The sequence below is a fragment of the Catharus ustulatus genome, chromosome 17 (genome assembly GCF_009819885.2).
Source record: "Catharus ustulatus isolate bCatUst1 chromosome 17, bCatUst1.pri.v2, whole genome shotgun sequence".
NCBI lineage: Eukaryota > Metazoa > Chordata > Aves > Passeriformes > Turdidae > Catharus > Catharus ustulatus.
In genome coordinates this window covers 6418650-6476321 of record NC_046237.1, presented here as the reverse complement: position 1 = coordinate 6476321, position 57672 = coordinate 6418650, and the positions used below count along the sequence as shown (strand labels likewise).

At 47.9% G+C, this 57672-nt stretch overlaps 2 protein-coding genes across 2 annotated transcripts; both read left to right on the top strand.

Annotated features, from left to right (window-relative positions):
- Positions 1–455: 455 nt before the first annotated feature.
- LOC117004133 (peroxidasin homolog) lies at positions 456–46527 on the top strand. The gene is made up of 23 exons (XM_033074634.1): positions 456–713; positions 10674–10745; positions 17900–17971; positions 18206–18277; positions 20689–20760; positions 22254–22325; positions 24519–24688; positions 26685–26802; positions 28305–28474; positions 28937–29209; positions 29363–29479; positions 31592–31750; positions 33866–33978; positions 35198–35354; positions 37161–37269; positions 38003–38160; positions 39430–40933; positions 41395–41529; positions 42057–42265; positions 43111–43225; positions 43562–43655; positions 43812–43929; positions 45222–46527. The coding sequence occupies exons 1-22, from the start codon at positions 550–552 to the stop codon at positions 43905–43907; spliced, it is 4221 nt and encodes a 1406-aa protein (XP_032930525.1). The 5' UTR covers positions 456–549; the 3' UTR covers positions 43908–43929; positions 45222–46527.
- Positions 46528–48539: 2012 nt separating this feature from the next.
- On the top strand, positions 48540–57346 carry SRMS (src-related kinase lacking C-terminal regulatory tyrosine and N-terminal myristylation sites). The gene is made up of 8 exons (XM_033074730.1): positions 48540–49172; positions 52170–52291; positions 53145–53311; positions 54210–54348; positions 54830–54988; positions 55913–56094; positions 56242–56398; positions 56757–57346. Exons 1-8 carry the CDS (start codon positions 48817–48819, stop codon positions 56948–56950), a joined length of 1476 nt encoding a protein of 491 aa, XP_032930621.1. The 5' UTR covers positions 48540–48816; the 3' UTR covers positions 56951–57346.
- Positions 57347–57672: the final 326 nt, after the last annotated feature.

The following is a 57672-nucleotide window of genomic DNA, read 5'->3' as shown; positions in this document are numbered from 1 at the left end:
TTACATCCCGTGCCCACTCAATGGTTGGAGGCATATTTTTGCTTGATGTTGTAGCTACAAACAATAAGAAAGAGTTTTATCCTGAAAGTCTTACAGCACAATACATTTTTGACAGGCTGTTAGATAAGACTCTCTCTTTAGTTTGCAGAGTGTGCTAGGAAAAAAAAGAAAGAAAGACATAATAATTTGGCCCTGGATCTTTTGCATCCCAGCTCTGCCCTGGAAGCACGGGGTCATTTTTGGGTTGCACTGTGCTCTCGGATTCTGAGGAGAAGGTGAGGAATTGCTGTTTAAAAGAAGCAACAAGGCGAAAATAGCTCAAAATGAAGAGTTTGTATTTCAGCGCCACAATCAGGGAGGGGTGGGGACAGCGTGATCTCCAGTGATGTGCAGAGTGGCAGAGGGTGGGCGGTTGGACTGTCAAACTGCCTTAATTTAATTGCAAACACATGCTGATGAGTCCCCTCCTCCTGGACCTCAGGGCTGGGAAACTTTTTTTGTCAGCTCCCTGCAGCTCAGAATTGAGGCAAATACGCTGCAGCAAACACCATGCTGATCAAACCTTCAGCTCTTGGAGGCTTTTTGTATTTTCTCCTCCTGCCTGGTTTCTCCTGCTCCTGCCCCAGCCGCTGCCTGTGCTTCAGGACTACAGTGAGATGCATGCATCTGATGTTGGAAACCATCCCTGAGATCCCGCCCCAGACAAACATTCTGTGAGTAACCACTGCGTTTTCCTGCCTTTCTTACCTGCATGGTCTTTAGAAAGAAGAAAAAAAAAAAAAAAGAAAAGTCAAGACCAAAGGCATACTTTTATCCTCTTTTTTTCCCTGCAGAATTATCTGCTTCAAGAACTGTTTTGTGCTTTTAAAACACAAAACAGAAACTGCTCCTTTTGGCATCAGTTAATTGCTAATGGGACAGTGAAGGGAATTGAAAAATTTAATGAGGGTTATTCCAGGGCAAGCACTGGAAGACAGTTTTGGGCAATCAAAGGTCAAAAACGTTAAAATGAGCTGATGGAAAGGAACACAGTTTGCATTTTAGAATAGGCTTTGTATATGGGTGTAGAGGAGAGAGGAAATAGAGCAGCTCAGGCTTTTGTCTCCAGTGACACAACACTTCCCTTATATATACAACACCATTTCAGGACTGAATTTTTAAGTGCTGATTTTCCACTTTCTACTCGAACTGTTCAAACCAAAGTTAAGGCTTGTTTGGAAGCAACAACTGTGGTAACTCACAGGTTCCTTGAGAAATAAGAAGGTGAGGGAGCTGGTGGCTGAGTCCATTCAAACAGGAAAGGTGGAGGACAAGGACATTGAATGCTTGGAGACTCCTAAAGAGCAGAACAGCACTTCCCTGTGATTCTAAGCAAATCCTGAATTTAAAAGTGGCTTTAAGATGCAGTGACATGTGACAAAATCCTTTCCTTCATGCTGCTCTTATCTGATCCCTTGTCTTGGATGACCCTTTTTTGGTAAGGTGTTGGGAAGACTTGTCAAAAATGAATCTTCATAATCATCCTCCTGAAACTGCTGCCAGTTGCAAAACTTCTCCAACATGAGTTTGAGCAGCTTTTCCCTGTACTTATAACAAACTCGATTTTATCTCAGCTGGCACATCCCTATCAGCATTTCCCCCATGAGCATCTCACAATGTTGCTGCTGCACTTTCCGTGCTGGCAGCCAGAGGAGCAGCTGTGTGCAGGGTGCTGGCATTGCACTGCTGCCACCCAGGTCTGCTTTGCTGGGTGGAGACCACTGAGGTTCTTGCATTGATGCCTCACAGGATGAGATCTACACTTGCTACAGCTGCCAAAGCTTTCTCACTGCCTGGGCTGCTGCTGCAATGATTATTTTCAGTGTGACCTGCTCAGTACCTGCTCACTGGGCAGTGCTTGTGTGCTCTTACAGTAACGTGCAGCATCTGACTCTTGCCAGCCTTTCTCTCCCCCTTATTTCCCTGCATCTTGAAATATTCATGTATTTAAAATACCCTGATTCCAATTTTACAAGTAACTTGTTCCTCCTTGTTTAAACCTAGATTTTATCGAGGGAAAGGTTTGTTCTGTTGGCTGAACTGAGGTATTTCTGAGATCATTGAAGCTCAATTCTTGTTCTCTGAAATGAGGCAACGTTTGCTGTCACAGTGGAGCCTGAGTGTGGTTTTGCTAGAGATCCTTCGAGTACAGAGGGAGGGAAGTTTACTGTGTCACCAGCTCTTTCCCAGTTCTGGAATGGTGTGGTTCCAAGCTCCCTCTGGCAGCAGCACACTTCATTTTCTGCACCACCTTGAATGGGAAACCGGCTTTTAAAATGTTAAATAATATAGGTGTGAGATATAAAAATTGCAATATTGCAAAGGAAGATGACTCTTCATGAAACGATTTTTTAAGGTGATTTATCCATTTTATTCTCTTTTACTATTGTCTGAATAATTATAAGCAAACCACATATTGGTGGTCAGAGATCCTCATAGGGATAAAGAGGGATGAGCCTCATAAAGAGGATGAGGGTGAGGGCTCTGTGTTGGCAGATCTTGGGCCTTTGTGTGGCAAGGAAAAATCCTGACTGTCTGGCTATCTTGAAGATCTAATGTACGCAAATGCATTTCCCAGCCAGCATCCCATTGCATCTGTTATAAATAGCATTTGAATAATTAAACTTTTTTTGAATTGTGGAAGATCAAGGAATGCTTCCTAACCAAGCCCTGACTCCTCCAGCTTTTTGGGATGTTCATGTTTCTCCTGGGAGAACCCTTGTGTTCAGACTGAATGTTTGGAATTACAGCAAGAGTAGTCTTGATCACAGAGTTATTCTGAGCAGAAAATGTGGGATTGGGATATTTTCCACAGTTAATCTTTGGTGTGAACAGGACTGAGTCTGTGACTGCAGCTCCAAACACTGATCCCAGGCTCCAGCTCGGTTCCCTCGAAGAACAGCTGCAGTTTCCAGATGGAGTTTGCTTTGAAGTTGGGAGTTTGGGACTTTCTGACCTCCGTGCCACCCTCTCTAAGAATGCAGGAAGAGTGGGGAAGTCTCCTAGCTGGCACAGGCTGTGCTTCTCCCTGGCAGCTGGCCCCTGGGGCTGCAGCCAGCTGGCGGCACTGGGGCCGCCCATCGCCTTCCCAGCCATGCTGGGGTTGGCATGGAACCAGCTCCACGATTGATGAGCTGTTACTGGCTCCTCTTGGGTCACCATTTCCCTCCTCCCTTCCCAATCCCAGCTGGGTACAGCTGAAGATCTGGCCCAAAGTCTGGTTTTAGCAGTAGACTATTTATCTTTGGTAATGGAGTCTGCTCGCTTTATCCCGAGCAGAGAATGGGGTGGCAGGAACGACTACACGTGTACGATAAAGCCATAAAAATTCATGGTGTAGAACTGCAAACGTATTTTGGCTGGTGTCTGTTCAGTTGGAACACGATTATCCAGATGTGATCTGCTGGTTACTGCTGGGATTCAGGCAGTTCTTCCAGCCAGCAGTCCAAGGAAGGGAACAGCTGTGGAACATACACTTCGAAAATTTCAATAGGTCTTTAACCTTCGCAGCCATTTGTTCTGCAGCGTGACATTTGAAACAATAAACTTCAAAACGTGTGGGCATGAGTAGAAGAAATCCATAGAAAGAAGTTCCCCTCTGGCTGGCAGCTAATGGATTGCAATCCAATTATCCATGGGTTATTCTTCTTTCTGCATTATGCAGGGCACATAGTGAATGAGTTCTGCTGGAGAAACATAGCTGAGGGCACAGGGCAGGATCCAGGGGCTGAGCACATCGCTGGCAGGAACTGAAGGTGACCCAGTTGTTCACAGACCTGGTTGCTAATTGGGCAGTGTAAGCATGGCCAGCTTGACAAGTTTTCCCTTCCTCCTTGTGCTCCTGCTCGGTTCCTCTCTTCCTTTCACAGGAGGAAGGCTGGAGTAGGGCAGGGTGTAGCTCTCTTGGTCTATTAATGAGCACACTTTGAGAAGGAATTTTGTACATTTGTTGGGGAAAGGTTTACTGAGCAAATGAGTTCTTGGAAAAGCTGCTCCGTTTGTGGTCTCTGTCGTGTGTTTTGGGCTGAAGAAGGGGTTACAGTAATTTCACCATTATAAGCCGCACTGAGTATAAGCCGCACTTCCGGGTGCAGCAACTTTTCATTCTTTGTCCATACATCAGTCACACCTGATTATAAACCACACATTACAATACAGATTGTGATCAAAGGTTTCTGTTCTATCACCATCTGTTGAGGGTGGGGGCAGTGATCCTGATCTCTGTGGGAGATATTCTGCTGATGGGCCATCCATTGAAACCAGGCAGGGCATTGTTCTTTATCTTTTCACAACCCATCCTTCCTCCAGCGAGTCATTGTCTGCTAATGGCCATTGAGTCCCACTGTGGCACTGATAAAATTACTGCATCCCATTGGGAGTTGCTCCAGCCAGGGGGAAGAGCCCAACATTTCTTACCAAGATAAAAACAGAGGTTTGGGACACTAAGGGAGCCCCTTTCTCCACTGGACTCCAGAGGAAAACCGGATTTCTCCACATCACCACTGGAGCTCCGGAGGGAAACTGCACCTTGTACAGGAGCACTGCTCCAACTGAGCCACATCTGTCACTGCAGGAGGATGCAGCCACCATGGAATGGGACTGCTACCAACACCCTGCCTGACGGGGTGTCAGGCTGTACTCTGACTGTGTCAGGGTTTGGGGTTTGTTTCTTTGTAGTGCTGTATTTCTATTTTAATTTCCCTAGAAAATAACTGTTGTTCCTAATTCCCATATTTTTGCCTGAAAGCCCCTTGATTTCAAAATTATAATAATTTGGAAGAAGGGGGTTTACATTCTCCATTTCAAAGAGAAGCTCCTGCCTTTCTCAGCTGACACCTGTCCTCCAAACTAAAACAGCAACTTTTCATTCTTTGTTCATATATAAGCCACACCTGATTATAAGCCGCATTTTGGGTTTGGACCAAAATTTTGGTCAAAATGGTGCGGCTTATAATTGTGAAATTACTGTACTCATTTCCTCTGTGTGTGATAATCCTATATGCAGCCATTAAATGCACACCCACACATTCTGCATGTGCCAGGTGGAATCTCTTTTGACTTCTTTCGTTCTAGTATTTAATCCTTTTTGAACCTTCTAGAGGTGACCGAGGACTTTATGTTCTATTTTTGGAAGTCTCTTCATTAGCAGGAAAATGGGGAGGGAAGGTATTTCAAATACATTTCCCTTCTGGAATCATTCCAGCATCTTTTGATGGAAACATGTAAGTCTTGTGATCATAGCTACCTTAGGCATTTAAAATCTTGGTTTCACTGAACTTCCCAGTGCTTCAGCATCTGGTTCCCACTTGAGTATTTGTATTTTTGTTGCCCTCACCACATCCCTCTCCCCATAGGGATACCAGGACTCTTTCCTGTGCTCTTTAAGGAGAAGTCAGTATATTTTGGTGAAAGAATATGTTTGTATTCTGGGTAAAAACTTTGATGATCATGCCCTTAAAAAAAAAGGAAGCCTGATACTTAAGCTACACAAGAACCAATATTCAAGTATTTATTTTACTTCCTCTGAATCAGGGTCAGCATACACTTCAGGAGGAGGGAAAGTTTCCTTCCTTTGATGTAGGCAGTATCTTGGATAGATGGTGCAAAGGAATTAAGCATTAGGTTAAGAGAGTCATGCTGCCATGAAGGCCCAAGCGTGGACTCAGCTGGTTGGGGTAGGTTCAGACATTAATCTTCATCCCACTACTAATAACTAATAGCTCAAATTATCTAACACTGATTAATTCAGCATCCTTTTATGTAATCTTTCTGCTTGAATATGTGTTCAGGACCAAAACTATGTTTTGGAGCTATTCCTTGTTCCTACCCTTCCTGGGAAAAGGATGCCAGGTGGCATTTGAAATGATTCCACCAGGAATGGGGCACCAGCAGATCCCTCCTGCCCTGGCACTGCCTTTCAGGCACAGCATTCCCACCAGCTTACACGGACAGAAGAAGTGAGATCAAACCAGCTGGGTACACTGGCTGCAGGATTATGGTCAAGTTCGTGCCCCAGCTGACACAGAGGGAGCTCTTTTGAAAATCTAACTCCTGTTTGTGACAACTGAAATCTAAACAAGCTGGGTTCAAGAATGCCTGTGGTAATTTCTTAACTAAAATCTAGTGTTCCTGAATCTTCAAAATAAGTGGTGTGCCAGTGCAGCAGGGAAGCACAGCCTGTTCTGCTGAGTGAGGCTCCCTGCAGCTGCTCACTCTCCACTGTTTCAAACCATGATCCCATCATTTCATTTCCTTGTACCTCCATGCTCATATTTTCCTTCCTCTTGACTCTCTGAACAGTCAAATCTTGGTGTCTTGAGCTGGTAAGGCCCAAAATAGCCAGGACTTGGAAAATGCCCAGCCCTGGGCCTCCCCATGGTCTCCTCATCTGCCTGGCAGGGCTGGCAGTGCTCAGCTGTCCATGTAAGGGGCTCTGGGATGAAGGCTGTCATTTATTAAAGCCATCTGGGGACTCGTGTGGGACAGGGACATTCCTGAGTTGGGGAGCTGATGACAGTGAGTCTGGAAGACTTCATTTCCATCTCAGCAAGGCAGTTTTCCCTTCCTGCCAGGACTGGAGTGGTTTGGCAGGGCTGGGGAACCTGCAGAGCTGACTCTGATGTTGTGCAGATAAATGTGAGGAACGAGCATCTTTCTGAGAAATGTCTTGGCTCTTCCTGTATATTGGAAACTTGACTTATAGGATATTTTTAGGATGTGTTTAGAATGTCTTTCATGCCCTCCCTTCCTCAGGAAGCACTGGGAGGAACTTCAACATCTTATCTCTGTAAAAGCACCTTGAGTCTCAGTGTCAGTGTTGGTAAGGATTGTGTGGCTGCCACTTTCCAACCAGTCCTGGGCAGAACCCTCAGCATCACTGCTGTGCTCAGCATTGGGAACACAAAGGATTCTTCAATGAAACAAACCCAGTGATTTCCATGGAACTGCAGTAAAACGCCTCTTGTAGCTAATTATCTGCTTAGTTAACACAGTAATACATGAGTCTGTGAAAGCCTAAATAGATTAAACAGAAGTGGAAGTTTCTTGTAAAAGCCACTGATTGCTTTATATGCTAATCACTGATAATTATTTAACACAAGGCTTGCAGGGATGATTGTTCTGATAGCAGCTGAGAGGCTCAAGACAGATTGGAGTGCCATTCTGTAAAAACCCATTTCCCCATCCATTTGCAAATCCTGGCATTCTCTGTAGCCTCTGTTAATAATTCCCAAATTCAGAAAGTGACTGATTTCCACAGCAGATCCTGGATTATCCACATATTCCAGGTCACTTTCCTGTCAGAGTTTGGGCACGAGGGTTTGGTGAGATTTTCTGCTGAGCCAGCAAAGCTGGTGCTGTCCAGAGGGATCTGTGTTGGGTGATGCTGCTGTCACAGGGGGCCAGTCTGTCTGAAGGCAGAAGAGGATCCAGAATCCTTTAGAGCAGCTGTTCCTTGTGGGAAGGTCATGTGTAATCCCAGACTGCCATCCTTGAAATCATGGGGCAGAATTAAATCACAAGGGGTTATTTCCACCTCCCATTTTCCAAATTCCCAGGTGGAAAGAAGCAGGCAGGAGGGAGAGAGCCCAGCTGCTGGGGCATGGGGCAGCTGGGACAGGCTCTGTGGTGGGTCCTGTAAAAAGCTCATTTGTTCCTGAAAAGAAGTGTCCTGGGAATAGAGAGGAACAAGAGTTTCTGTGTGAGAGGAGACAAACTCTGTGGGGAATGTTCTCAATCAAACACAAGCCAGAGAATTCCCAGTGCAGCCCTTCACTGCTGGAGATGCTTTAGGCTAAGGCAAGGTCTGGAGTAAAAACACTAAGGGTGAGCCAAATACTGGGGTTTTTACACAGTAAAGAGGGATATGTAGGTTCCTCTGCATGCCCAGGGACTTTCTTTGCTGTGCAGGATCATCAACACTGGTGCCTTTTAATGGGTACAGGGAGCAGAATAGCCTGGTCCATCCTCCAGGGCAGGATCCACCTACCTAAACCATCTGTAGCTGAAGCCTGTCCCCCCTGAAGTCCACTGGGTTTCTTATGAGCCTTGCTAATTGAGATATTTTTTAAAATCCCTGAATCTGCAGTTTCATTCAGTGACTATTTGTCCTTTCTATTTGTAGTAATTTCCTGCCATAATTATTATATCTATGGTTAAAAAGGCAATTTCAGTTCTTTTCATTGTCATGTTTTCTAGACTTCCTATCATTCTCATTGCTTTCTTTTGGATTCTCTCCAGTTGTTTCACATCATTTCTTGAAATGAAGTGCTCAGAGAAGAGATGCAGTGTTTCTTTTCCATTTGGGGAAAGCTGTTGCATTGTGATGGATAGAAAACCAAAAAGAATTTTCTAAAGGACTGAAAGATAGCTGGGGTCCAGAAAATCATCTAAAGGCCTTACCTGGAACAGAAAACAGAAGAAAAATTAAGATATTTCATTAAAATAATGAGCTAAGCTTTATTACATACTCCTTGGGATGGTGTAGTTTAAAAAGAATTGTAGTTCTGTGTAGTTTAAAGGACTGTAGTTGTCTTCATTCATTAAAAAGCTCAGAGGCTTTTTGTCCCCTCCTGCAGCCTGTGACCTGAAGCTGGGTTTTACACTTCACTGCCTGCTGCCTTCCCTGAGCATCCCCAGCTGCAGCCCTGACCCCTGTGTGTTCCTCCCATGCATTTTTTTATTACCTGCAGCCAGCTGCCTGGACTAATTACAACCCTTTACAACCCTTAAAGGGCCTTTTACAGCCCCCCAGGGCAGTGGGGTTGGTGTTTGTGCATTGCAGGGTATAAATCAGGTTTGCATTCCTTCACCTTTTTTCCTGGTCTAGTCTTTCCTCATTTCCTTCTAACGAGGCCGTGGAGAAGAGGCAGCGCTGTGCTGTCCCTGCTGCCAGTGGGTAATTGTGTTTGGCTTTATGGTGGCTGCCATTGCCTTGGAAAAGTCATAAAGATTCCCTCAAATTCACATTGTCAGGGAAGAAGGATATGGAACTCCCTCTGAGAAGAAGGGCAAGAAATGCACATTTGAAGTAGTGCAGGTTAGGCCAAACACACCTGAAAATGTCAGAGGTGGTTCTTTGGGGCTGCAGCTTGCAGTGGATAAACAGAGAGGGTGAATTACAATTAGAAATATTGGGGTTTTTTAAATAGCATGAAGCTGTGTTTCTTTCTGCCCTCTAATTCTTCTCTATGCAATATTTGCCACTAAGAGAAGTGAGATTTCTTTCTGTATTAGACTTTTGAATCCATTGGTCGAAGTGGAAAAGTTTAAGGGAAAAAAACACAACAGAAGAAGCAACTTTCACTGGCCCTTGTGGTGCAGCATCCAATGATAACAAAGGGGTCACAAGGCAGAGATTTGATATTTGGGTGTAATTTAACTTAAACTGCCATGCAATTTCTGCCTAAAAGGTAAGAAAAACTTATTGTGAAAATTTCAGCATAGGATGATTACATTTTGCAAACTGTTAAGCTAAGGAAATGTTACATCTTGGGGCAATGATTTTAAACTGAAATAAGTCAGGTTTACATTAGATACTAGGCAGAAATCTTTTACTCAGAGGGTGCTGAGCCCCTGGCACAGGGTGCCCAGGGAAGCTGTGGCTGCCCCTGGATCCCTGGAAGTGTTCAAGGCCAGGTTGGACCGGGCTTGGAGCAGCCTGGGATGGTGAAAGGTGTCCCTGCCTGTGCAGAAGGGTGGAATGAGATGAACTTTAAAGTTGATGCCCATCTCAAAATAATTGGTGAATTTGAAATTGTTGATTTGAAGAATCCTTGTTTTAAACTCTGCCTCCAAGTGTGACTTTACCACCAGAATGGGCAACCTGTGCTTTTTCCTTTTATGAAAATGCCCTTAAAAGGCTGTCTTAAACTGAAAAAATAGCTGTGTATTCCCTAAATGTGATAGATCAAGTGGTGCAGGAGAAAAAAATCCACTTCATTGTGTGCTTTGGACAGAAACTTGCAGCAATCCCTGTTTGTCAGCCTTTTGTGATTTGCTGTAATACACTGGGCCATGCAAGGTGCCAAGTCAATGCACGTTCCCTATAGAAATGTTTCTCCTTGCTTAAGCAGGTTAAACCACTTAGCTCTTATTTCATTATCCCATTAGCAATCCAAACCCCGTGTTTTTGGGTTCCAAGCTGATGTAGTTCTGTGGGCAGCCCTAGAAGTTTGCCAGAATCCCCTGGACTCCAGTAACTCTAATTGAAGTTGGCACAGATTGGAAATGCAGGCAGCGATAAGCTGTTGTAAGTCTTGGAGCATTGCAGAGCAAAATGGGAAATTCTTATTAAATGAGGTTGTTTGAGCAGATTTAACCATTTTAGGGCACAGATAGTTTTAGGAGGGAGCTCAATTATGGGTCCACATGATGATGTGAGTTCCTCTACAAATCAGAGTGATTGCATGGAAACTTGGGGTTGTTTTGCTGCAGATTTTCTCTGGTGCTCATGGGAATGATCCCTTGAGACCTTTTAGTGTCTGGTTTGAAATTAGAATAAAGAATTTTCTGACTGTAGGCTTGTCCCAGATACTGGCTGACTTTGCAGACAAGAGCAGACCCCAACCATTGTCCCCACTCCTTCTCCACTCCCTTCCCTGGTTTAATGACTTGTTTATCTCCTCTGCTTTTAGAGATTTACGCTTCAACCACATCAAGGAGATACAGCCTGGAGCCTTCAGAAGACTGAAGAACCTCAACACACTGTAAGTTGTACTCTGAGGGTATCCAGTTATTACTTGTGTAAGGATTGTCCCCTAAAATGGCTTAAAGGTGGCCTTGGGCTTGTATTTATTTCAGTCAAGTTGTGGATATCCAGCCAAAGCTTTAAAATTCCCTGTGTCCTGTTTCTTACCTTTTTGTGCTTAATAACTTCCATTTTTCACTTTAACCTCTCTGTTTAAAAATAAAATATGATGAGCTCAAGCACTGACAGCAGATGTTTGAGCAGAAATGGCCTTAGAGCCAGTAATAGAAGTTCTCACCTGGGATCAAGACAGTGGAGGGATGGATTTAAATCTTCTTCCTTCCCATGGTCTCCTCCAACACATGAACCACATCAGTTGCTCTGTGTGAGTTTGAGCATCCTTCAAACACCTCCTTTCCCTCTGCCTTGCCCTAAAGAGGTGCCTACACCTACCCTGCTCCAGCCTTGTACCCACTCTCACATCACTGCTCCACTAAGCAGCTTCTCACTCTTCCCAAGGGAAATCCTGGGAGCTCTGCTCCTTCTGCCTGCTGCAGGGCTGAGGGTTTGGAGACAGATCTGAGTGCATCTGCAGCCCATAGCCAAGGAGCTGCAAACACACCAGCTCCCAAATCAGAACCAGAAGCTGTGTCAGCACAGCACTGTGCTGGATGCAGCTGGGCTGTTGATGCTCAGATCTAATTACTCTGTGAGCTGTGACATGGTGCTAACAGCCATAGGATTTCCAGGTCCCAGCTGGAATTCCTCAGTGAGGCAAAGCAGCTCCTTTGGGGACCTGACAGATGTTCATACATTCATGGTCCCAAATGGGAACAGAAAGTTCAGGTTGTTTTTTCTGTCTGGCCTTGAGTGATCTGAAGTCCCTGCTCCTGGGGAGGTGGCAGAGCTGAAGGAAGGCAAACCTGGGCAATAAGGCATTCAGTCAACTCTAGGTAGTTGTAGGAAAAGCAGGATTACAGCAGCACTTTGTTGTTGAGACCTGCTGAAGTGGTGTCTTTGAAAAATCAGCATTTGCCAAAAATTGTTCCACTCTGTGTGGGACTGAGGGGCCAAGCCATGACTGCAGGATGCTCCAGAGTGCTCCTGTGGCCCAGGACAGGTGGTCATCAAGTGGGCTGGTCAAAAACTTTATTGCCACTGATGTTGTTCATCCAGAACAGCCCGGGTTAGTCTCAAACAGCACTGTGTAGTGCTTAATTGCCAAAAATAATAGGGAAGAAGGGATGCTTTGGATGGATTCCTGTCATTTGAGATAGGGTCAGATACAGTGGGAAATGAGGAAAAAAATATCCAGAGAGATAACAGAATCCAAGTCTGTGGGGTTTTGTCTTATCACAAAGCTCTGCTGACACCTCTTGATCTCCAGCCTTGCTCTTCCACCCCTGGAGCTCTCCTGAGTGAGGAAACAAAGGGTTCCAGATGATGTCATCTCAGTGTGAGGCAGATGTTTGGCAGCAGCTCCCAGGACCACCAGGCGAGTTTCAGCCGAGCCCTGGGGAAAATGAGGATTCTGGCAGGGCTTCCCTGGGAGGGATGCTCCACCCAGCCTGCCAGGCTTTGTAAGGGGTCCCAACTGCTGCCCTGGCAGCACCTCGGGCTGCCCAGGTCTCTGACCCCTGCAGGGCTTTTGCCTCTGTCCTCTGACTCCTCCAGGTAGATACAGATAGAGCCCGGCTGAGGGGAAAGATCTGTCTCTAACACCCTGTTTGTGCTCCACCAATTTCTCCAGTTCTTCCTTTCTGTCTCACACTGTGCTGGACAGAGACCTCAGGGACAGCAAGTCCATGCACAGATACTAGAGGGAGCAGGCAGGAATGTGCCCCCATCCCTGCTCCCAGGATTTGGGATACCAGGGGAGTGCAGACACTCCTGCTTTCCCTAAACCGTGTCCTATGGCCATTGTCAGAGCTGGGCCAGGTGAAAAACTCTGCCTTTTTATATTTGGATTCTGAAAATCTACCTGATTTGCCAAGGAAACCTTTCCATTTAGATAGCACTTATGCTTAGTTGTGTGTCCTGGTCTGGCCAGCAGACTGCAACACTCAGTTACTCTCACACTTGTAGCAGTTGACTCCCACGGCTGAGGAGCTTGATAGCAGACTGAGACAACATTGGACCTCACACTCCTGAAGCAAATTTCTCTCCAGGAACTTTGGTTTGTCCAATTCCCACATCAAAACTGACAAGAGCTGAATAATTTGCTGATGTTTCTTAGATGGTAAATTTTGCCTGAGGACTTATATAGCTTTTCAAGTGATAAAAAGCATAAATCCTTTAAAATCCCTGAGAGGCTTCCTGAGAAAATCTGTCCAGAAAATTTCAAATGAGAGGTTTGGAGGATAGGATAGCTCAGGTTCCACATGCAGAGCTCTGAGCTTGCAGCTTTCTGCCATTGAATTTAAATAAATCTTTCATAAGCAAATAAATGTTTTTTAAAAGAGCTTTTCCCACTAATGGCAGAGGAAGAGGAACAGATTCTGGTGAAGCTTCTGTTCTCCATCTCCTTTAGGGCAGTGTGGCTGTTCTGTGTCCAAATTTGACAGTTTATAAACCACCCTGAAAAGGAAACCTTTGTAGCCTGTGTTGGATGCAGGGAAATGGGTTGAGAGCCTGTGTGGATGTCCAACAGTTCAAACCCTCCTCTGGCTCCTCTGCTTTCCTCTGATGTGGGAGATTTGAGAAATCACAGAGCACTACCTCAGCATTAAAAACAGGAGCCCTGTTTGTGGAAGAGACACTGTTTGCTTCCAGCTGGGAACTCCTGGTACAGCAGCACAGGTAATGAGCAATTATCCCAAATCCTGCACCACTGGGGGCTTCCTTGGTGGCTGTGTGCAGGTGGAGGAGTTTTCTTGGGCTGAACATCTCAGAGAGTTGTAAGAGTTCCTTTTCTCTTCCTCTTGGCTCTGCTCTGTTCCCATCCCTGCAGATGGTGCTGTGTAATGTCCCCTTGGTACAAAAAAAAAAAAAAATGCAGCAAGGAGAATGAGGCAAAACCCCTCTTGTGTGCCATCCACCCCCCCAGCTCCAGGACAGCTGTTGTGCTGCAGTTTGCCATCACCTCCTGTGTGGCTGAATTCAGCATTAGCTCAGAGCAGGGGCTGGGCTGTGGGGAAGAGAGGAAACGCTCTGAGCCCATGGTGAGGCACAGCCTCTCACTGCTTCCCAGGTTTTGCTCCTTTAGCTCATTTCTGGGTGGGGATGGATGATGACACCCCTGTGAGGTTTCTCCTTACATGTTCCCACAGGAATCAGCCCTGTCAAACCCTGTTTGGTTCTCTGCTGTATTTTCAAAGGGTGGCTCCAGCACCATCCACAGAAATGTCCAACCCAGGGATCAAAATTTCTTAGCATCCCCCGTGTGTATTTTGTTCTTCCTGAGGCAAGAGCACCCTAGAGAGCAGGGACTCTGTGGTGACCACACTGCTTGTGCCTGGCCCTTTGCCCTGTCACTGCTCACATCAGGTTTGTCTTTCTGCCCAGGTGACAGTAAAACACTTCTGGTGAGCCCTGCAGCTCTGCTTTAGGTGCTGCTGGTGAGGAGTGTCAGGGTGAACACAGCAGTAACGTGGAGTTTCTGTCTTTTACCCTCTAGTAACTCCTGAGAGAATGTGCTCCTGCCAGCAAGGAGGGGATGTCAGAGCCTGCTTGGATCTCAGAATGAAAGTTTCTCCCTTAAATATGGGAAATGGATATTCCAGATCATTCTGTCAACAAGAGGGAATGTGTAGTTGAATGTAAAACTCACTTTTTCTCCTCCTCTAAATAGACTTTGTGATGATTTCTATTAATGGCATGAGGAAAAAAAAGCTGTTTTGTCACAATGGCTGTAGCATGTGGATTGTCAAATGAAAAGAGGGAATAGAACATGGTTTGAGTGTGAATTCTGTCCTGTCACATCATTTAAGACATTCTTCAAAACAGAAATCCACTAATTTAATGCAACTTAAGCCTGTGCCTGGCAACCTGGAGAGAGGGTGGGGAAGGAGAAAGGAGAGGCAGTCAGGACATAAAACCTAGAGGAAACTGAGTGTAAAATGTTCTCTTGGTGAATCTGTGCCAGATCTCATGGTGCTTGTATATCTCAAATGTTCCAGAAGAGTTTAGCAGGAATAAAAGCTGTGTGACTGAGTTCTACTTATGTGGAACCCAATTTATGGGACATGAAGGGGAATGTCCTATTGCTGGGAAATGTGCTTCTGATACTTTTCATTTAACCTGTTTTGCTACAGGGTGCTTAAGATGATAATGATCTTCCCAGCCTCTGTCTGCCAGAGCATTTATTCCCAGCAGACCTGGGGTCTCAGCTTTCAGCCCTCTAAGGGTTGCAGGAATTTGGACATTTTTGCCATGGATGGCAGCTGGGACTGATAGCCAGGCCATGCCAGGATTTTGCACATTTCTCTGCCTCAGTGAATTGCAGGAGTCAAGCAGCAGACAGCTGTGCAGGAGCCATCCAAAGTCTTTCTAGGAGCCAGATGTGCTGCCTTGTCCATGGATTTCTCTGAAAGCATTTTGGAATAAGTGGGCTATTATGGACTTCATCATTATCTCACTTTCGAATGTTTTCCAGGACTTATCCTTCCATTACAATGGGGAATCCTGAGACAGGAAGCAGAGATGGCTTCTTCCATGCACTTTTTATTCTTATAAATCAGGCAATGAACAAATTTTTAAGTATCAGACGATGAGATAAGAGCCCTGTGTGCTGTTTGCCATCTGAACTTCCAGGATTCATCTTATTTGGCTGGGTCAGTGATTACACTCCCTTGAACTGCACAAAATAGCAAAGACAATAAAACAGACTTGGATAATGCTTTTAAATAGCCCCAAAACACAGCCAGACATCATAATGCAATTTGGAATCCCACTGGAGATCAGTCCTGGTCTGAACTCTGAGCATTAAGGATAATCAGGGAGGGCTTCCAGACCTTGCTGCTGCGTGGGGCTGCTCAGGATGTTGGTGTTGCTCAGGATGTTGGTGTGACCCTGCTCACCTGGCCCCTGTCACCTGTCCCCTGGGAGGCAATGGCCAGTGCCTGCTGGGTTCAGGTGCTCACATCCATGGCAGTGATGTTGGTGCTGGCACCATCCTGTCAGCCCATTGTGTGCTCTGAAGTGGGGCCAAGGATCAGAGAGCAGAGAAGGAGCTGCCTTTGTCCTGCTCTGGCCAGAGATGAAAGCTGATGGGGCAGGGAGGGGAGCATGGCTGGTGCCTGTGCTGTCTCTGTCCTTCTCCCACACTGCCCTCAGGCAGTCATTTCCAGCCCTTGGGTGTTCAGTCATCAAATAAACCTTTGGGTTGATGCTCAGGGGCTGTGTTTCCACTCAGCATAGCTGGCTGTCCAGGCAGGATCGTGTGTTCCAAGGACTTGACATCATTTTTACATCCTTATGAGCGAGCCTGGGCTGTTTGACCTCAGCTGTGTGTGTGGAGCCATTGCTTCCAGCTGTGCAGGAGTTTCCAACTCTCTGCCTTAACCTCTTCAGGCTACCTGTGCCCAGCCCTGGGCTGAGGGGACACCCATGGTATGGGGCAGCTAATCCAGGAGGATAGTCAGATCCAGGATAATGAGGTTTTTGTCAACCCCTCATTACCTGACTTCCAAAGTTGTTTTTCCCCTTGAGTTTCTCACATGCTTTTTTTGATTCTCAGTGTAATTCATCTGAGAAAAAGCTGGTGGAAAGCTGCTGTGGCTCAGGTGCCTGGGGAGAACTTGTGAAGCTTCCATCACATATGTGTGCTTCTGACATCTGTTATATCTTCTGTCATCCCTGAGATGTTTGATATTACCTTCATCTTCTTTTCCCACATTTTTTTTACCATTTCGCCCCATCTCTTTGTCTTTTCTCTCCATCCTTTACCTGCACAAACTGTTTTTGCCCAGGGAAACACCTTGGCTTGTAATGGCAGAGGCTGGCTGCTCTTTATTTGTGCAAAAAGTGGGGCAGAAGATTGGGTTTTGCTGCTGGGAAAGTGCTGAACTGCCTTTTCACCTGCTGCCTGGTGGCAGATTGTTCCTGAGGAGCAGAGCTGTGGCAAAAATCAATTTGGGAAATGCACATCCAGTGCATGTATTGAATGTGACCCAACATAGGCAGGTCTGGCTGCTTGCACAGGGAATTGCTGATTTTCCTACAGCACCTGAAAAAGAAATCTTTGCAGTACACAGCCAGAGATTCCTTCTCTGCCTACAACTCCATTTAGGAATTTTAAAAATTGGTGTGGCTGGTGAAATCCTTGCTCTGGCTGTTGAACTCTAAAAGCTCCACATCAGTGGGATCCCACAGCCAGAGACCCGCAGCAGCCACGGTGAATAGCTGAACTTTTTGTATGAGGGAGCTATTTATAAGTGATTTATTGTGTTTTCTCAGTGCTGGGCTTGGCAGGGGCTGCAGGAGAGCTCTGCAGGGCTCAGCTGTGTGGTTCCAGAGCTGCACAGCGTGGCTCTTACAGAGCTGGGCTGTTTCTGGGCACTGGCACCCTGCACACACAAGTCACACACAGATTCCCAGTGCCATGTGCTCCAGAGGTTTTGTGTTAAAATCTGGCACAACGCTCCCAAGATGGAAAGAGGTTGTCTCTGAGCAGCCTCAGAAGTCAAAGTTGGATTTATTTCTTTCTCATTTGTGGCTATCAGTTACAAAGTGATTAGCAAAGCTATTAGCATTTTATGGTTCCTATAACTCCACTGGGAGCTGGTGTTTTAAACTGCATTTGTACTTTTAAAAACTGGCTCTGGACTCCCCTGCTCACTTGTTGAACACAATCAGGCAATACCCATTGTGGTTTTACAAGAGTGGCAGCAATGATTTAATATCTCACTCCCCACTGCTTCTTTCTGCCTGTCTCCCATCCCTTCATCCCTTTCCTGGACAAAATTGTCACTTTGGGGTGAAAACTGTGGCAAAAGGTAAGGAAAATACTTTGAACACTGCAATATTGGAAGTACTTGGCCCCTCTGGGTGAGAAACCTTCTCACTGCCTTGGCTGGTGTGAGTACCCAAACTTTGACTTGCTAACCCCATTAAATCTTAAATTCTTTGATATCTGGGCTCAGAATTTTTCAGTGGGCATCCAAGGACAGAAATGCCACAAATCTCACATGTGCTGACTTCATCAGCTGTGATTTTCTTTCTTGATTTGAACAGGCTGCTGAACAATAACCAGATAAAACAAATCGTGAGAAGATCCTTTGAAGATCTGGAGAACCTGAAATTCCTGTGAGTTGATAGCTCAATAATTTCTTAACCTCTTTAAAATCTAACAACCCACTTCTAATATTTGCCAGTCAAGGATGTGCTGTGTGTGTTTGGAGTTCAGTGCCACAAAACATTGCCCTGAATCCAGGCACCAACCCTACCTTGGGTTGAGGGTCATTGCTGTTTCCTGTGACTTTTGGAACCCAACTGCTGATCAGTTGGCCTAATGCTGTTTCCTTTCTCTCCTTTTGAAAGCTACCTTTATAAAAACGAAATTCAGAGCATCCAGCAACATGCCTTCCACGGGCTGCGCTCCCTGGAGCAGCTGTAAGTACAGAGGAGCCTTGTGTGCATGCTGTGTTCCCAGGCTTGGAGAGCAGCAGGCACTTAGGGATGGGTAGGATGAAGCTTCTGCTCTTCTCTCATCCAGATTTGCCAGACTGCACTGGGTTCATTTGGGAACAGCTGTTCTGAGTGTTGGTTCTGGTTGGTTAGTGCTGAGTTCTCTTCCTGCTGGTGTTCCATATGTTTTCTCCTGCCCCCAAACCTCTGGAGCATAGGAAGAACCCAGCTGTGTTTCTCATGGCCTTTATTTCCAAGGACCTTGTGATGGGAGGAGAGAGGGGTCTGCAGGAGGGCTGGAAGCAGAAGGCAGCTGCCGTGCTGGCTTTGTGTCTGGGGATTCCTGAGCAGAGAGTCAGATCTGGTCCTTTACCTAAACTGAGGGTGCTGGTTGAGTTTCTCTCTCATCCAAAGCTCTGCTGGGAATGAATGGATGAAGTGAGCTGAGGGCTGGGGCAGCCCAGCATTCCTGGGAGCTGCCAGGAGGGTGGTGCTCCCGTGCTGCAAAGCACCTGGAAATTGCATGGGGGAACATGATGGTTCCAAACAAACACAGCAGTGACCTTCCCCAAGCTGTGTGGCACCCTGTGCTGAATCTGGGATGGAGGGAGCCTCGTGTGTTTTCCTGGCAGCTGGAGTCCATCACAGTGACACTCCAACTGTCCCCATTTCCTCCCCTTCTGTGTACAGCAAAACTCTGCTGTTTATTCAAAGGAGTTTTGTTTTTGGCTCTTAGTGCACCACTGTTGAGGTGAGATGGGCAGACTGAGGTCTAACTCTTCTGAAGTGCCTTCCTAAATTGGGACTGGATTTTTCTTACTTGGGACAGGTGGAGGGAATGAGCTTGGCTGTTTGAATCATGGATAGGTGGAATGGTTTGGCTTGGAAGGGATCTTAGAGTTCATCTCATTCCAACCCCTGCCCTGGGCTCCACTGTCCCAGGCTGCTACCAACCCATCCAACCCAGCCTTGAACACTTCCAGGGGCAGCCACAGCTTCTCTGGGTACCCTGTGCCAGGGCTGCAACACCCTCACAGGGAACAATTTCTTCCTAATGATTTATTCTACTTAAATAATTGAAATATAGGAATTACTTGTATCATTGGAGAACAGGGACCAAAGGTGAAACTGGTCTGATTCCTGAATTGTTCCCATCTGCAGCATTTATAGGGCTGGAATGTAACCAAGGATTTTGCTGTAAAAGGAACAGGATCCAGCCTGTTCTCCAGGTTGACAGCACAAGGGGACAGAGCATAATTGGAAGTTTCAGACAATCCTGACTATAGGTGTGCCACCAGGCTTGTGTACAATGTGCTTTTTCATCAGCCAGCTCAGCAAGGATGCCTGGGAGAAAATCTAGGAAGCTGAAACTGGCTCTAAGCTGAGCTTAGAGAGCTGATGCTGCCCACGGGGATATTTCAGCAGTGAGCGTTCCAGACTTGATGTCACGAATAAAAGAATAAAACAAAACCAACAAACCCACAAAACCAACAAACAACCCACTGAAAGTCCCATCTGTTTTCAATCCCAGGCAGGCTTAGCTCCAGAAGAAATAGCTTTGCTCAAATCCTACCCCATTTTCCTGTCCCCCACAAGCCAGCTTTTCAAGAAAAAGTGTAAAACCCGACTGATGGACAGGATCAGATGCTTTCCTCAAGGTCCAAAGCAATCCCAGCAGACATCTGAGACTGATTAGAGCACATCCCTGTCTTCCCCACTGTGACCCTCCAGTGCAGAATCTGAGTCACCCTCTCCCAGTTTGTGCTCTGATACTGGACCATTTATCATGAATCCTTCCATTACAAATCAAACAGCCATGTGGAGGCTTAGGCAATTATTTCTCAATGCACTCAGCTACAATAGAATGAGTATTTGTAGCTCTGTGATTAATCTGTGTCTGCTGTGAAATTTATGCCTGTGTAAAATAAAAGGGAACAGTCTGGGCAGCTTGGGGACTGTACAAAATCCATCTAAAAGTCAGGAATGTGTCGGTTGTGCTGGAATGTCACAGCTCATGGCAACAGGGAGGCTCAGGTATTGTGGTGAGTTGTTCTGCAGGCACCACGTTTCTTTTCTTGATGGCAAGGGGTGACCTGGGACAGGCAGGAGGTCCCCTAGGGCTCTGGAGTGGCAGGGCACATTTTGGATTTTAGTGGAACTAAAAATATTATTCTGTGTTAGCAGAAAAACCATGTTGGCTACTGTGTTTGCATGTGGAAACTGGAGACACTAATGTGGATTCTGACTTCTCAACACCTGCCCTGAGATGAGTGGTGACTGGGGGGCACTGGTGGATTGATCTGGGAAGATCTTGTGCCTCTTAAATTGCAATCTGTGTGTGATTTGTGTTTGATTTGTGTGTGATTTGTGTTTAATTTGTGATTTGTGTGTCACAGGTACCTGCATTTCAACAACCTGGAAAGTCTGGAGCTGGACACTTTTAGTGACCTGCCTAAACTTGAAAGGCTGTGAGTAAAGATGGGATATTTCTTGGGACTGAGAGGGTGAGGAGAAGGGGAACAGGGAAAAGCCCTTTATTTAGTGTAGCAGTTTTGGTAGCATGGAGTGTGATCTCCAAAAGGCAAAAAGAAACTTCACTAAAGAAAGATTTTACGTAATTGTTGAGTAGGAGGGTGACTGAGGATGTGAAGGGAATTTCCCATTTTATGCTATGTTCAGGTCTCCATCTAAATAGGAATAAATCTGCAGAAAGTCCTGTAGCTGGTCAAGCCAAGTGGGATTTTACTCTGAGCATAAGGTCAGCAACATTAGTCACTGTTGGGCAGAGTGAGCAAAAAAAGGGGGTGGAAAAGGGATAAAGTCAGGAGAAAGTCTAACAAGAAAAACACACATCCTTTTCAAAAGCAGTAAGGAAATGGAGTCTCCTGCTCCCCAGGATTGCTTCTAGCAGTAATGGAGCCACCAGCACAACAGCCCATGTGTGGTTCCCACTCCATAGAGAAACCTGCAGAATTTTCTGGGCTGTGTGGAAATGTGCCTTATATCCATACACGCCAAAGAAATAAAATTGTGGGATCCCACACCCTTAGGAAAATTCAGACCTGGATCAGTACATGACTGATCTCAGTCACTGTATTGGATCCAACAAAAATTCTGGATTTAAATTTTAAAGAAGTTTTTTCAGCCTCCAAGCTGGGCAACCAGGCTGAACTCTGGTGTGTGTGCAGCGTTTGGCGCTTGGGCTGTGCTGCTTTTGTGTTCTCTCCTGCTCCACCACCTACCAAAATTGCTTCATCTCTTTCATCAGTGGTCTCTTAAGAGTTTTAGATGCAACCAACACAATAAATTCCCCCACCATTACAGGAATGGGGAGTTAATTATCCCCTCTTGGTCCCCACTAAGATGATGCATTTCAGCACAATCACGTTTTCTCCCTAGGAACTGCAGAGCTTTATGTGTGAGCTAAGATTCTGGAAGTGAGAATTTGCCCCAGTTTTGTTCAGAGATAAGCCCAGTTTAGGTGGGATGTCTGAATTAGATTTGCTCATGGATTAGGGTTAATAACTACATGGGGTGTAAGGCAGGGGTTGTCCAGTGCTGCCCTTGTAAAATTGTCACGTCATCTGCACAGGGGAAGGAGAAGGTCCCTTCCAAACTGGAGCTGACCCAGGCCCAGAAGACAGAGGGTGGGTCCAATCTGAGGGGATTTCGTGCCCTTTCTCCTCCCTTTGCAGAGAAGCTGGAAGGGCCCAGTTCAAACCTGTTCCATCACATCCTGAGTCACTGTTTCCAGCCCACGCCCGCCCTCGGCTGTGGCACATTACATCACACCCAGCAAGGGATGAAATCCTCCAGCTCATGGAAACAAACACAGAATTTAAAAACTGAGCTCCGTTTTGATGAGCAGCCTTTGCATTTAAACTGAGTTGTGACCTGGGCTGTTATCATCCTCACAGTGCAAATACTGAATTTTGTTTTGGCATGGCTTCTCCCACTGCAGATTCTTGCACAACAACAAGATTTCCAGGATTCATCCAGGGACATTCTCTCAACTGGAATCCCTCAAAAGGCTGTAAGTAAAAAACATTGCCTGCAAAGAGGACTTGTTTATCTTCAATCAGATGGGCAGGACCCGAGGAACAATGTGCCTGGTTGGCAAAGCTTTTCCTTGTTGCACTTCTAAGGCCACTGCTAAGTTTATAAAACAGTTTTGGTTGGACCTGAAAGCTTATTTAAGCAGTTAAAAGTTTCTTTGTGCTAGTGTCTAATTATAATCAGCTTACAGCTTAATAATGCCACAGGAATGAAGGTTCCTGGAAAGTCTTCACAATGGTTTGAACCCATAAAACATCCTTGAAAAATGTAGAAAGTCCAGGTCATGGATATGACCTTGAACATGTCTGTAGATCAGTATCTAACATGGAAAGAAAAGTCATAGTCATAAAAGAAAAGGCTTGTTTTCTAGATTGAAATGAGTCAGAGGAATGCCAAGGGGCACGATTCCCTTTCCATGCAGGAATTCCCCAGGGTGCCATTCCCACATAACCTGTCTGTCTCTTAAACTTGCTTCTTTCTTGCTTTGGTTTTATGATCTCTGGAAAGAAGTTCTATGATGTGTTTGGGAGGGAAAAAAAAATGCAAAAGGTAAAGAATTTTGGTGTTCTGCCATGATTTTCAAGTACAATAAAATAATGTATTTCTCACTGCAGCTCTCAGTGATTTCTGCAAGCAGGTAAAATGCTTCACTCCTCTTTAACAGGGAATATCTTGTGAAATGCTGTCTGCAGGTGCCAGAGAAAAAGCTGGAGTGTCTATAAAACACTCGGTCATGGCCCTGTGTGAAATCTCACATTCTCAAATATATGACCCTGAAAGTGTTAGACTTTTTTTTTTTTTTTTTTTTTTTTTTTTTTTTTTTTTGGAATGGCTGTGCTGATTTTGAAAACCATCACAATGGCCCAGACCCATCGACTGTAAAACTGTCAGTGGGGAAGGAGGCACAAACTAATCCCCCTGTAGTCCTTATTTATCCTGGTGGATAGCACTGCTCTGAGGAATGAGGTCAGTGCAGGGAAGAGGCTGGGGGCACTGGGAGGTCACTGGAGCTCCATGCACTGCGCTCAGGCTTGTGCTGCAGTAATAAAAGTTCTTCCAGTTGTGCAGAAATGCTGCAACCCCCTCACAGCTGGTTACAGGAAAGGTCTGATCCCATCCACACATAAATAAAGGGGGAGGGTTTTTTGGAGCTAAAAGAGAAAAGCTGTAACTGAGGCAGTTCTTAAAGAATTCAGTAGGGGTTGAAATCTCCATCCCAGGGTAAAACCCAACATTTCAGTGTCTCATGTAGTCCAAAACTCCATAATCCAGTTTAACTGAATCATTTCTATCTAAACTGGAGTGGTTGATGGTAGTTTTTCAATTAAATCTTTCTAATTGCTTAAGCATTCTAGTTAACCATCGTGGCAATGAGATATCCTGTTGGGGTGGATGAATCAGGAAAACCTTATAAATGTGATTGTCCAGCAAAGGATTTTGAGAATTTGGAGACCATAAGCAAGGTAGAAATGATAGCAGTTTTCCACTGTGTGCCTGAGAGGAACAATGTGGGTGCTTGAAGGCTCCTTCCTTTGTTTAGATAATGCTACAAATACCAAAGAGCAGCAGAGACCTCTCCAGGTATAACAGGAAGGGTCTGAGATAAGGTTTAGAGATAAGAAAGCAGTAAAACATGGCAATATAGTGATTTCTATAGGCTGCATGCAAATGTTAGAGAATTTGTATCTTGTATTAGACTGGTTAGTGGAAATTAGAATATTCAATATAGAAGACAATTTATTGTATTGTAATGGGAAACTCACTCTCTTTATTCTCTCTCTTAGCTCTTTATTCTTTCTCTTAACTCTCTTAATCTCTTAACTTTTAAGCCCTTATCTCTCTTTTACCTCATCCTCTTACTCAGAACTCCTACCACCCCACACTCTCCTCCTGCCCTGCTCTGAGCTGGCAGCTCCAAGCAGGGCCCTCTTTCCCCGCGCCCTGTGCAATAAACTCCAAACTTCAAGACCTGCCTATAGAGATCTCTCTGTTTGTCCCGACTGTCTAGCCCACCAACCCCCTCAATATTCCCACAATATCCCAAATTTTCCCGTGGGATATAATCAAACACCCAGTGCCCCTTCCCTCTGCAGGGCCGCTGTGCCCTGGAGAAGGAGGCAGCACAGCAGCTGCAGGCTGGGCTCTCAGTGCCTTTTCCTGGCTCTTGCAGGCGGCTGGACTCCAACTCTCTGTTCTGTGACTGTGACCTGCTGTGGCTGGCAGAGCTGCTGAGGAGATCAGCGGAGCAGGGCAGCATCCAGAGCGCTGCCACCTGCGAGGCCCCGCGCGCGCTGCACGGCCGCTCCATCGCCACCCTGAGCGCCCAGGAGTTCAACTGTGGTGAGCCAGCCCAAACCCCTCCTTGGGCCACCCTGCAGCTGGGCTTTGGTCTGGGAAGTGCTTCCTCCAGCTCTCTTCCTCCCTCTTCCCTCTGCTGGCATCCTGGTTTCTCCCTCCTTCGCTGCTGGAATGGGAAAATCCCAGCGGGGCTGCAGGAGGAAGCTGACATTCCCAGAGCTGTTGGAGGCAGCTCTGTTTTGGCTGGAGGGTGTTGTCCTGGCTTTTTGCATGGAGTAGGGCTGGTAAAGGATCTGCTGCAACCAAGAAGCAGAGGAAATACCCCACATTGGACTGAACAGAGGGGAAACACTGAGAGAGCTGCAGTGGCTGGAAACACAACTGGGAACCAGAGGGGGAGCATTGTAGATATGGAACTGAATGCTGTGTTTGACTGTGGTGTAACTGATGTCTTTTGTTAGGCTGCTATTCTTTAAATTTAAATTTTAAACTTAAATTTAAATATTAAACTGGGTTTTTTTCTGAAAAATCCTAAAATTAGCTATTACGTATAGAAAAAGACAAAACTCTGATTTTTAAGTGGAGGTTGGCACAAACATTGGCTGTAGTTCCGTGGTGCTTTGCTGCTGGTAGAGTCAGTTTGAGAAATTCCCACCCACATGGGCTGGCTGTTAGCATCCCTCCTGGATATGCCAGTCCAGCTGTGCATGGCCCTGCTGCGAGCCAAATGTGTGAGCTCGGCTGCATTTTGAAGAGCTCTCCATTGAATTCAGCTTTTATCTTATGATTTCATTACTTTTTTTGAAAAATGTTCACCATTTCACAGCTTAATTTAGGGCACAGCCATGCAAAGAGTTGAGTTGGCACAAACAGGTCTGTGACCTCAAGGGAGCGGGGATAGGAAGGGCTTAGGGAAAGCAGCTGGGGACACATGGAGTGACTGTGCCACACAACAAGCTGTCCCCAGCACACTCCCAGTGCCACAGTACAGCTGTTAGTGCAAATTTGTTCTGGTTCAGGCATGGAAACACAGTGGGGTTTCTGTCAAATTAGCCAGAGCACCTGGTGGGAAGATTTTGCTGGCATTTGGCTTTCAGTCTGGTGGTGTGCCAGCTGGGAAGACAAATGATACCGAGTTCAGCACAGAGCTCTACCCGTGCAGGTGGCTGATATCTGAGTCAGTCTGAAAGCTGCTGGTGCCATTAACCCATGGCTTTGAGCCACAGGAGCAAATCTGCCCTGGGTCAGAGTTTTGTACTGTGGGGCTGTGCTGGGTTTGGGCTGTGCTGGGTTTGCCTTTGGGGATTTTTTTCTGAGCCATTAACTCATGATCTGAGGAGTGAGGACACTGAACTTCTACTGGAGGAAGTGACAGGTTCTCAATTCTAGGAATAATCCAGCTGGTTTTACTGGATTACTGGTGAGCATGCAGATTGTGAAATGGGCAAGCTGTTTGCTGAATCAAGATCAAGTACTCCAGGGCTTGTCCATAAATTCCTCCCTATTTTAGCACATCCTTTCAATGTTTAACTTGCTTGGTGCTTGAGTACATCTCAAAGTGAAGCACACAGTGAAAGGCTTGGCTGGATAGGGACAGGATGATGAATTGGGGCCATAATGAATGAAATCCTGTTGGGAAGGAAGTGGTGTGGCTTGCAGGGAGCTGGCTCTGTGTTCAGGTGGAGCAGGAAGCTGCAGGCTGCCAAGGGCAGAAAAACAACCTTAGTGAGGATGCTACTGACTTCTCTGCTTTGAGGGGAGACAGGGAGCAGCTCTGTAATGAACCACTGTACAGTCAGGACTGTGGGAACTGATCCACTGCCTGATCCTGGGAATAGGAACAGCAACAATTCCCCAGAGCCTTTACAGGTGAATTATGCCATTCATGATATTTGCAGGTGTTAGTGAGTTTTGGGGTGGCTCTGAGGGGATGCTGCTGTGCCTGGAGCTGTGCTTGGTGCTGTTTCTTGGGGCATTGCTGGGCTGCAGGTATTCCTGTGCTGCTTTGGACTGGTTCTGTTCCAATGGTGTTTTGCAGAGAGGCCTCGAATAACCTCAGAACCCCAGGACGTTGATGTGCTCTTGGGAAACACAGTTTATTTCACCTGCAGGGCAGAAGGCAACCCAAAGCCTGCCATTATTTGGCTGCACAACAAGTAAGTCACACGCAAGGACCTGGGTGGCAAAGGTTTTCAAGCACTGAGTTCTTCAGTGCCTGCCTGTAATTACAAAAGTTGTTTCACACAATGTTAAAAAAAAAAAAAAAGGAAAGAAAAAAGGAATGGTTATTTCATGGGTTATATTTACCTTCCTTTTAACAGCATTCTCTGGTGACCACGTAATCCAAGTGGTGTTTTCATCTGCATTTGAAATATTTCATCTGTGTTTGTAATGGATTCCAAGAGCTTATAACTTTCCTATAAACATACTCTGCAGGCTGAAAGCAATTGTCTTTTGATCAGGAAAAAATAAAATTACTGTTTCATGTTGCTCTCAGCCACCATGCTTGCCCTTTGTTAACTGCTGAAATGCTCACTGAAGGCTGATTGTGCTAGGTATGAGGTTTCTTTCCAAAGAGAAAAATTGCTGTGCTCCACTGAAGGACAGAATTTACAAATTCATGTGTAGGCTCTGTGCTAGATGCCAGAGTGTTCTGGGAAATGCTGCACAATAAAATATTCTGTGCCCACTGTTGAAGTGAAGCTGCTTTGCTGCTTTATGAGCTTCTTGTCTGGTGAAGCCTGAGCAGGGCTTGGTTATTAATAAAAAATGATCAATGTGTGCTTCTTCAGCAAAACCCCCACCAGGCAGAGTTTCAGCCCAGAGCAAAAGTTTATGGCTGAGTTAAGTCCCTTTGGAAGGAAGGTTTTGTTAGGAAAATGCTGGCAGGCTCCCAAAGACAGCATTGTAAGAAGGGTAATGATAATAAATGTTCAACAAACGAGATATGGCTGGAGTGAGGAGACACCAGGGGAATTAAATAAATGCCCAGCAAGCAGATTAGATTGCATAGTGGGTTCAGCCTTTGTCCTAGGGGGAGAGAGGTCCCTTCTTCCCTTTCCATCATCTGCAGCCATCCAAGATTCCTTCGTGCTGGGACAAATGGGATGCACTGGGACCTTCTCCACGGGCTGGGATCCAGGAGTCTCAGGCCATTGCAGAAAGAGGGAAGATGTTTCTCAGCTCTCGGGCTGGGTTGGAGTCCAAGCTGTGTTGGGGTCCCATGGTGACTCCTCAGAGCTTTTTGCTCCTCTGAGGCCTTTGAGCCTCGAGTTTGAGTAGCAAAGGCTGCACACAAGAGCAGTATTAATTCATTGTTAAACCTGCACTTAGTGAGTAAGGAGAACAGGGTTTCTGACCCAGGACATCCTGACAATGGCAGCGATGCTGTGACATGGGCACAGAGTGCTCGCCTGATGGGCTGTAAATGTGCTGTGTGATCAGTGGAGAGAGAAAAAGCAGCTCACCCAGGGAGCAAATTAGAGCTGGAGCTGCAGTTCAGGGCTGTGAATCAGAACTCTTGCTGCAAATGTCATGAGTCTCCCAATATCTCCAAGAAACACCAACTTACTGCAATGCAAAGCGCCCAGGTCCCCCCAGGGGGATCCACCAGCCTTTATTCCTTTCAGATTTTGCCTGTTTCTGGCTGTTTTTTCAGTAATAAGATTGACATGAAGGATGATGACCGCCTGAACTTGTTGCAAGATGGTACCTTGATGATCCAGAACACCAAGGAGTCGGACAAAGGCGTCTACCAGTGCATGGCCAAGAACATTGCTGGGGAGGTCAAGACGCAGGAAGTGGTGCTGCGCTATTTTGGCTCCCCGTGTAATTGAGATTTGTGCACCCCTTTACGACCCAGCTGGGGTTGGGGATGGGAATGGAGCTAAATCAGAGCCAGTCCCAGCTTTGTATGTGCCAAGATGTTCTTGGTGTGCTGGGGGAGAGAGAGGTGACAGCCAAGTGAGGTCTGAGCTTAAGGGGTTCCCATTGGAGTGGGAAAAGGGTACGTAGAGATTGAAGGTAATTTGGGACTGGGGGGGAGTTTGAAGGCTGGGATGAATTCTGCAGCTCAAGGGTGGAGGGGACTGAGAAGTGAGGATGCTCCAGCACTGAGTGAGTGGGTGTGAGGAGGTGGTGGGAAGATGCTGGGGGCAGTGCTCACAGCGAGGATTTGGGTGTCAGGGAAGAACCAGGGTGGGTGGCTGGGTTGCAGAGCAGTCCAAGCAACTTCTGCCCATCAGTGAGCAGGCAGCAGAGCTGGGTGCTAAAGCTCTCCTTTCCTTCCAGCCAAGCCCACTTTTGTGATCCAGCCACAGAACACTGAAGTGCTGATTGGGGAAAGTGTCACCCTGGAGTGTGGGGTCTCTGGGCACCCCCAGCCCCGCGTCAGCTGGACCCTTGGCACGGGCTCTCCTTTGCCACAGGATTCCCGTTTCACCATCACCAGCTCTGGGGGGCTCTTCATTCAGAATGTCACCTTCTCAGACCAGGGGCAGTACAACTGCAATGCCAGCAACTCTGAGGGATCCATCCAGGCCACAGCGAGGATCATAGTGCAAGGTGAGGGCTCCCAGGCTGATGCTCTGGACATTCTGGGACATTTCTGGGACACAGTGTTTGGTCAGCAGGGTGTATTTGAGTCCTGTGACTGGTTCTGCTGCCATGAACTCCCTGGAGTGTTTCCTGCTGCTCAGTCATTGCTTTCCCTTCTAGATTCTCCCAGGTTTCTCGTCGTTCCCACGGATCAGACAGTAACTGAGGGACAAAGCGTGGATTTCCCCTGCTCTGCTGAGGGTCACCCTCCCCCAGTGATTACCTGGACAAGGGCAGGTACTGCTTCATTTGACTTGTGGCTTCTCTCTCCCATGCCAACATCCACGGGGTGTGGGTGGGAGCAGCTGAGCTGCTGCTCCAGGGTGGTGGGCAGGACAAATTGTGACCAGCACAGACCCAGTCCCACTGGGAGGTGTGGTGTATATCACCAAGGATGGTGTTAAGCACTGAGGAAGGAGCATCTTGAGTCTCTATCGCAAGGAAGGGGTGTGATGGTTTTTATCAGCATGAAACCCATGGAAAGCCTCACACTTCTTCCTGCAGTGGCTTCCCACCCCCTCTGAAAAGGCAAGGTCTGGGCACTCCAGGTCAGTGGATATCAGTCACAGAATTGGGAAAGGACCTCTAAGATCCTGAATTCCAACCTTTAACCCAGCACTACCATGCTCACCACTAAACCGTGTCCCAAAATGCCAAATCTACCCTTTTTTTGAACACTTCTGAGGATGATGATTCTACCACTTCCTTTTGCAGTATCACCATGTGCCTGCTCTGTGTCACTGTCCCTTGGGGAGCATGTTGCAGAGGGGCACCAGTCTCTGGCACACCTCAGAGTTTTCTCTTAGCTTAGGAAAAAACATTTTGAGACAACAGGTGGTGGTGAACTTTTAAAGTCTCAAATAATTTTTAATGCTGGGCTCCACTGAACTGATCTCATCCAGCACTTTCTGGGACAGAAGCCAATAATGCTTGGCCCAGAGGTCCTCCAACTTTTCCTTATGCTTCACAAGCCATAATTAATGGTTTAGGGCTGTGGAGAGTTTGTGGGTATTGTGTTCCAGCTTCCACAGCAATGGCCCTGATGCAGAGTTAAGAAGGACCAGCTGAAATTCTGCTCTGCCAGCATGTTCTCCATCTCCTTTAACCTGTTTTCCTCCAGAAAATATATCTTAGGCATGTGGAAAGGAGCACAGTGACAAGAAGTAAGATTCATAACTACTTTGTAACCAGGTTTGCACTCAGCAGTCCATAAATAAAAAATCAACCAAGTTTACAGTGCTTTCACATGCTAAAAGCAAGATAAGATGAGGGGAAGTGCTGCAGCATTGTTCATCTCAAAGCCACTTTTGAGAGCTTGGGGTTTTGGTATTTGGGGTGAACAAGTAGAGGATGAATAAATGGAGGGAAATGGAATATACTCTAAAAAAAGTTGCTAACTTGACAAGTTTTGATAATTTTATTTGGGTTTGTCAAAGCAGTTTAGTTTTCAGCTTTTCTCCTGAAATAGAGAAAATATTGAAACAACTGTTTCCAAACCAAAAAATCACACCAACAAATTTAGAAGGACAGTGCCAAATGTTCCCATTTATTTGATGAAAATGGAGTTTGGATAATTGAAGAGTGATTTGCTATCTGTCAGGGGTCAAAAAATCTGCAGGATGCACTTAAAAAAATACTTATGAGGAAAGAAAAAGCGTTCCAGCTCCTCCCAGCTGATCAGACAAGACAACTCAGTGTGTAAAGGTGGTGTTTCAGGGCAATTGATGCTGGGAAGGAAATGAAATGTGTGACTATCACACAGACTCCTCCAGTGATAGTGATGCCTTCAAAATCTAGAAACTACACAAAACACTTTTGAGACAATATTAATACAGGAAATAATATAAAAGGCGTCCAGGAGCAGATACAACAAATTGCATGCTGAAAATGCACACATTTCAAAGCACATGTGACATAGGGCCAGTACAGTTTATAAGCCCATCAAATTAGCATAAATGACCAGAATCCCCAGTTAGAAACACAGATAATGAAGTAATTCCCCCGCTTGGTTCAACCCATTCTGAAGCCTCTCTCCTTGCTAGTTATATCTAATACATGAGAAAGTGCCTTGGGAAGGTGCCTTGGGAAGGTGTCTTGGGAAGGTGTCTTGGGAAGGTGTCTTGGGAAGGTGTTTTGGGAAGGTGTCTTGTCCTTGATTCCCAAAAGAAGCAAGATCAGAACTGGCCCTCAGGAATTTGTCTGATAGGAAAAATGCTGGAGTTAGGAAACGATAGAACAACAGCCTCCAGAGCCGCGAACAGACACAAAGAACGCACAAAAGCAAGAATCGCTGTGGCACCAGCGGGATGAGGGCTGTGAGAGGGAACTAACGAGCTGCTCGTTTCCCAGGTGGGCCCTTGCCCAGCGACCGGCGGCACAGCGTGCTGTCCACGGGCACGCTGCGCGTGGGGCGCGTGGCCCTGCACGACCACGGGCAGTACGAGTGCCACGCCATCAGCGCCATCGGCGTTGCCTCCCGCCCCGTGCAGCTCTCGGTGACCCCGCGAGGTGAGCTGGGCGCGGGGGGTGGCACAGCTGGGACATCCCTCTGGTTTTGGGGTAAATGACTGTTGCTGTTGAGGCGGGCGTGACGTACAAATGCACACACTGCGTTTCAGGAGGCTGTTATCCCGGTTATTACAACTGGCTGTCTTTTATACCCTCTACAAAGTTTACACTTTGTTCATTGGTTACAATGGATCAGCATAACGTTCATTGGTGTAAAACCGTCTACGCCTCTGTTTTTCACAAAACTTTTCTAAAAATACTTTTACCAGCTGCAGGTTTTCTTTCCTGCTTATCTCCTTCTCTTCTCCAGTCCAATGGCCTTGATAGGATTCCTCTCAGAAATACCCTTATTCATTAACCCTCTCTGGCCCACAGACCAGCTGTGAGTCCTGCCATACATAACCATCTGAGCAGGCAGGTCCTGTGGGGTGGGATTGTGCTCTTCCCTGGTGTTAGGGGTTAGTTGGACTGCTCCATTAGTGGCTTGTCTTTTTTTTCCTTTTGCCTTTACTTAGAGTCAGGATTAAAGCACAAGAGGCGGATTTTTTTGTGTTTGGGCTTAGTTGTTTATTAAACCTTATTTATAGTACAGAGAGTTCTTCAGCACTTCTGGCTAACAGCTAAAAGTGAGCAAAATGGAGATAGATCTAGTTAGTTGCAATATTTTTTAAAACTAAAGAGTCTAATGAAAAGTTAACACTTATATTATTTATACTTTTGACATAATAACTAAATAGTGCAGCATTAACTATTTAACTAAAAATTACTACTTGAAATTATGAAGAAGAAAGAAGAAGGAACAAAAAGGAAGAAAGAGACAATGCTTAAGAAACTTCATTTTGTTTTATACTGATTACTATATTCTAAAAACTTCAAATTTTAGATCTTTCACTATGTAGCATCACACACTTTTATTCAATTACATATCTGTGGTTTTAACTCTATCACTCAAATTTGGAAACCTTCTCTAAGGCTTCAAATCAAAAGCAGTGTTACCCTAGGGTTTAGTGTAAGAAAGCACAGAAAGTTTATAACTCCCAGGATTTTGGGTTCCAACAACCTGGGAACAGAAATCCAGCCGTGAGGGCTCCATCAGCTGGTGGGAAATGTGAAGGAGGTTTCCTGAGTGCCATGGTTTGTAAAATGTAACAAGCTGCTGCAGTTTGGGAGTTGTCCTCGAGAAAATCACTCTGCTAAAGGAAAAACTGGATGATTTGGGGGAAAAAAAGTATTTATTAAGTTCTTACTAATATATATATACATATATATATATATATATGTTCAATTTTAAAATTTTGTGTTTCCTGTAGAACTAATTGTAAAATTCTTTTTCAAACAGAAACACATTTCCTTCTAGCAAACATTTAACTGTGGCTCTTGATATATTTGTCTTACAAATTCCCTTTCAGGTCATAGGTTCAATCTAAATTTAGGTTTTCTAAAATGAAGACACTGTAAACCACAAATTACATAGAGATGCTTTTGCTTAATTAAAGCCTAATTTCTTCTCTTTTTTTCCTTTTTTTTTTTTAAAGCTTTTGCCTAGTTTTCTTTCTTTTTTCTTATCAATTATGCTTCTAAATAAGCAAACTTCCTTTCTTGTTCACAAACAGGGCAGGGTTTTACTAATGACAGTCTGGAGGAAAGGAAACTCTATAAGCATGAAATCAGTAAAGCTTCAAGCATAAAATTCACAGAATGTTTTAAGACCAGCAAGATCAATATAATTACTTAATCTGGCCTGACTAACACTTTGAGAGAGCCTCATCTGACAACTCCTGAAGCAAGTCATGATCCCTGTTTCAGCTGGAGCATCTTTTCTAGAAAGCCTTTGAATTCAGGATTTTAAATGATGCAGCACATTCCAGTGTAATTGCCCCAAGCAGAGGTGCAGAGGAGCAGAAAATAACGAACATAAATTAAATAAATTTATGAACAGAAACCTTGGTAGCGAGACAGAGAGCACAGGGTGAGCTGCTGCCCCTCTGCAGAGCCCTTGCAAGAGCAGAGCTCAGCAGCTCTGCTTTTCCCATGCTGAGGTGTTTTTTTCCCACACAGATTTCTCTGTTTTCCTTGATGCATTTTCCACCCCAGTGACTGTTTTTCCCTGCACAGTGATCCCGGTGTTCCTTCATCCCCCCCAAGACCTGGTGGCAGAGACAGGCCAGGACGTTTCCATCTCCTGCGCTGCCCAGGGAGACCCTCGCCCCACCATAACCTGGGTCAAGGTACGTGGTGATTTCACATTCTCCCCAGAATTAAACAACCCTCTCCTTCAGCACCTCTCCCAGCTTCATGAGCTTTGCACTACACGTGGATAAAGACCAACATTTCCACTGATTTGGGGTTTTTAAGAGAGCATTGCAGGTTTTCAGGCTCAAAGCCTTGCAGCAAATGTTCTCCTATTCTTCCTTCCAAAAGAGTCACTTGAAGCCGGTGACATTCCAGGATGTTATAAATACTTGATTGACCATCCCTGGAAAAAAAGAAAGAATAACATGAAAATCGATTTTTTTTCTAAGTAGTTTGTCCTTATATCCAGGATTCCTACTGATGGTATTGGATGAGGCTTGCTGGCTCCAGCTTTGATGGGGCAAAACCACAATCCCTCAAAATCACACAGCAGCCTGGCTGCTCTTTCCAAGAATTCATTACATGAATTTCTGATTTGTTTCCTGCTGTTCCATAGTGCAACACTCGGGACCTTCCCTTGTTACCTGCCCTGCCTTTGAGCACAGCCAGGCACAGAAAATGCTTGAGCCACACTTACCCCACAAAGTCTGGTGGGAGGTGAACCAGCTTTCTTCGTTTGCTGCTTTCTGTGGGCTAGCCAGCAGTGGGAGCAGAAGGAAAGGGCCTGAGAGGGCAGCAGAACAAGCTTTAGGTTGTGGCAGGGCAGCAGGAAGATGTTAAGAAGTAGGAGAATATAAAAATAAACCCTAAAGTCACTTCTGCCCCAGCCAGGCTGAGAGCTTGAGTTTGAGTGATGCTGTCAGAGCCAGCAAAAGATGGGATCTGCTGATCAAAGCCAGCAAAAATCCATCAGTTTCTGGTTGTCCTAAAAATGAAAACATTTCAACTGAATTCTGTGCCATGAAACCTCTGTGAGGGCATCCGGACCTGGGACTTGTTCCAGCCAGCCTGTCTGTGTGGGGTGTCTGTGTGGGGTGTCTGTGGGATGTCTGTGTGGGGTGTCTGTGTGGGATGTTTGTGGGGTGTCTGTGGGATGTCTGTGGGGATCACCTGGGCAGGAGCTGAGCTCCTCACCGTGGATGCCATCAGGAACAGGTGTCCTTGGACTGCTCTCTGGTTTCTCTGGAAGAGCAATGCTAACATCTGGTGGCCACATTTGTTCATCACATCCATCCCTGGGTTTGCTGAGCAGGCTGGGCTGGTGGGAAGCCTCCCGTGCTCTGATACAGCTTCTCTCTTTTGCTGGTGCAACAGGAGGGCATCCAGATCACAGAGAGTGGCAAGTTCCACGTCAGCCAGGACGGGACCCTCTCCATTCAGGACCTGGGTGTGGCTGACCAGGGCAGATACGAGTGCATAGCCAGGAACCCCTTTGGCTTCACCTCGAGTGCCATGCAGCTCACCATCACTGGTACCGTATCCCTGAGCCTGGCTCCGTGTAAGGGGGTGCTGTGCTCTGTTCACAGTTACACTTTGCACAGATAATTATGTAAGAAATGATTTCTTCAGCTTCTTTGCAGACAGGTCCCTTGATGGAGTCACCCAGTTGTGAAAGCCCACGCACGTCCCAGCTGCCCCTCGCTGTTTGCTCAGCTGAGCTGCAGTTGCTCCCTGCAAAGCCAAAGGTGTTGTCTTAAACCTCCTCCTGCAGGCCCAGCTGTCAGTGTCCATGTAGTTATTGCCTCTGCTGGGAGGGAGAAACTTATTAAATTGTGCTCACAAATCATCCTCTGACCAAACCTCGCACACTGGGGAAGGGAGGAGCAGAAGAACATTGTCACTGCAAATACAGGGGTTTAAATGTCTGCTCAGTCATAGAATCATAGAATCACAGGATCAGTAAGGCTGGGAAAGACCACCAAGATCATTAAGTTCAACCTTAGACCATGCACCACTCTTGGGAATAGCAGCTAAGTCTGGTTTTCAATCTCCTATTCTGCGTTAGGGAAACTGTAATGAACATGGAGGAGTAGCTCTCCTCTGCTGGTCAAACCAGAGATCAGGAGTGGAAATTGTACCTCTCAGAAGGTAAAAAAACTGGCAGAGGAGAAAAGAAATCAAAGGCAAACAAAAAAGTTTAAAATATAAGTAAAGAGCTATTCCAGCAATAGCCAGAGTGGATAATGAGTCACTTATTAGATGAATTCAGTAACATTTTCTGTACAGGGGTTGAAAGCAAGGAGCTGAAAATGGTCAGAAATGTCTTTGTTATTTGAAATGATTCCTGAGATAATTTCTGTGGTTTATTCTTGATTGGTGCCTCATTCACCAGCTGGTGTAGCACAGACCAGTAGCCAACTGGGAACTGGTTGGTTCAGCTGTGACAAAGGCCCTGGCTTAAAAAATGCATCCTGTAGTCATTTTAAACTTTACTTCTGAAGGTATTCCAACAACAACTTTGGTATTTTTGATTTAAAATGATGGAGCAGATGTGTTAACATAAGTTTGAACTATTATTATCATAAATATCTACTAATTACTGCAAATAATTAGTAGGTAAAGTGTTCTACAAACAGAAAATTAATGTATGAGCAATATATTTAGATTAATTTAATGAATTTGAGAAGCATCTTTGTGGGAAGCAGATGTACTATTTTGGATTAACTCACTGTGATTTTTACATGTTCTTTTTGCAGTTTAACCGCTAACCAAAAAATACTTTTTTTTTTGGGAAAAAACTGAATGTATCCCCACAGACATCTCCTGGAAAAGTCATCTTTTTTTCAGGCAGCTCACATTCTTCAGAATATCTGTCTTAAAAATAAATCCATGGTGTTCTTATTACAAACGGAAACGTGGTTTGTTCTGCAGTGAGTCCACTCTGGAGCTGGTGCGCAGATTTTCATGAACTGGGAGGGCCAATTACAGTAATTTCACACGTATAAGGCGACCCTTTTGACTAAAATTTTGGTCCGAACCCAGAAGTGTGCCTGATACCCCTGAATGCCTTATATACGGACAAAGTTCAGAAATTTGCCAACCTGAAAGTATGAACCTGCAGCAACCCCAAGCCAAGCCCGCCCAGCCCTGAGCCGAGCCAGTAAACCCCGCGATCGCGCGATTCCATTACCGATTCGTTATTTTGTTGCACGCGGATCCTCGCTGCAAAAAAAAAAAGTGCCCCTTATACACCAGTGCGCCTTATACTCGTGAAATTACTGTACTATTGAAGCAAATTGAAGCAAATTGGTTTTTTGTTTCCTTGTGCTTTGGGCAGCCACGGACGTGGGTCGGAGCGGGGACACGTTTGTGGCCACGTCGCTGCGCGAGGCCATCAGCAGCGTGGACCACGCCATCAACTCCACACGGACCGAGCTCTTCAGCAAGTGAGTGTGGGAAGTGCCTCGAGCAGGAAGGTGATAAAAAACCCACAAGAAATGAAGCTTTCTCAAAGCTTGTTTTATCACTGACAACCCGCGAAGGAAAGCCACGGGGTTGTTTCCGGTGCTGGAGGTTGAAGCTGCACCGTGTAGGATGTGATAGAGCTTCCCCAGAGATTTGGGATTGTGGAAAAATGGGATACACGAGCATCATCTCTTATGTCATTTCTATCTGCATTTTGGCAGCTGGAGTTGGTTCTGGAGATAGTGAATAAAAAGGAAAATAATCAGAGTAGTCATTTTATGAATGCAAGTGACTTTGTGGAGGGTGAACAGAAATAATAGTATAACAATTCCAACCATTTCCTCAATAAAAAATAAATTCTCGAGTGAATATGATTCTCTCCTTTTCTACTCCAATATATGTTTTTATTGGAAGGATGGATAGCTTGTATTAAGCCAGAAACCCTCTGGGTTTCAGCTGTTGAAAAGTGAAAAAATAAATTGCTATCACAGAAAAAGCCCAGGGAAACTGAAGGAATTAAATATGTGCATTTTCCTGGGGAAAAATATCCTTTCTTTAATCATCTGCAATGTGCATGCAAGCCATGTTGGTCTTAGGCACTGATTTGGGGGTCAAGCTTAGAGCCTGACTCTTGCTGCTTGTAGGGTCTCGCTGCCCTGAGCAGAGTTGATTAATTTTAATGATCTTTTAATCACTTTCAATTCCTGGAAACAGGCGCCCCAAGACTCCCAATGACCTCCTGGCTCTGTTCCGCTACCCGAGGGACCCCTACACCCTCGAGACAGCCAGGGCAGGGGAGATCTTTGAGAGGACCCTGCAGCTGATCCAGGAACACGTGCAGCAGGGGCTGATTGTGGACATGAATGTCACAGGTAGGGGAGATTTCATTTCCCTTCCTGATGTTGTGTGCAGGATGAAAGGAAAACAATGTGTAGACATCCAGGCAGTTTAAAATGCGCAGTGGTGTATCAAAAATCCAGATAAATGTTGTGTATATCAAGAAATGTGTTGTCTGGGTGGCAATTCTTTCTATAGCTCGTGTTTTTTTCTAAACAGCTGAAGGGCTGGTCTTGGGTTCACTGAACTAATTTGATACCCAGGAGAAGGTTTAATTCCCTGTTGTGGTAAAGGTTTCTCAGATGGCTATAAAAACCCTACTCCTAAAAAAATACTAACCATCTCACTGATAAAGGAATATCCTTGTGGGTCTGAAGTTCAGACCCTCAGCGTGGTCTGAGATGTTTCCTGCCCTCCAAATGGCAACGAGAACAGTGCTGTGAACCCTGAGGTATTTGGGTGCTGTTACAGAGGAAGTGGGATATCCCTTTTCTGTCTCTACTACTTTGACCTCTTAGCTACAAACTCAGGTAAGTCCCAGCAGCTCAGGCTTCTTCTACTGAGGTAAGATAGCAAACAACAAAGCAATGTAAGACCAAAAATACCTAATGAGGTCTAGTCATGCAGCAGCTGGACCCCAAAACTTCCTGCCTGGCACTTCCTTAATCTACAGCAAACATTCCCAGGTACTGTGTACTTCCACCTATACGTGTGATTCATCATGTAGCAGGCATGTGTGTTTGGGGCCTGTAAATATTTTTTCCTGCCTGGATGTGTTCCAGGGTGCGAGGAGTCTCTCTCCAGGCGGCAGGTCTGGTCTGGGCTGGTTGGACTGCCAGCCTCTCCTCCTCATTGCCCTGTCAGCATCCACACAATGCAGCATCATTCAGCGCTTTCACATGGTGCAGCAGCGCCCTGGCAGTCACCCACAGCTTCCTGCTGCTCGTCACGTAGAGCTTGGGTGGGTGATGGAGCTCATGGTGGCAGCAATAACCTAGGGAGCCATAAAGTAAACCTACAATAGGGACCAAGACCACCCCCACAGTTTGCTCTGCCAGTCACAACATTTCTGGTTTCCAGCTCTGTGCAGTTACACTCTTTTCCTTTTCCTTTTTGCTTTGTGGGCCTGATGTGATCCTGTGCTTCCTTTGCTTCCCATAAATTCCACAGCAGCACCACGCTCAGAGACCCAGCTGTCCCATGCCCATCCCGACAGGGGTTTTCACACAGAGCTTTCCATGGGACAGTGGGATCAGGAGGCTGCAGGTGCTGCCTGACCTGGTGCTCTGCCCTTCCCTCTGCAGGCTATCGCTACAATGACCTGGTGTCCCCTCACTACCTGACCATGATCGCCAACCTGTCGGGCTGCTCCGCGCACCGCCGCACGCCCAACTGCTCCGACATCTGCTTCCACAAGAAGTACAGGACCCACGACGGCTCCTGTAACAACCTCCAGCACCCCATATGGGGTGCATCCCTCACAGCCTTCCAGAGGCTCCTCAAACCTGCCTACCAGAATGGATTTAACCTCCCCCGAGGGTTTTCCTTGGCAGAAGATGCCAGGGATCTGCCCCTTCCTCTACCTCGCCTTGTCTCCACTGCCATGATCGGGACGGAGACCATCACCCCCGACGAGCAGTTCACGCACATACTCATGCAGTGGGGCCAGTTCCTGGACCACGACATGGACCAGACAGTGGCAGCCATCAGCATGTCCCGTTTCTCAGACGGAGCCCCTTGCAGTGAGGTGTGCAGCAACGACCCTCCCTGCTTCTCCATCACGGTCCCTGCCAACGACCCCCGCGTGCGGAACGGGCGCTGCATGTTCTTCGTGCGCTCCAGCCCCGTGTGTGGCAGTGGGATGACCTCCCTGCTGATGAACTCTGTCTATGCCAGGGAGCAGATCAACCACCTGACATCCTACATCGACGCCTCCAACGTTTACGGCAGCACGGAGCAGGAATCGCGGGAGCTGCGCGATCTGAGCGGCCAGAAAGGGCTGCTGAAGCGAGGGCAAGTTGTACCCAGCTCAGGGAAACACCTCCTTCCCTTTGCCGTGGGGCCACCCACAGAGTGCATGAGGGATGAGAACGAGAGCCCCGTGCCCTGCTTCCTGGCAGGAGACCACCGTGCCAACGAGCAGCTGGGGCTCACGGCCATGCACACGCTGTGGTTCAGGGAGCACAACCGCGTTGCCACTGAGCTGGCTGCCCTCAACCCGCACTGGGACGGGGACCTCCTGTACCACGAGGCACGGAAGATCGTGGGTGCTCAGATGCAGCACATCACTTATGCCCAGTGGCTGCCCAAGGTCCTTGGGGAGGCTGGGATGAAGATGCTGGGTGAGTACAAAGGCTACGACCCCAACGTCAACGCGGGGATTCTCAACGCCTTTGCCACGGCTGCTTTCCGCTTTGGGCACACCTTGATCAACCCCATCCTGTACCGGCTGAACGAGACCTTCCAGCCCATCCGACAAGGCCACATCCCCCTGCACAAGGCCTTCTTCTCCCCTTTCAGGATCATGCAGGAAGGGGGGATTGACCCCCTCCTCCGTGGGCTGTTTGGGGTTCCTGGGAAGATGCGCGTGCCCTCTGAACTCCTCAACATGGAGCTGACGGAGAAACTCTTCTCCATGGCACACTCTGTGTCACTGGACTTGGCTGCTATCAACATCCAGAGAGGGCGAGACCACGGCATCCCACCCTACAACGACTTCAGGGTCTTCTGCAACCTCTCCTCTGCACAGGAGTTTGAGGACCTCCGAAATGAGATAAAGAACTTGGAGATCAGAGAAAAGCTCAGGAGGTACTGTAGCCTGGATGTGGAAGGATCAAAATTACTGGAGACCAGTCAGTGAAAAGTTCCTGCTTCTTCCAGTACGCCCATGGAATAACCTTCCCAGATATTGCCCCTGACAGATGTTAAGATAGGGTAATAACTGTGGTTTAACAATGGGCTTAGGCAAATGAGGTTTCTGCAAGTGATCAGTCTGGTTCTGGGTGGAATGCTGTCAGGCATTACTGTGGTGGAGTTTGGGAGCAGATTGAGCCTTGGAGCTATTTTCCAGTCAGACTAAACTGCGTCCTATCTGCCCTGGCTGCCTTGTCAAGGCAGGTCTTTATCCTATTGTGTTTTAGATAAAACCATTAAAAATAGTGTCCAGATGAGTTCCTGACATAAAAAGTTCTATATTGGTATCAGATTTATATTATCACCCCTCTTTGAGAGCCTCTTAACTTTTTTAAAAAGTATTTGTTATCTTGCAGTTTATATGGAACTACCAAAAACATTGACCTGTTTCCAGCACTGATGGTGGAGGATCTTGTCCCTGGGACCAGAGTGGGACCAACACTGATGTGCCTGTTAACGACTCAGTTCAGAAGGCTGAGGGATGGAGACAGGTATTGCCATTGGAATCATCTTGAATCCTTTGGTATTCTCTTTGGGAGGTTTTTTGCCTTACAGGAAGAAGAAGAATCTGTGATTTTTTAAAAATTATTTACTGTCTTATGATATGAGGAACAGTGTTCTCTGTCCTGTGTATTTGCAAAAACAATTGTCACAGTTACTGTCAAGGCGTCCTTTCTTGATTTAATGATTCTCATTTCACTACAGAACACTGGGAATCATTGAGGATGTTCCCAATATCTCATGAAAATCCTAGAAAATGTCCACAGGACCTTCTATCTAATCTCTGTTTGCTGCTTGTGTGAACAAGATGCCTTTGCCTGGTGATGCACTTAGGGCAGGAGCACGGGGGTTTGTGGGCTCAGAAAAAGCCAAGCTGTGTTTGCAGCTACCTGACACCAGAGCAGACGCTCATTTTGAGGGGTGTGGGTGCTGCCACACAGATGTCAGGGAGCTCTTCTTCCTCTCCCAGCCTCACTCACTCACTGCTGAGTCAGGCTGTGATTACACCCCACTGCAGATTTTGGTATGAGAACCCCGGAGTCTTCACGCCGGCACAGCTGACTCAGATCAGACAGGCGTCCCTGGCCCGTGTCATCTGTGACAACAGTGACCACATCCAGCAGCTGCAGAGAGATGTGTTCCAGGTGGCCTCATACCTGCAGGGCATGGTCAGCTGTGAGGAGATCCCTGCCGTGGACCTCCGCCTGTGGCAGGACTGTTGTGAGGGTAAGCAGAGGGATGCTGTGGCACTGACTGATGTGAGCATCACTCTGGGTGCCATTTGTCACATGTCACAGCAGCTTTTATGAAATTGTAGCTGATTCCTGGCTGCACCATGAGACCTTTGTGTCAGCAAATGGGTGCAAAGAGAACTGAATGCAGAAATGGAATGGAATAGAATAGAATAGAATAGAATAGAATAGAATAGAATAGAATAGAATAGAATAGAATAGAATAGAATAGAATAGAATAGAATAGAATAGAATAGAATAGAATAGAATAGAATAGAATAGAATATTTCAGTTGTAAAGGACCTACAGCAATCATCCTGTCCAATCTCCTGACCAATTCAGGGCTGATCAAAAGTTAAAGCAAATTATTAATTATGTCTTAATTACTGTGATATCCAAATGCTTCTTAAACCCTGAGAGGCTTGGGACATTGGCCACCTCTTTAGGGAGCCTGTTAGTTCTGTTAGCTTCATTTAATCTGTCTGAGAGTCCACCCCACTGAGGGCTTTGGTCTCTGGCTGAGGAAGAGACTGAAACAGGATATGATCTCCAGAATGTGCCACTTCACTGATTTGTTTGGAACCTGCATCTCTGCCATTAAACCTCAGATGCTGCCGTGGTCCCTTTGGGACCATTCTGATTCAGATGTCCATTTGAGACATGGTAATCCCTGAGTGATGCACACCCTTTTCCACACCTGTGTTGCCTCCTTCTCTCTGGCCCAAGAGATGTGTGCAGGGTAGATGGTGCAGGAGGGCAGCACTGCCTTGTGCTGCTGCAATTCACACAGTCCTGCTTTAAGCACCAGTGCTCACTGCAGATTTTCCCTTCCTTCCCCAGACTGCCAGACACGAGGGCAGTTCAGGGCTCTTTCACAGCGGTTCCGAAGCAAGAGGTCTCCTGGTTTCAGCTACCCAGAGGAAAACCCTGCAAAGCACAAGCCTACCTTGCCCAGGTGTAGTATCACCCCTTCCACCTCCATTTCATGAAACAGAAGTTTTAATAACTCAGTCCATCCAGGCCTCTGAATCTGGTGCTTTGCAGAGGTCTGGGGTCAGGGATGGATCAGTAGAGAGATGCTGAGCTCAGCCAGCCCTCCACACTTCAGTGCAGAGCCCAACTCTGATGTGTAAATATCTGGGCTAAGGGGCTCTTTGCCTGGCATCTCTTGGCAGGTGAATCTGCAGCTGGGACCTTCCCTTTGATGCTCGCTTGGAGAGGGCAAAATGATTCCCTCACCTAGGAAGCTGCTGTTTGTATAACCCCTTTCACTTTTTATCCCTGACCCCAGAGATGAGGCACCTTCTCCAAGCTCTTCCTCCAGAGAGAATCTTGAGTCCCTTGTGGCTGAACTGCAGAAGACAGTCACTTCCCTACGGAAACAGGTAAAACTTGGTGCCCCAATGTTTGTCTTTCATGGAGTCATGAACCTCAGCGAAGAAAACTTGAGCCAGCATTTTCTTCTTGTATTTGGGGCGGGTTAAAGATTACCTGTGCAGTGGTGCAGACTCCTCTCAGAGCTGCTGCTTTCTCACCCCCAGGTGAATGCACTAGAGAGCCAGCTCAGGTGGCAGCACAGGAACACCAGCACACGTGGACAGGGCAGGAAGACTGGGGACAAATGGAGAAAAAGATGACTGTGATGTCTCCTTGTATAAGGTCAGTGTGTTTATTGTGGGCTGGGGCCCTATAGGATCAGTGTGGACACCTCAGCAGTGTTCCCACGAAGGGAGGAATGGAGCAGGGAGGTGATGAATGGGACATGAGGTAATAGATTTAAATGCAGCAGGTTAGACACTCGTTTCTGCTGGTGATGATTAGTGACTCACTGGAATGGGCTGTCTGGGGACCTGGGGACGTGGTGGTGGCATATCCATTCCTGGAGGTCCTTTAAGAACTGGTTTGGCAAAGATGGGGAAAGACATAAGTATAGGATGGACCAGGTGGATTGGGTGAGGTCTCTTGGGCCTATTCTCCTGGGACTCTGGCTAGGTTTATTCTAACAACATTTAATGTCATAACCCCAAATCCAAGAGCCTCGGAAGGACCTTTGTGGGGAGGGATATCACAAAGCTTGCTGATGGGGTGGATGGACTGGTTCCTCCCCAGGGGAACAAGGACATCTGGGCAGATGGAGCAATCCATCATTTGCTTACAAACTGGCAGAGATTTCCCCCTGCCCCTCTGAGTCACTGTGTTCCTCACTCCTGAAGGCACCATTCCTCTGTTGAGCCCAAGCCAGGGCAGCACAGCTGTGAGGTGCCTGGGTGCAGTCCCTGTGTGAAGTCCCTGTCAGTCCCTGCCAGCCTGGGGACTCCCACTGCTTCTCAGCAGTGACACAGCCCTGGCCAGAGCTGCAGTCCAGGTGTTTATGGGCATGGGGAACACAGCCTGAGCTCCCTTCTCCTGCTTCCCATGGAGATCCCTGCAGCCTTGCCAGAGAGGCTGAACAGCTCCTGGCACCTACCACTCTGGAGAAGGTGGTGAATGGGTTCTATGTGCTGGAAATGATTACTTCAGGGACAGGAGCAGAGGAGTTCTGAGAAATGCAGTCAGTTCTGCGGAAGCATTCATTCTCTGGAAGTTCGACTGAAGGATGGGGCAAGTGAAGGCTGGTCTGGGCTGATAAACACAGCAAAAAGCAGAAAGGAAAGGCTTGGAGGCTGGCCAGGCTGTTTATCAGCATGATTTGGTGTTTTGGTCTTTACAGATTTTCCATTCAAACAGTGACTCTGCTTCAGAAATGTGACAGAGTGCAGTGTGACATAGGAATTGGCTTTTCCTTGCCTTAGTTTCAGATCCTTGATGAGGCCTGGGTTTACAGGGTCCCTTAAAAATGTTGCTGTGTGTTTAAAGGTTTTCCTGCCCCAGACCTGCCAGGCACTTACAAACAGCTCATTCTGCCTCCAGCTGCTCCCACAGAGCTCTTGTGCTTTCTTGTGCCATTTCAGGTGCCCTGTGAGCTGCACTCCTGCTCTCCACCAGCCAGTCCAACCCATCCCTATGGGGCTCAGAGTGCCACCATGAGACCCCCGGTGCTGTGCCTGCTCTCACACCTCCTGTACCACTCCCTGTCCCAGGAACACTGTATTTGCCTGTACTGAACCCTCTGCACTGACTGTCTATGAGCCCCTCAGCCCCTGGACCCCTCCTGTCCTTGTCAGCCTCCCAGGGATGGGCTCTGCCCTCGATGGTGACAGCCCAGAGTCTGCCAAGGTGCCTCTTTCTTCCACAGCCCCCAGGAAATAGAGACAAATTGAAGCTGCTTCGATGCACTGTTCTGCTCTGCTCCTCTTCCCATGCAATGCTGTCATTACCCACCAACCCTTGTGTGAACTGTCCTGTGGAAACCCATCCAAAACAATTCATTAAGAATTTCTCCAATGCACTGTAGTACCAGGAAACATCTGGAGAAATCAGTAAAAAGAGAAGATAAAGAACATGAAGCCCAGAAGAAACCCCAGCCATCTTCTGATGCCATCAAAAAGAGCAAGAGGAACCTCAGGGTTGGGGGTTTTGGGATGGGATGCAATGGCCACCCTCAATCTCCAGCTGAACTTTGCCAATTGTTGGTGACAAGTGGCACATCCCATGACCCCAGAGTCACCTACCATTCCTCAAAACCATTTTCCTCAGCATGATCTGCATTCTCCAACTTTCCTCCTCTTTAAGAGCTTAATTTGAATTACGTTCCTCTTCCTTTTTATTCCCCTCCAAAAACACTCTTTGCTGGAAGATGTATTTCGAGTGTAAACGTAACAGGACCTGGAACAGAACCTCAGCTAATTAGGTGTAATGGGTGCTCTCATTAGTGGAGGGGAGCTGCTGGTTTCTGTCAATTAGGCTGCGAGGCCACGCTGTGCTGTTTGACACGCGGGTGGATGCAAAGTGCTGTTTGTGTTCATGGCTCCCTGGTGCTCTGCAGCCAAAGCAGGGCTGTGCAGGCAGCTCTGCTGCTCAGGTCTGCTGGTTTTGGTGCTCCTTGGAGGTGCTCTTTAGTGGTGCTAGGACTGAAGTCCCTGTGTGCTCACCACAAATCTGTGGACAGATTGGTTTTTAATACATCCTTGTAAGCTGGTCACAGGGACTGAAGAGAAAATACTTGATCCATCAGATATCTGTGCCTTCCTTATCTTTATCACTTTTCCTGCATCCTCCCACTTTCTTTCCCACAGCACAAGGACCAGAACTTCTATGAACATGCTTTTCTTCTTTAATTTTTTTAGGTGTTTTATAGTAACAAAAGGGATTCAAAGCAGCAGGGATGCTCCTGGAACTGAATAGGAAAATAATAATAATAAAAAAGATACTAGAAAAAGGTTGTGGTTTATCATCTCTTTCCTGGCATGGGGCTGAGCTGTGTGTGTGTGTCCTGTGCAGACAGAGGTTTGCAGGGATGAGTCTGTGCTCTGCATGTCTGGTAGGCTCAGCTCAGAGGCAGTATTTAGTCCTCAGGGATGTCATTTGGAAGTACTCTTTCATTTAGGTGCAAATCAAGATCCAAAGCCTTGTGTGTTAGAAATCAGCTGCACTCGTTTATCGCTGGTACCACTGGAGGATCTAATCTGGCAAAGGTCAGTAAAGGTAAATCAGTTCACAGTCTCCTTCTGCACACCAGAAGTTCAGTGAGACCTCATTCAGAACAGTGAGGCACAAACATTGGATGCTGGATCTGATCAGATCTTTTTTAGGGCATAACCAGGCAGCCCCTTTTGCTCCTGATGGAGTGTGCTGTGTGGAGCACCCTTGTCACAAGGGCTGCAGGACAGCAGAGGGGATGTCCTTTCCCTTTAGTTTGGAAACCCTTCTGTGCTCCATCCTCAGTTCCCCTCCTCATGCTGAAGTGAGAAAAATGCACAGAGACATTCCACAGTGAAAAAATGTACAGACATTGCACAGTGGGAAACATGCACAGACTTTGCACATCCCTGTGTGGCACTGGGGGCAAGGCTGTGAGCTGGGCAGGGGGCAGACCTTGGGGGACTGACCCCTATATTCAAGTGCTACTTGGCTAAGGAGGGAGCAGAATATTTTAGAAGAAAGGTTCCCTTTCTTCCCAGTTCTCATCAGTTCAGGAATGCACAGGCCACGCTGGGGAGCACTCTGTACTCCTGCCCTCTGCCCTGGGCATCTCCGCCAGGGAGAGGGTGAGGAAATTGCTGAGTCCAAAACCCAAACAAGGAAATCCTTTTGCAATTTTTTTTTTTGCCATCATGGGGCACCCAGGATGCAGGACACATCAGGTCTAGAGCTGCTGACCTAAGGGTGGGTCCAGCTTGTTCCTCATACCCCACACGGTTGCAGTTGGCAGCCCAGACTCCTGCAATTAATTTTTCATATTTCTTCTCTAGTAGCCTCTCTCAAATCCCAACTACACACCCAAAATGAGCCACACAGAACAACTGCAAGCAGAGGAGGATCAAAATAATGGGCTCAAGGCCAGGAGTGGAGTTACCAGGACAAAACTCCCACTAATTAGATGGAACAGTTAAATGACAAAGTCCAGGTAGGGGCTGGGGTGTTGGAGTTGGGATTTTTCAGAGTGATCTTCAGGTGGCCCAAAGTGCACATGGAAGATGTGAGGGGGTAATCTCTATCCTTTGGCTGATGGCTGTGGGTGGTGGGATTTGGGAGGGGGGTCAGAGCGTGTCAGTGTCTGAGTGTGACAGGGCTGGGGAAGTGTGGCTGTGCTGGCACAGTGAGAGCTGGGGTTGCATTCCAGGGCTTGGCTGTGGATGCCATGCAAGCACCTGAGGCTGCTTCAGGCCCTGCATCAGGCAAAGATCTCCTGATTCTGAGGGGGTCCCATCTCTGGTGCAAGCTGAGTGAGGACCAGATCCTGGTAGAGCTGGGATGTGAACTCCCTAGCAATGCTCTGCAACAGGGAATTGGTGTGAGGAAGCAAATGCTTTAGTGGGGTAACTCTGGGAAGTCATTGCAGACTGAAGGAAGAAGGGATATTGTGTTATAAACCCCTCAATATCCACCAAGGAAGTATCCAAACACTTCAGATCTCTTCTAAGGTTATTTCCTTAATTCTGTTTTAACTGTCCCACATTTGTGGATGCAATTAATGTCCTATGGAAAAAAAAATACCCTCCCACACAAGCGAGATGAAGACTATTAGCTGGAGTCAGCCACTTGTGACAAGAGCTGCTTGAAGAACAGAGAGCTGTGTTTATGGTGCTCTGGTAAGAAGCAAAGAGCACACTTTAAAATAATGATTAAATAAAACAACAGCCGTTCTTCTTCGAGAGCAGCAAGCCCGGCTCCAGCTGTGCCTGTCTCCCAGATGTGCCCGTGGGTCTGAGCGTGGGACTCCTGCCTGCAGACTCGTCCCGCCTGCAGACTGGTCTCACCAGACGGACCAGTTTCACTTTCAGAAATAGGAAGTTCTCCGGGAAGGGCCGGCGAGCGCCCAGACGCGTGCGGGTAACGCGGGCCGGCAGGATGAGCTTCCCGGCCGGCGGCAGCAGCGCCGCATCCCCGCTTTGCCCGTCCCGGAGCGCGGTGCCATAGCCCACCGCAGCCACCGCATCCCCGGGCATGGAGCAGTTCGTCAGGAAGCGCCTGACCTTCCTGACATCCTTCTGGAACAAGCTCCGTCCCCGCTCCGTCACCGAGAGCTGCTCGCTGGGGTATCTTGGCTCTGATTCCGTTTCGCTGAACTCGGAGGCGACTTCCATTTCCTTCATCCCCAAGTCCTCTCTCTGTATCGCTTTGTACGCTTTCACAGCCCGCAGCGCCGAGGAGCTGAGCATAAGCGCAGGGGACAAACTGCGTGTCCTCAGAGAAGAGGGCGAGTATGTGCTGGCCCGGCGGCTGCTGGGGGAGCCGGCCATGGGCTACGTCCCCGCTGCCTACGTGGCCAACCTGAGCCAGGGCACCTCCGCCCACCGCCCGTAAGTATCCCCGGCTCTGGATGCACGGGGGATGGAGGCTGGGCTGGGGCAGCGCATCCCCGCGCACCGAGAGGCGCCGCTCACCCTCCGGATCCCCGTGCGCTGCTGTGGCCACCAGCGGCGCTGGGACGGAGCGGGGATCTGCCCTGCCCTGCCCTGCCCTGCCCTGCCCTGGGCATCCCTGCCCTGGGCATCCCTGCCCTGCAGCCCCTGCAGTGCTGCAGCTCGCGGTGCCAGCGGGGTGGGGATGTTCGGCAGGGAAGCGAGATTTGGGGGATGCGCCAGCGGGGGGAGATGCGGGTGCCCCTTCCTGGCTGCATCACTGTCGCGTGGGATGGAATGGGATGGAATGGGATGGGATGGGATGGGATGGCTCTGGGGTGCGGTGTGATGGTGAGCACGGGTGCAAAGGCTCCTGCTCTTTTTCGCTGCTCTCCCTCCTGTCCTGCGTTAAAGCGGAGCCAGCAGGAAGGGAGGGAGCTGGGGAACTTGTACCTGAGCCCTGCCAGCTCCAAAGGGCTTGGGGGCACGGGAAGAAGCGTTTTGGGTTGGTACTGCCAGGAAGCCCAGAGCTCTGTAGGACCAGCTGTTGCTGCCATCCTGCTTACCCAAGGGCTTCCTCCGGGCCGGTGCCTCTCCCAGCCGACGGGGAGCTCGGGGGATGATGCCTCAGCCCTCTGGCACCAGGGGAAAGCCCAGGCTTCTCGTTGCATAAGGCGGCCTGGCCCCGACACGTCGGGCAAAGCGCCCCGAGACACTTCTGTTCCCTCCGTGCCCGGCCCTGAGTCACACCGACTGCGGGCGTGGCACCCCGGACACCCCCTGTGCTGAGTGGGGTAAAGGAGAGGGCGGGAGGAGCCGGGGAAGGGTCCCCGATGTGCAGGTGGGATGGGAGAGACCCTCCCTGCGTGTGCTCTGAGGAACGCAGATCCCGTCCGGCTGGGCTGTGGGGTCGGCTCCCTGCCCTGTTCCCATGGCATGGGGCAGCTGGACAGGCTGCAGTGGAGCGTGCAGGACACACAGAGATGTGTGTGCATGTGTGAGTGTACATGTGAGTGTGCATGTGTGTGTACATGTGTGAGTGTACATGTGTGTGTGTACCTGTGTGTGTGTGTGCATGTGTGTGTGTACATGTGTGAGTGTACATGTGCGTGTGCATGTGTGTGTGTACATGTGTGAGTGTACATGTGCGTGTGCATGTGTGTGTGCATGTGTGTGTGTACATGTGTGTGTGTACATGTGTGAGTGTACATGTGTGTGTGCATGTGTGTGTGTACATGTGTGAGTGTACCTGTGTGTGTATAAGTGTGGTACCTGTGTGTGTGCACGTGTGTAGCTGTGTGTAGTCTGTGTGTGCGTGTACCTGTGTGTGTGTACAGGTGTGTAGCTGTGTGTGTACATGTGTGTACTTGTGTGTGTGTACAGGTGTGTACTCTGTGCGTACACATGTGCAGCTGTGTGTACATGTGTGTACAGGTGTGTGTGTACCTGGGTGTGTGTACAGGTGTGTACTTTGTGTGTACATGTGTGTACCTGTGTGTGTGTGTACTCTGTGTGTGTAGCTGTGTGTACCTGTGTGTGTACCTGTGCGTGTGTACAGGTGTGTACTCTGTGCGTACACGTGTGCAGCTGTGTGTACATGTGTGTACAGGTGTGTGTGTACTCTGTGTGTGTACAGGTGTGCACCTGTGTGTGTACATGTGTGTATGTACTCTGTGTGTGTGTACAGGTGTGTACTCTGTGTGTGTACAGGTGTGCACCTGTGTGTATGTACAGGTGTGTAGCTGTGTGTGTACATGTGTGTACCTGTGTGTGTGTATTCTGTGTATGTACATGTGTGCACCTGTGTGTGTACATGTGAGAGCACCAGCGGTGAGCAGCTGGTGCCCAGGCACATCCTGAGGACAGGGGCACGGGCGATGCCCAGACGGCAGGAACGTGCCCGGCTCCCCAGCAGAGCAATCCGTGAGCGCACAGACTCGGCGGAGCCGCAGCTCCGAGCCGGCTGCTAATTTGTTCACCCCATCACATATAATTTCCTGCGCGGCTTCTCAGACGCTGGCGATCCCAGCTAATGACGAAACTTTGGCTTCTCACGTCTTGGCTGCCTCAGGCTGGATGGAGCTGAATCTTCCCGTGCATCCCCTTTCCTTACGGGAATTCAGTGATCAGTCTCAGTGATGTGACACAGGAAAGGGGTTTGCCTGGGTCCTCCCCCGCACTTGGTGCTGTGAACTGCCCAAACAGCCCTGCCACGGCTGGAGCAGCAAAAGGCAAATGCCAGAGATGTTTTCATTGATGCCATTTGCTCATGGACTCAGAGCTGGTTCTGTCCATGAGCTGCAGGTCAAGAACTGCAAAGGGATCCTGGATCCTGTGCCTGCAGATGTTGCTCTCATGGCAGGACACAGGGACAGCCTCACCAGAGCACCTTCCACACAGCACAGGGGGTTGGTGCTCTATTTACCACAGGCTTTATTTACCACAGGAGTATAAACCTCACGGGTTTGGGACGAAGCTGAGGCCTGGACAGCTTGATACAGCAGTGTCCAGGCAGTGGTGGAGGAAATGCCCCATCCCTGGCAGAGTTCAGTACCAGGCTGGATGGGGCTTTGAGCAGCCTGGGCTAGTGGAAGGTGTCCCTGCCCCTGGCAGCAAAGATTGAATGAGATGAGTTTTAGGATCCCTCTGAACCCAAACCATTCTGGGATTTTCTGATTCTGTGAATGATCTGCAGGCAGTGAGCAGCAATAAATTGCAGAAGTGCCTTTAAAACCCACCCAGTGGAACAACCCTGGTGCAGGCAGCCACATCTACAGGTTTTGAGCCGTTTTAGCCACCGTGCCACTTGGTGGCTATAGGAATGAGACAAGAGTGGGAGCCCAGCACCTGCTCCCCCTCTCTGGCTCAGGAGGTGCAGGATCCCCTGAAACGGATGCAGACCCATCTGTGCAGCATCCCCTTGCCCTGCTCTGACCCCTCTGCTCTGCTCCCCAGCTGGTACTTCAGCAAGATCAGCCGAAACGAAGCGGAGCAGCTCCTCCTGTCGCCTCCCAACCAGCACGGCTCCTTCCTCGTCCGGGACAGCGAGAGCAGCAAGGGCGAATACTCCCTCTCAGGTGACCTTGTGGCAATCATCCAGATAAAACTAGCACAGCGAAAGGAAGCAGGCTGTTCCTTAGGGGCAGCTCCTGACTTGGGGTAAAAAACAGGGAAATAAGTTTAAAGCACTTTTCAGCACCTTGTTGAAGGGAATAGGCTGCTTTTGGAGGGCAAGGGGAAAGTTTACAGAGCAAGGATGGATTGTTGAATCACTGTGGCAAAGGAAAGTGCATGGCTCCTGTCTGGGGTATGAAAGCCATAAACATTTCACTGCAGCTTAATGATAGTTTAGTGGCACGAACTCCCAGGATTTCATTCCAGCAGCTTTTGTCATCTGAGGGTTGTTTAAAAATATGCTGCCACTCCAGATTGCCAGGCCCTGAGCTGCTCCCACGTGCTGAAATCTGAATTCAGAGGGGTTTGGACCGGGCAGTGCCACCATGATCTGGTTCTATCCTCATAAAAGCGATCCCAGGAAAATTCATGGCAAACTCTGCATCCCACCATCAGTCCCTGAGCCGTGGGAGTCACAGCTGCCCCTGGTTTATCCTCTTTGAGCAGCTCTGCTCTTCTCTGAACAGTCCACAGTGGAATTATGGCTGACAAAAAAAAGCTTATTAATTATCCCTGATAATAAAGCATCACCTCTGTGGTCCAAAGGAACCCGACTCACAATGCCAGGAATCCTCTGGGCCAGGAGCTGGGAGCAGAAGGGAGGTGGGATGAAGCAGTCCAGGGGAGAGTTGTGCTGCTTTAGCTTTATTAAAAGACTCAGAATCTTTAAAGGGGAGAGGGTGGGGTCAGCAGGGAGGTGGGGATGGACTGATTTTCACATGAGCTGAGTTTTCCCCAACCTGGCCTTCCCCACAGTGCGCAACCACGCCAAGGTGAGCCACTTCCGAATCTGCAAGAGCCCCAGGGGCAGCCTCTACATCCAGAAGGGACACCCCTTTCCCAACATGGAGGAGCTGCTGGCCTTCTACACGGAGCACTGGAAGGTCATCCAGAGCCCCCTGCTGCAGCCCTGCAGCCCCGCGGTGCGTTCAGCTCAGCCCCGCTCCCCGGGAGGGAACAAGGAAAGGGAAACAGGGGAATTAGAAATAATTAATCAGTCCATTTGGGTTTGGAGCTTTATTAAACTCCATTTAAAGCCCACCAACTCCATTTAACTCCATTTAAAGCCCACTATTAGTATAGCTGCCAGCATCACCTTTGATCAGCTATGTTAAGGCTGTGCATAGCCTTAAAAATGTATTTATATCTGTTTTTGACACACTAAAAGGCACAGAATTGTGTTGTCCATCTCAAAGACTGGAAACCAAACTGCTACAATCCCCTCCACTATGGATTTTATAAATACCTGTGCTTCCAATCTTTTCCTGAGAATATAAGACAAAATATATGGCTTTCATAAAGTTTTCATACCAATTAGTGCAGCACTCATAAGTCTAATTACAGTATTAATCCCAAATTGCCAACTCATTTCCTGATTAGAGTTCCATCCTCTGATTATGACTTAGAAATAGCAATTAACTATGTGAATAATCCGAGAGGGAAATTGAAAGGTGTGGGATAAAAGAAATGCTTAATGAGCTGAAGTCTAAATCAGCCATAATATGCAATAATATGAATTCACTAATTTTTATTTATTGGTGGAGATGGAGAAAAGCCACTTTTTGAGGTCTGATGAGGAGTGAGTTATGACTTGAACTCCTGGAATTCCATGTGGTATTCCAAACTCTCCCCCTTGCACACCTGGGGTCCCAGCAGGGCTCAAGCAGAGGGTGCCCCTCGTTTGTGAGCACTGAGGGAAGGGCAGTGCTCAGGCTCTGCTGGAGCACCATGTCCTGCTGTCTGTGGGGCTGGTGCAGGCTCCACCAGCAGGTCCTGGCTGGCTGGCTGGTCCGAGTGTGCCATTCCATGTCCATGTGGCAGACCCCCCCGGAGAGGGACGGCTGGGAGCGCCCGCGCTGGGAGTTCACCCTGCGGAGGAAGCTGGGAGAGGGCTACTTTGGAGAGGTGTGGGAAGGGCTGTGGAGGAACACGGTGCCCGTGGCCATCAAGATCATTAAAGGTACGTGGAGAATCAGGTGTTAACAGCAGCCAACTGAGCCTCTTGTTCACTGCCATTATCATTGACCCTCCTTTATTTCCTCACCCTCTTGGCCACTGTGACTGTTTTATCAGGCAAACTGCAGTAGGAGCTGGTGAGGAGCCACTGGAATATTTCTGTGCACAAACCTAAGCTTGGGCTGCATCCCTATAAAATGGTTCCAACCAGTGGGTGTGTGACAAGTGACATCACATCAAATTGAATGGGTTCGTGATACATTTGATCAGGGATCAGATCAGGGACTCAGATCCTGAAAATGGGACCCAAAGCCCCACGGAAAACATCTTCTTGGCTCTGAGACACAGGCTGTGCACACCTGAGCTTTGAGAGCAGGGATGGGCTGTGAGGAGGTAAAAAAGGTCCTCATCTCATGTAGGCACTGAGATCCCAACATCTACATGAGGAAGTGGCTCACAAGGGCTGTGTTGGCTTTCTCCCACAGCTGACATGAAAGCAGAAGACTTCACCAAGGAGATTCAGAATCTGAAGCGCCTGAGGCATGAGAAGCTGATCCAGCTGCACGCCGTGTGCTCGCTGGAGGAGCCCGTGTACATCATCACCGAGCTCATGCGCAAAGGCAACCTCCACAGCTACCTCAACAGTGAGTGCTGTGCTGGCCCCACAGCTTGGGGGATCCTGGGCCACTGCTTCCTGTGCCTCAGAGTGGCCCTGTGGATCTGAATGGGGACCCTAAGAGAGTGCCAGCCTGGTTTCTGTCCTGTTTGATCAGTGGTAATGCACAGCAATCCATGGGCAGTTGGTGGAGATGGTCTTGGGGTCACAAAATCTGGCATGATGCTTTGGTGTCCATGTGGGCTGGGTCTGTATCACCCCCTGGGAGCCCAAGCCCTTTGGTTGGGAGCTTCATCCCTCTTCCACCTACCCATGGTCTGTCAGCTCCCACCAGTGCACAGAATCTCACTGCCGTGTTTGGGCAGCTCCACCTTCTTTAGGAATGGAACAGCCAAACCTCCCCATGGGTTGGTGTGTGAGCAGAGCTCATAACATGCCATGGACCGCTCATCACCCAGTTTAATTTTCTTGGCCTTTCTTTTCCTGACCCAGCACAATTGGTCTTGAAAGGAAACAAAACAAACCACTCCCACCAAGACCTGTTTGTCTGCAGGTACTTCCCACCAACACTGACCTTGTTTTTGATTGGGGCTCCAGCTGGAGGAGCTGGAGGAGCTCCAGCTGGAGGAGCTGGAGCTCACAAGGACAGCAGGCTGAGAGGCCTGCAGGGAGATTTGCATGGCAGAAGGTTACCCTTGGCTTTGAACAAGCCATGGATATCTGTGATCTTGGTGTTCTTCAGAGCCCACCCGTGTCCCATGCCTGAGGAGCACGTGGCTGTGCTGCACTTCCCACACAGCACAACCAGGACAGTTAGGCAGCAGCATAAATATGAGGTTTTACATGTTCTCCATGTCCCACACTGCCAGCACAGGGTCTCCTTCCAAACCAGAAACACCCAAAATAGATGTCAGCAGATTGCCCCCAATGCTTGGATTGTCTGGATTAACAGGTCCTGAAGGGAAGTCCCTGGTCACCTCCCACCTGCTCAACATCTCCTGCCAAGTGGCGGATGGGATGAGGTACCTGGAGGAGAAGCACATTGTCCACCGGGATCTGGCAGCCAGAAACATCCTGGTTGGAGAGGAACTCACCTGCAAAATCGCTGATTTTGGACTTGCCCGGCTCCTCAAGGTCAGTTTGGGGGATGCTGTGGTCCCTCCCTCCCACCACTTGAGCTCATAAAGCTGCCTCATGATGGAGGCATTCCCTGCCATCCCCTAAAGTCCTGTCTGTGTTGTTCACCTCATCCCTCATGTCCTGTCTCCCACTGCTTTGCAGGATGACATTTATTCCACCAGCAGCAGCACTAAAATCCCGGTGAAGTGGACGGCCCCGGAGGCAGCCAACTACCGCACCTACTCGCTCAAGTCCGACGTCTGGTCCTATGGGATTCTGCTCTACGAGGTCTTCACGTATGGACAGATCCCATATGAAGGTAGGGCTGCTACCCCACTCCTGTGCCCACCATCCAGCTGCTGGGCAGCTTGCCCATGGGCCCCAAAAGCCAGAGGGTCATGAATTATTATATTGTAAGGGATATGGAAGGAGCTCCTGGAGAATGAGCAGGTTATTGTGCACTTAGGGGATGGCTTAGAGGGATATTCAGCGGTTGCAGAGTGAGTGCAGGAGCTGGAGGTGGGAAGTTGGTCTGGATCTCCCAGATCCTCTTGTTTACCACTCCTCTGGCAGAGAAACACCATTTCACAGCACCATCAATGGCATCTTGACCACTGCTGTACCTTCAGGGCATCCTCAGGGCATCAGACTCAGGGGCATCCTCTCCTTCCTTGCAGGAATGACAAACCAAGAAACCGTACGGCAAATCACCAGGGGCTACCGCCTGCCCCGGCCCAGCCCCTGCCCCCCCGAGATCTACAGCATCATGCTGGAGTGCTGGAGCGGCAACACGGAGGAGCGTCCCACCTTCCTGGCGCTGCGGGAGAAGCTGGGCTTCATCTACAGGCGCCTGCTCAGCTCCCTCTCCTGAGGGACCCCTCCATCCTTCCTGCACGAGCCTCTCCCTCCAGGCCAGCTCTTGCCAAGTTCCTTCCTTCTGGTTTGCCTTCTGAAAGGGCTACAAGGAAAGCACATCCCCCCAAAAACAGCCTGTGGTCCCTCACAGGCAGGGTGCAGGGAGGTGGCCAAGGGAGACAGCAACAAGTTGTGGAGAGCTCGTTGCCAGCACTTGGCTGTGTAACAGTTTGGAAAAGTACCGTGGAGGCATCACTCAAAGTTTACATCTTCATTCACTCAAGCAGGGTGGGAGGTCCCTGCTGCTCCCCACACAAACGTGAAGGTTTCCAGTTCATGTTCAACTGTGGCTCTGCTTGATTTATCTTGTAGTGTGTGTTCGGTGTATTTATCAATAAATGTGTGTGCATCACCCACACGAGTCCTCGCAGGGCATTGCTGGATGCTCCTCCCTCAGCATGCTGCTCCACTCCCTCCCAGGAATCATGGAATGGCTTGGGTTGGAAGGGCCCTAAAGCTCATCCTGTTCCAACCCCCCTGGCGTGGACAGGGACACCTTCCACTGTCCCAGGCTGCTCCAAGCCCTGTCCAACCTGGATGTGAACAATTCCAGGGACGGGTTCAAGGAGCCCACCAAGGATAGGTTCAAGGAAGCACTGATTTGCATCCAGACCCACTCTTGCAACCACAGATAAAACCATTCTTGTGTCTCTTTGGACTCATTCACCCAAGCACCCC

What these genes read in the sequence shown, in the direction of transcription:
- LOC117004133 (XM_033074634.1), top strand. Translation starts at nt 550, where the DNA reads ATGCTGATCAAACCTTCAGCTCTTGGAGGCTTTTTGTATTTTCTCCTC. An exon ending in CCACCATAACCTGGGTCAAG is followed by an intron (nt 33,979 to 35,197) that starts GTACGTGGTGAT and finishes CTGGTGCAACAG; the next exon opens with GAGGGCATCCAGATCACAGA. An exon ending in GTGGCAGGACTGTTGTGAGG is followed by an intron (nt 42,266 to 43,110) that starts GTAAGCAGAGGG and finishes TTCCTTCCCCAG; the next exon opens with ACTGCCAGACACGAGGGCAG.
- SRMS (XM_033074730.1), top strand. Translation starts at nt 48,817, where the DNA reads ATGGAGCAGTTCGTCAGGAAGCGCCTGACCTTCCTGACATCCTTCTGG. An exon ending in GACTTGCCCGGCTCCTCAAG is followed by an intron (nt 56,095 to 56,241) that starts GTCAGTTTGGGG and finishes ACTGCTTTGCAG; the next exon opens with GATGACATTTATTCCACCAG. An exon ending in TGGACAGATCCCATATGAAG is followed by an intron (nt 56,399 to 56,756) that starts GTAGGGCTGCTA and finishes CCTTCCTTGCAG; the next exon opens with GAATGACAAACCAAGAAACC.